Source organism: Pelophylax lessonae (assembly GCF_965119305.1).
Source record: "Pelophylax lessonae genome assembly, chromosome: 3".
Taxonomy (NCBI): domain Eukaryota; kingdom Metazoa; phylum Chordata; class Amphibia; order Anura; family Ranidae; genus Pelophylax; species Pelophylax lessonae.
The window spans coordinates 441,414,320-441,486,408 of NC_138770.1; the positions used below are offsets into that span (position 1 = coordinate 441,414,320).

General features: G+C 44.0%; 1 protein-coding gene across 1 annotated transcript; it reads left to right on the forward strand.

Annotated features, from left to right (window-relative positions):
* Positions 1-25,638: 25,638 nt before the first annotated feature.
* CCDC28A (coiled-coil domain containing 28A) lies at positions 25,639-56,061 on the forward strand. The gene is made up of 6 exons (XM_082249590.1): positions 25,639-25,762; positions 42,889-43,073; positions 44,354-44,514; positions 49,278-49,432; positions 51,941-51,963; positions 55,580-56,061. Exons 2-6 carry the CDS (start codon positions 42,916-42,918, stop codon positions 55,632-55,634), a joined length of 552 nt encoding a protein of 183 aa, XP_082105716.1. The 5' UTR covers positions 25,639-25,762; positions 42,889-42,915; the 3' UTR covers positions 55,635-56,061.
* The last annotated feature ends 16,028 nt before the right edge of the window (positions 56,062-72,089 follow it).

Sequence of the window (72,089 nt, forward strand, 5' to 3'; positions counted from 1 at the left end):
TAATATGTGAGTAGATGGGCCTTGGTCCAGGAGTGTGGGACACAGCATGGCGGAGTAACTCCAAAACAACAAGTAGAGGGGAGGAACAGGGGCCAGCTTGGCAAGAACCACTGTCCAATCCAGGTCCCTTACAACTGATACACAGCGACATTTCAGAAAATTAAATATAAAAATGTGTTTTTCACTACAAAGTTGTAGGGGTCTGAGTCCCTGCAGTCCTCAGAGTAGCTAGGGCTGCATTTATAGCTGAATTTCAGGTATAGATTTTCTAGGATAGTTACCTTGGTCTTACTGGACTAATGTAAGTATGCATATTCCATATGTTGCTTATACCATACCCACGCTGAATTATTTTGTGTTCAAATAGGTGAACAAATAAACTTAAACTAAAACTCAGAAAAATGCTGTTAGTTTAAAAACACACAGAACTCTGTGTACATAGGAACAGCTATCTGGCAGTTTTTTCTCCCTGAAAACCAGTGAGAAAAAACAGTCAGATCACAAAGTAAAACCAGCACAAACTACACATTGTTAGGTCACACAGTTAACCCCTTCCCAGCCAGTGTCATTAGTACAGTGTTAGTGTACAGTATTATCACTGATCTCTGTATTAGTGTCATTGGTGATGTCAGTGTCAGTTAGTGACCCTCCTAGCGAGTGTCTGTTAGCGCCAAACTGCCCGCCACCCTATAAGTTACTGATCACCACCATTACAGTATAGCGTCTATAGCTGCATAAATTCCAGTATATATACTATAGTTTTTAGATGCTAAAACTTTTGCACAAACCAATTAGTATACACATATTGGGATTTTTTTTTTTCTAAAGACATGGCAGAATACATTTTGGCTTAAATTTATGAAGAAATTTATTTTTATTGGATATATTTTATAATAGAAGGTAGACAATATTGTTTTTTTTTTACATTTTTTTTATATATAATAAAAAATAAAAAGACCATCAAGGTCTATCTCACCAGAACTACAAGGGACTGGCATGCACAGGCTATAAAAGTCCTGGACAACTTCTACAGAGTGTGTCTTAGCCGGGGATATACAGCCCTTACGCTGAAGAGACTGTCTGTTTTTTTTTTTGGGAATCAGTAGACCCTCTATTACTCCCCCATATTAGGATTTTCAGTGACTGGTATTTGCCTCTTTTTCACCTCTTGAATTGCTAAAGAAGTATAACGGACTGTTCCTTTATTGTGACTAAGTAGATAAGATCACAAGTGTTTAAATCTGTATATCCCTGTCAGGAAGGACAGACGGGGAAATACCCCCTCTCCTCTTCCCCTTGTTTACCTTTTCCGGCATCTTCTTATTCCTGGATACCATATAATAAGGATATCTTTCAGTAAACTGTAAACTGAGTCTGCACCTCAACAGGTACCACTAATAGTTTATCTCCACAAACAAGGAATCAAGGAGATCTCAGAAGAGATAAGGTGGACTCCCCCAGCCTTCGGCTCTGTGATTCTTCCTGGAAATAGGGGATATCCCTCCCACATTCATAGAGTCTCTGTTAAGAGATAGATGCTCCCAGTGTCTCGTGCCACATTTTGAAATTTTAGACAAACAACGGGGTCTAAGTGAAAATTAGGGGGTCCGTGAGACAAACAGAGGACCGCACCTTGAAACGTTGGTTATAAAGGGGTCCAACCCTAAATTAAATCTATCTTTAGTTATTAAGGACTGATAATGAAGGGTAGATCCGTCAGGGCCACGGCCCCGGAAAAAAGTCCAAGGAATAGTTCTAGCCCTAATACAATCAAGAAATTCATGATTCAGGAAGATAAAATGGGTAAATCTATGACGGGGAAACCGCAAGGTGCCCGACAGAAACAAAGAGATTCGAAATTGGACTCAGAGAGATTACCACCTGACCCAATACTGCAGGAGCAATGCACTCAGGAGGGAAAACAATATGTTGAAGGAGACACAGAAAAGGGGCAAAATTCAGAAGAGGTGCAAAAACCACACCTCTTAACCAAAAGTGATATTGGCGACTATGCTTAAGGCACTGGAAAGCTCCTTAAAATCCGATCTAACTACCGTCAGTAAAGACCTAGGCCTTCCCCTAAATCGAGTAGAGGACCTGAAAAAAAAGCAAGAAGATCAGGCAAAGATGATGAAAGCCTTAAAAAGGGATTTAAAGGAACTAAAAGTTGAAAACAGAGACTTAGCATACCTGCTGGAAGATCAGGAAAATAGGAGTAGGAGGAAAAATCTATGGATACGTGGACTACCTGAACAACAAGGGGAAGATCTTAAGGAGGAAATTATAAAAAATGTTTTGCCAATATTGAATAAACCAGACCTTGAAGTCCTGGGGATTGAAAGAGTGCACAGACTGAGACGCCCAGGGTATATTTCGACGGATGCACCAAGGGATGTCATTATTAAGTTTCAGAACTATGCAGATAAAGCACAAATCTGGATGAATCTTAGGAATAAAGTTCCGTATTTTCCGGCGTATAAGACGACTTTTTAACCCAGGAAAATCTTCTCAAAAGTCGGGGGTCGTCTTATACGCCGGGTATCGTCTTATACGGCGGATGCTGGAGCCGAACTGGAGAATATGCGGTGGGGGAGTGAGAGCACTTCAGCTATGCTGCCACACAGACTGCCTAAGCTAACAGAACTCCCATCCACGCTCCCCCGCCCCTACCTCTGCCGCTGTCTAAGTTACAAAGCCTGTGATTTGTTGTTGCTAGAAGCGGTCCTAGCAACCAATCTGCCTGTTAAATGGAAAGTTGGACACTTCCTGCCTTATGCTCGGACATGCTGCATCCTCTATCTGCTGTGTAAGGTAAGGGGGGGGGGCTGTAAAGGGCACTGTGAAAGGGAGTAATGTGCAAGTAAGGGGGGGACAACTGTAGAAGAGACTGGGATACAAGGAGGGTGACTGTGGAGGGGATTGGGAAACAAGGAGGGGTACTGTGGAGGGGACTGGGATGCAAGGAGGGGGGTTGTAGAGCATGGCAGCTCCCATGGATTTATTGTTTTATACTTCCTTTCAGCTTTAGAGTGAATTTGTAAAAGTTTAATCCATTTGCACTGTTTTATGCATACTCTATATTTTAACTGGAAAAGTTGGGGGTCGTCTTATACGCCCAGTCGTCTTATACGCCGGCAAATACGGTAAATATGAAGGAATCGAGATGTAGATGTTTGCTGACCTATCTCAAGCCAATCTGAGAAGAAAAAGATCTTTGAAACCTTTAACAGAAATGTTGCAGAGACATAGAATTTTATATAGGAAGATAGAGCTCAAACAAATGTTTTTTTTTAATGAAAAAATCGATCAACTTCCTTGGGAAAAATCAAGAATGGGAAAGGACAGATGGTATTCGCTACCTCAGACATTGCAAGCGCCTTCCATGAGTACTATAAAAACTTCTATGAGGTTAGACAGTTAGGCTCTTTAGAAGAACAGATCAGAAAGCAAAAAATTAGGAGATATATCCAAGACTCTAATCTTCCATCCCTAGATAGGGAAACATTAGCCACATTAGAAAATCCAATTTCACAAGAAGAAATTAATAATGCTATAAAAAGTACATCAAATGGGAAGAGCCCAGGGCCGGATGGATTTACATCTGGCTATTATAAAAGATTTAAGGAAATTCTAATCCCCAAGTTATGTATCTATATGAATAACATAGGAAAGGTTGGGCAAATGAGAATGGAATCTTTACAAGCTCAAATAACGGTTATCCCTAAAGAAGGGAAGGACCTTACATTATGCTCTAGTTTTCGACCTATAACCCTATTAAACATGAATACCAAACTCTATGCAAAAATCCAGACCAAACAGGTTTTATTCCAAATAGAGAGGCAAAGGATAATGGATTTAGAATATTACTACTTCTGCACGGGTCACATAGGCATGAATCCCCAGCCTTACTTTTATCCATCTATGCTGATAAAGCAGTTGATCGGGTGGTCTGGGGATTCATGATGGAAACGATAGACTGCCTGGGGGTGGGACCTAATATGAAAAAATGGATAGGGGCTTTATACAGTAACCCATCAGCCGCGGTAAAGATTAATGGTACCCTGTCGTCCTATTCCTCAATGAGAAATGGGACAAGACAGGGATGTCCCCTATCACCTTTATTGTTCGCCTTGTCACTAAAACCAATACTGGCTTCAATTAGGAACAATAAAAATATAGGAGGGGTGAGGATAGGACAGGACTAGCATACAATAGCCGCATATGCTGATGACATTTTATTCTATGTGAGAAACCCAAGAATCAGTCTTCAAATATTATAAAGGTGATGAGGGAGTACTGCGACTTGTCCAACTTTAAAATTAATCCAACTAAATCGGAAGTCCTAAATATATGCTTAAATAGAAAAGAAGAGCATGCTCTACAGGAGGAATTCCCATTCACATGGGCAGAGTCAAAGCTAAAATATCTGGGGATTAATCTGTCCTCTCGTTTCAAAAACTTGTACTTAGATAATTATATTCCCCTGTTGGAGGAGATAAAAATAAGCATCAGGATAATTTCAGGTAAAACAATCTTGTAGCTTGGCAGAATCAACACAATTAAAATGATACTACCAAAAATATTATATAAATTCAAGATGTTGCCTATCGCATTGCCTTTGGCGTACTTTAAGACGTTAAAAATGATGGTGTTGAGATATATCTGGCAAGGAAAGGAACCTAGAGTGCAGTGGACAACTCTCAGCAGACACAAATATTTTGGGGGTTTGGGAGCACCAGACTTTAAGAGAAATCACACGGCAACGATTTTGTCACATTTGATAAGTTGGGTTAGGCGGGATACAGTGAAAAGATGGGTGGGATTGGAATTTATGTTAAGCAAAACACAATTAGACAGGAATATTTGGATTCCTCCTAAATTAAGGGAAACACACGAGGGAATGCACGATTTGACGAGGGTATTACTTAGGTCCTGGGACGCCCTGCATAGGCGAACCAGATGGCAGTATAACTCCCCGTTAATCTATATAGCAGGCACAAAGTTTTTTCCACCAGGGTTAGAGGGGGGATATGGGGGTGGGTTAGGAGAATTAAAATCAAAGGATATTGTCCATGATGGAAAGATCCTGTCTTTAGAGGATAGGAAGAGAGATTTGTCACTAAATGGTTGGAATTATAGGCAACTAACACATTTTGTAAGCACATTACCACAACCCATCAGGTCAGGTAGTGATCTAACCACTATGGAAAAATTACTGGACCCACAAAAGAAGATTAGACACGGACTATCACAGATGTACGGAGTAATAACTGACCTGATGGGTGGGGAGAGTACACCTTTCCTAGAGAAATGGGAAAAAGAAATTGGAATAGGATTGGAGGAGGAAGGAGAAAAAAATGTTCTGAGAGCTGTCCACTGTACCGCTAGAGATGTTACCACTATAGAGATGTATTAAAAACTCTTAGCCAGATGGTACTTGCCACCGGTTATTGTGCATCGTGCCCTAGGAGGGACATTTAAATTTTGTGGGAGGGGCTGTCAAGAGGTGGGCACCTTGCTCCACATTTGGTGGAGCCGTTCTAAAATAAGGATATTCTGGCTAGGAGTACAACAAACTCAGATTACAGGAGTAAAGGTGAGGGACAACCCGTGGGAATGTCTGTTTCATTGTGCTGAGGGCTCTCTCAAAAAGTATAATAATACCATCGTCCCAAACCTATTAAATGCCACAAAAGGAACGATTCCAAAAAGATGGCTACACTGGAGGAGTGGTGTAATAGAGTAGAATACATCTTTAACATGGAAAGTCTTGGTAGTAGAGAAGAAAACAAGATAGAGGCCTTCACAGTAAAATGGAAAGGATGGAAAGAATTTAAAGAAACTGAGAATTATATACAACTTCGGGAAAAGTTGACTAGTCTCTGGATCGGGTGGGGATAGGGGGGTGGTGGTCAAGGAGTTATTTAAGGGAGTGTGTTCAAGATTAAAGGGAACAGTTTTCTATTGTGATATTCTGCAATGTGTTGGAATAAAGAAAAAAAAATACCTGCGAGAATCCCAGCAGGGGTTCCCGTGATTAACTGCGACTAGGCAGCCCTATTTAAAGCAACCTGCCCATTCGCATGTAATCTCTCATGCAATGATCACGTGAGCAACTGGCCCTGGATGCAGACAGTCCCCTTCCTAATCAGACACTGCATGAGATCCAAAGGCTTTAATACTATCTGAGTTACTGACCTGGAACAGGTATGACAATCAAGAGTTCACATCTTTTTCCAGGTCAGTGACTCAGAAAGTACTGAGCTCAGAGACAGCCAAAGAGGTAGTATTTCTTGCAGCTCAGGTTTCCTATTATTCATTCTATTGACTTGTATGATGACAGATACATAATTAAAATGTAGGCTTGTGAACACATACTATGAAATTACAGATATGACATAATAGTATGCAGGTCAGTAATAGTCTGACTAGAGAAATGTTTTTCTTATATGTCTGTGAATTTTAGACACCATTAGTTATGCTTTCAGCTCTCATCTGATAGAACTATGGGCTACCAACAAATAGTTCTTAGGCCTCATTTACACTTGTAGTTGGGGGCAGCAAAACATTCAGATGAGCAATGTGTTAGTGCAGTGATGCATAATATTTCCCATTATTTTTGCTTTGAATAGTGACTTCTGGACACCTGTGCTTAAATGCAACCCCAGAACGCAAGAGAGGAAAACTGCAGTGGATACTGATTTGTGGATAGTATGATCCAGAGCTTGTTCTGCATTGGCATTGGTATAGCATGATCTCTGAATAACAAACCTGACCCAGGCAGTATTCTTATATTTTGGCTTTGTCAGTTAGGATCAGGGGTTGACATTGTAAATTAAGAATGTCAATCAGTCCAGCCAATTGCGGTTGATATTTGTCAAGGAGGTTAGGTTGGTTAACTGGTAAATATTTGAAATTTGTAATACTTAAGTGAGTTCCCCTAGGGAATCCTGTTGACTGTACTATATTGGAATGCAATTTGGATGGATGGAAGGCACTCTCAGATGCACAAATAAGGGTGGGTGAGGCTGAAAAGGCTGGAATAGTAATGACAAACTGGTACCCTCAGTAACGACATGATTTTGCACATGAGAACCAAGCAATCCACTATATCCTTGATGGATGGAAGGTTGCTGATTGGCTCTTTTGGTGCACCTGGAAAATCAGTAATAGTCTGACTATAGAGAAATCTTTCAGATTCAGAAAAGAGACTGTGGAGTGACTGTAATATCCTAACTGGAGAAAATCCATTTTGCAGTATATCATTATAACATACCGAAAGCGAACCTTCACCCTCCCCACCCACTTTCTATTGCTCTACTCCTCTCCCACCCCCTAACAATAGAAAGTTGCAAAGATTTGCCCTTGGGACTTTAAATTAGGTTCGACACGCCCATTGAGGAAATATAAAATGCAAGTTTATTGGAACATACAATGTCAGCAAGTAAACACAGACAAGTAACGTATTATCAAACAGATTTGTGATGTTATACATAGTATATTATATATTCATGGTCAAGTTCAGTATTCCATAGATCAATCCATGGTAGGTATGAAAATGCATCCTGGTGACCAGACAAATTTCATGAACAACCGTTCACTTCCTCAGGGGTTTATGTGATACATAATTTCTATGTTTACTAATGCATGTTGTACTAATGCAAAACACTAAGGGGCCACCAAGGGGCCCATACTTACAAATCTGTTAAAAATAAATTTAATGCTCATGTTCCATTGGCTGCCGCTGGGAATGTCTATCCTCTCTAACAATCATATATTTTTATTTATTTATTTTTTTAAACTGTTTTTGGGGAAACCTCCACACACTAGCTGGATTCTAGCCTGAGCAAGAATTATTTATTAGTTCCCCACAGCCTTTTAAGCCAGCAATATCATGCATCCAAGGAGTCCTCAGGGGGCACTATGGGGCATGCGCCATGGTGCATCATCAGGGGGCTGGCTGTCTCTTCCTGGTTCTTGCAGTAAGACCCCTGATCACATGCTATATTACTTGTGTATGTTCACGAATGTTCTCTACTGTGACCTTAAGGATAGTTGTGTTACATCTACATATTGTCCTAGAGGCTCAAGAGTGTCTTCTGTGGTCTAATATTCTGCATAAAAAACCTGAATACATCTGATTCTCCAAAAATGTGTTACTTGAATAGCAGGTATCTAACTTATCAGTTCCAGAAATTGATCCTTTAAAAAAAAAAAACTTTGAGAACACAAATAAGAAGCTGATCTGGTTTCCAAAGCTGAAGGATATACAGTAAATCCACTTTGTGTCCACAAATGCCTTTGTAGACCCTGTGAAAATAGTGCTGACATCATTACTGTGCTGTACATAGCCTGTGCAGAGCTGTGGGAGCTACCCAGTGGGCACTTGAAGACCAGGTCTTTTCTGGCACTTTTTGTTTACATCAGTATTTCTTGCTAGAAAATTACTTATAACCCCAAACATTATATATATATTTATTTTTTTAGTAGAGACCGTAGGGAATAAAATGGCAATTGTTGCAATTTTTATGTCACATGGTATTTGCGCAACAGTTTTTCAAAAGCAAATTTTTTTTTAAATATAATATGAATGAATTAAAAAAAAATAAATCACAATATATATACTCCAATTTTTTAGTGTAATATGAAAGATGTTGTTACGCTGAGCAAAAAAATATCCAACATATCACGCTTTAAAATTGTGCACGCTCGTGGAATAGCGTCAAACTACGGTATTTAAAAATCTCCAAAGGCGAAACTATAAACATCTTTACAGGTTACCTGTTTCGATTTACAGAGGAAGTTTAGCATTAGAATTATCGCTCTAGCTCTAACGTTCACAGCGATACTTCACATGTGTGGTGCCAACACCGTTTACATATACATGAGCGACTTACATATGCATACGCTTCTGTGTGTGAGCACGGAGGGATGGGGGCGCTTTAAGTTTTTTTTTCTTATTTATTTTTTTTCTTTTTACACTGTCCCTTTAATTTTTCTTTTCTTTTATCACTTTTTTTTCCTATTACAAGGAATGTAAATATCCTTTGTAATAGAAATAAGGGTGACAGGTCCTCTTTACTGTATGGAGAGACCATTGATCCTGCATAAGGAGAGAGAGCAGCAGAGGTTGGTCTTGATAATAGGAAGCTCCTGGACAAAGGAAGTTTTATACTCGATTACTGCACAGCTCTGGAAGAAATACATCAAACACACCGAGATCGAAATAAGAATTTCCATGCATCCTGTATTCAGACAATTTTATTCAGTTCAGCTTTAACATTTCATGCTTCACACTGCCCTCCTGATCCTCGCTTCACTACTTAGTATGTTACTGATGTGGAATAAGCATGTAATCTGTAAAGTTAAAAAACATGTTCTACATGCTTCTAGGCTGGATACACACTATACAACTTTTGTTGTTAGATTTCCTTTAGATTTACCTTCAACTATGTAGTGCAAGGGCCCGCCAGATTGAATACAAATTGAAAGTGTTTAGGTTTGACCTTAAATCTAAAGGAAGAAAATCTAGGCTGGCTATACATTTTACATTTTTTTCCAATTTCCTTTAGATTTGGTAAATCTAAAGAAAAATTGTACAAGAGAATTGTATAATGTATGGCCAGCCTAACAGGCCATTGACTGAATAGTTTGTAAAGCTAGAATCTAGATGACAGCTCTGGAGCCTGCACATCTTAAAACTAGATAAGCAGAGCTGCCTCCAAAGCTCTGCCGCCATCTAGTGTTCACTCAGTGTAAAATATAAATTAAACCTATAGCAATTTTCTGTGTGTGCTATAACAGCAAAGTCTACAAGCAAAAATGCATAGCTCTGTGTGCTATATTTTACTGATATATTGCAATTATATGTATACATATGAGTAACACATGGGAATTACAACTGAATAAATTTTACTTTTTGACACAATATACAGACATTTGAATATGGAAGTTTTGCCTCGGTTATAAAGGGTAACTCCACTTTCGTGGGGAAAAAAATAACAAAAAAATAAATTTAGCGGATATAACTGCGACATAAGTCATATTGTAATTGAATGTTATTAAAAATGACCTTTCTTTTTCAATCTGCAGCACTGTGCAGCACTGTAATTTTTTTGAAAATGCAATGCAAATATGGCTACCTGGAGGTGTTCTGTACACAGAATGTATACAGAACACCCACAAGAAATGTAATTTCCTGCTTGTGTGATTGGCTTACTGATTTTCCCAGAAGTTTGCACTAAGATATAGGTCCCCTGCAACAAAAATGTCATTTGTGGTGAGATACTCCCACTAGGAAATCACATGTAAAGGGATGCATACCTTGCAATTTTCCTCATTATAGCCCTGCAAGTGCAGCAGCTGATTGATAATTATGAAACCACTCCCATTTAGTTTTTAGAAGAGGCTGGTGCTCCGCAGGAGAATGGATAAATAAGTTGAAGGACAGGTGGGTATACACCCCCTTCTATTGCTGATCTTGTTTGTTACATTTTTTTTTAAAACAAAGAAACTGCATTTTTAACAACTTCTGTTCCCAGACCTTTAAGTCGACAGACGTTTTGAATCTCAGCCAGTTCAGCAGGAACCGGTCGAGATTCAAACCATGTATGGGCAGATGGAATGTACCCAAGTTGATCGATTGATCAAACTTGGGTACAACTAGCCTGCCAGATTTCACCCGTGGCTGCAGGAAACAAATTCACTCTGTCTACGGCCAGCCTTACACTGCTAGTAAACCCATTATGGACCAGAGCAATTTTTACATTTCTGCTATGGGCCCATTGACTGAGCAATCATAATGTACCCAGGACACCTGGGTATAAACCCTTTTCCATTGCAGGTCCTGTTTTTAGCATATTTTTTTAACAAATGAACCATTGCTTTAGCCACTTCAGCTTCCAGACCTGTATATCCCTCATGAACCAGAACAATTTTTACATTTCTGCTATGGGCCTATCAATTCAGCAATAATTTTGTCAGTGCTAAAGATAACAAAGTATTATTTAATTTGCTCTCTTCAGGGCAAGCAAGGCTTTTGATTGGTAATATTGTCCTGTAAAAATAATTTATTTTCTGAGTAATACGTATTCTGTAAATAAGGCAAAATATTTTTTGCTAGTATATCCGCTGTTATTTTTTTAACAACTAGTGTTAAAAAAATTACATTTTATTCTGTGTTTTTTTCTATTTATAATTACATTAAATTATGTTTCTAGTACAAAACAAGGATATTTATAAATTAAATAAAGGCTTTTTTCAGTTGTGTAATTATTTTCAATGCAACTCAGCTACCACAAACATACAAAATATATGAAAAAAAATGTATATACAAGTGAAGGGTTAAAAATGTAAACAATCAGAAAAAAAAAAAAATCTAAGGGTAGAAGAGAAGGAAGTGGTCAGTTATAGCTGTTTAGCATTAACTAAGGGGTTAGAGAGGAACATTTTTTTATTTAAAAAAAAAAAACTTTTTTTTTTTTTTTGTTACTTGTGAGTTACCTGTAACTGACATATGCAGATCATAGGACACTCCTTTCAAAAACTAATCAAATCAGGTTGTGACGATATTACATAATGTTTTTATTAATAGCAAAGTACATTGCCACAACAATAATATTATTACAATTCATTGATAAAAGTTCAATCACCGAGACACAGGAAGCCCTGGGCATAAGAAACACCCAAGGTACTTGGATAAAATGTTGTGGGTGTACCACATACACCTAAAGTCTTCAAATTGTTCCTGGGCATAAGAAACACCCAAGGTACTTGGATAAAATGTTGTGGGTGTACCACATACACCTAAAGTCTTCAAATTGTTCCTGGGCATAAGAAACACCCAAGGTACTTGGATAAAATGTTGTGGGTGTACAAAATACACCTAAAGTCTTCAAATTTTTAAATGAAACCTGTCATGAGATAAACAGGGAGTGTCAATTGTGACATTTTTCTCATACAGTAATCCCCCGCTCCATCGCGGTTCAGTTTTTGCGGTCCCGGTAATTCGCGTTTTTTTTTTTTTGTAATGTTATTTTACTATATAAATCATTAAAAATGAAATATTTTTGTGTTTTCCATAGCTCTTGCTATGTCTCTTAGTATCTTTTATGTGTTTAAATGAGTTTCTATTGTTTTAAAAGTGTGTTTAAAGACCTTAAAATGCTTTTACACGTACAGTGACAGTAAAAAAAACATGCCTACAATGCATTTTAATAGGGTTTTTCTATTTCGCGGAATTTCACTTTTCGCGGCTGGGTCCGGAACGTAACCCTTGCAATGGAGGGGGGTTTACTGTATATGGAAAAACCAGCATTTCTTTTGCTAGAAAATTACTAAGAATCCACAAACATTATACTTATTTTTATGGTGGGTGTTGTAATTTTTTTATGTCACACAACAATTGTACAGCGGATGATAAAAAGCAAATTTTTAAGGAAAAAAAGACACTTGAATTTTAGTGAACACAAACACAATTTAATACCCAATTTTGGAGTAAAATATAAAAGATAATGTTTTACGCCAAGTAAATGGGTACCAAACATGTCATGCTTTAAACTTTTGCACACCCGTGGAATGGCGACAAACTATGGTACAGTAAATTATCCATAGACAACACTTGTTGTTGTGGGTTGTTGCAGTTTACATATGCATGTGGGCCCTACGTGCACATTTCCAAGTTAGCATGGGCGGACATGGGTGCTTGAAAAACAAATTTGCATTATAATTTATTTAATTTAAATGTGTTTATTTTTGTTACAAGGTATCTTACATTTTCTTTTTTAATCAATTTTATTGCTATCACAAAGGAAGAACAACATCCCTTGTGATAGCCAAGGCCCTTACAGGCACTGGCATACCAACAGGGGGGGCGGGGGGTGGTCCACCCTTGGTGCCACACATTAAGGGGTGTCAGGGAGCACCAGGGTGACCCCCGGGACCGGCGGCTGGACTGCCTCTGCCGCTCACTGACACAGGAGAGCGGAGCAGGAGGAACTGTTTCAAGCAGAAAGCAGAGAGAATATTGTAAAGGGTTCTATTGGAGGGGGGACTTTGTATTGTAAAGGGTTCTATTGCGGGGGAGGGCTTTATATTGTAAAGGGTTCTATTGGGGGGGGGCTTTGTATTGTAAAGGGTTCTATTGGGGGGGGCTTTGTATTGTAAAAGGTTCTATTGGGGGGGACTGTGTAATGTAAAGGGTTCTATGGGGGGGCAGGGCAGTATAATGTAAAGGGTTCTATTGGGGGGGCTGTGCAATGTAAAGGGTTCTATTGGAGGGACTGTATAATGTAAAAGGTTCTATGGGGGGGAGGGGGGCGGGGGCTGTGTATTGTAAAGGGGTTCCATTAGGGGGGAGCGGGGCTGTGTAATGTAAAGGGTTCCATGGGGGGGGCGGGTACTGTGTAATGTAAAGGGTTCCAATGGGGGGGCTGTATAATGTAAAGAGTTCCATTAGGGGGAGGGGGCCGGGGGCTGTGTAATGTAAAGGGTTCCAATGGAGGGGCAGGGGCTGTATAATGTAAAGAGTTCTATGGGGGGCAGGGGCTGTGTAATGTAAAGGGTTCCATAGGGGGGGAATGCATAATGTAAATGGTTCCATGGGGGGGCGGACGCTGTGTAATGTAAAGCGTTCCATGGGGGGGCAGGGGGCTGTGTAATGTAAAGGGTTCCGTGGGGTGTGGAGGCAGTGTAATGTAAAGAGGGGGTCTTCCTACATTTTACCCGCAGTTATAGATGCAGTCCTATAGATTTCTTTTAGGTTGTACGTGCATGCTGCATCTTTGGCGCACTTTCAAAAAACAGGAAAATATTTTTTTTGGGTGGTAGTGACACCATGGTTTACTGCACCAGGTGACACCAACCCTAGTGACTCCACTGGCAGTAACACACAGTAAGTGTGCCACTGGCAGTTACATGTATATTTGTCTTGCGCCTCAAGTCAGTCGGCGCCGTTTTTGCAGAGGAGGAGGGGTCAGGTCGCCAGGGGGAGCAGAGGGAGGAAGATTCTTTCGGGTTCCGGGCCACAGTGCACAGAGACGCTACACACGTCGTCACTTGTGCGGTGCGTTAATGTGCGGTGCTTCGCCTGCCCGTCTGGGGGGGGTGCCAGATATAGGATCCGCTCCGGGTACCAAATGCTCTAGGTTCGCACCTGCTTACAGGCGCTCTTTTTGGAGAGATTTGGGGTGTATTAGACTCCAGATCTCTCCTCTGCCCTCCAAAGTAGCTGATCAAACCGAGATTGGTTTAATCAGCTGCTTTACTAGCAGCTAACAGCTTGTAAAAAAACAAACTGAAACTGGAAGTGACGAAATTCTCATCACTTCCAGTTTCTGTTGTCACAAAAGAAAGGGAATGAACTTCCGTTACTTCTACTCTTCAAAATGCATCGGATGTGACAGGTCACATAGGTCCCGACTCCTCGGTTTGTCCTCTTACATTGATACTCAGTACGTCCCCTTATATTGGTAGTCATGGTGCCCCATGGACTGGTGATCAGTGTGCCCCCTTACATAGTGGTCCGTGTTGTGGCCTCCTCACATTGATAGTCAGTGTGTCCCTCTTAAATTGGTGAGCGGTATGCTCCCTTACATTGGAGGTCAGTGTGCCCCCTTACATGGTGGTCAGTGTAGTGGCCCCCTTACATTGATAGTTGGTGTGCCTCCTTCCATGGTGGTCAATGTGTCTCCTTACATAGGAGGTCAGTTTACACCCTCAAATGGTGGTCATTGTGCTTCAATACATGTTGGTCATTGTTTCCCCTTAAACTGGTGGTCAGTGTACCCTCTTACATGATGGTTAGTGTGTCTCCTTACATTGATAATCAATGTACCCCCCTATATGTAAGTTGGTGTATCCCCTTATATTGGTGGTCAGTGTACTCCCTTACATGGCAGTCAGTGTGTGCCCTTACATGGTGGTCACTGTGTCCCATGATGGTGATCAGTTTGCTACCTTACACTGGTGGTTAGTGTGCAACTTATACTGTTGGTCAGTGTGTCTCCTTACACTGGTGGTCAATGTGCCCCCTTACATTGGTTGTCAGTCTGCCCCTTATATTGGTAGCCAGTGTGCTCTCTTACACTTGTAGTTAGTGTGCTCCCTTTCACTGGTGATCACAGTGCCTCCTTATAGTGGTGGTCAGTATGCCACCCTTATAAGTTGGTCAAGGTGTTCCTTTTGCATGGTGGTTGGTGTGTTCTCTTGCATGGTGGTCAATGTGCCCATGTATTTTATTAGGATCAGCAAGTATTTTTATTTATTTTTTGCACTTTTAACACATTTAACTTAACATTTTCTGTGGTATGCGTAAAGTTCGAATCTGAGCACAAAAAAGGGGGGGGGGGCTCACACTGCAAGGGTTAAATACTTGTTAAGTCCAGGGGGTTGCAGAAAAGACTGAATTTCTTACCTTTTTCCTCATACCAGCGTTGCAATTAGTCTGCACAAACTTTCTCTAATCTGCTCGTGTCTGTGGTCACATGCTTGCCCCTTCTGCAAACAATGCAAGGGAAAAAGCCCTGGATTGTACATGATAACACAGAGGGTCCACGCACAGACGAAGCTTCAGGGAGTCAGGTAAGTAATGCAGCCTCTTCCTGCACCCCCTAGATTTAACAAGCATTTTTTGTTGTTGCCCCAAGAGTTGTAAAATTAATTGTTGAGGTTACACACACTTTAAAGAATAAATATACTATTACATAATTATCATTTAAAATATTTCCCTGCAAGTCTTACACTCACCTATCCACACTCTTGCCAGATCCACGCTATGCAGTCTACGAAAAGATGCACGGCCACCATTGCCGACTCTTTCAGCTGATCCCTCATTTTTGCCTATGGGCTGAAAAATACCATAGTCCCATAGAGATGGTTGCCTAATGTTAAATGCAATATTTTTTACGAATGCATAGAAGAAAACATGGAAAGATTGACAGCAATGTTAATTTTGGTATCAAATTTTAATTTCGTTTTAGGCTGGGTTCACACCTAATATGGATGCAGTTCAAAGCAGGGGTCCGGTGCATCCCTTTTCTCCGTTTCTGCGAAGAATCAGGGCCGAATTTCTGCCTGAATTCAGACCTGAAACTAAGCCAAAGATGCACAGGACTCTTGTGCAATCCGCTCTGCAGCAGCTATGGAGATATGTGAATCGGCTCCATTGAGAGAGTCACAATCTCCTGTCATGCGAATTGGATGCGGGGACACTGATGATCACAAGTCCCTCGGCCGTGTGGAACTTTCTCTCCTGATAGGCTGAGACAAAACCGTGGCGCTATTGGTTCCCTTGACTGTCAATCAAAGTCAGTTAGCCAATGAGGAGAGAGAAGGGGCGGGGTCAAATCACAGTTCCGTGTCTGAATGGATACACAGAGCTGCAGCTCAGCTAGGGTGCCCCCATAGCAAGCTTCTTGCTGTGGGGTACTGGACAGGAGAGAGGGGCTAGGAGCAGCAAGGAGTGACCCGAGAACAGGAGGATTCGGGCTTCCCTGTGCAAAACCAACTGCACAGAGGAGGTAAGTTTAACATGTTTGTTATTAAAAAAAAAAAAGAGACTTTACAATCACTCTAAGGTTTGAACAGACTCACATATACAGATTGGCACTTTCCACTGCAAGTACCGGCTCGGCTCTACTCGGCCCTGCTTGGCCCGGTTTGGTTTTCCACTGCATGGTACCGCATGGTACGGTGTTGGAACGGTTCGGTACGGTTTGGTATGGTTTGCTTTTCCACTAAAAGTAGTACTAAAGTAAGTGGGTGGGATAACAATGATTCTCTGACCAATCAGTGGCTAGTAGTGACAAACAGTCAGCTGCATGCAAAGAATTGTGGGATATGGTACCTCTTGGAACCACAATTGAGGTAGTACTGTTTTAGAGAGCCGTACCGTTCCATGCAGTGGAAAAGCGCCGCCGTACCATACCGTACCGAACCGTTCCTACACCGTACCATGCGGTACCAGCAGTGGAAAAGCACAAAAGCGAGCCAAGCCGTTCGGTTCCATGCAGTGGAAAAGCGCCATTAGTGTCTCTGGATGGTCTGAGGAGGCCTGCAATGCTGCACAGTGCTCTGGACGATGGTTTGAGGAGGCCTGTAATCCTGCACAGTGCTCTGGACAGTGGTCTGAGGGGGCCTGTAATGCAAACTGTGCTCTGCTAATAGATAGTCTGAGGAGGAGGCCTGTAATGCATTACAAACAGTGCTCTGGATGGTCTGAGGATGCTTGTAATGCACACAGTGCTCTGGACAGTGGTCTGAGGAGGCCTGTAAAGCTGCACAGTGCTCTAGTTGGTGGTCTGAGGGGGCGTGTAATGCACACAGTGCTCTGGACATGGACAGTCTGAGGAGTAGGCCTGTAATGCATTACAAACAGTGCATTGGACGGTCTGAGAAGGCTTGTAATGCACACAGTGCTCTGAGATGGTGGTCTGGGAAGCTTGTAATGCACAGTGCTCTGAGACAGGGGTTTGAGAGGCTTTTAAGGCACAGTGCTCTGGGATAGTGGTCTGAGAGGCTTGTAATGCACAGTGCTCTGAGACAGTGGTCTGAGAAGATTGTAAGGCACAGTGCTGTGGGATGGTGGTCCAAGAGGCTTGTAAGGCACAGTGCTGTGGGATGGTGGTCCAAGAGGCTTGTAAGGCACAGTGTTCTGGGAGGGTGGTCTGAGAGGCTTGTAAGGCACAGTGTTCTGGGACGGTGGTCTGAGAGGCTTGAAAGGTACAGTGCTGTGGAACAGTGGTCTGAGAGGCTTGTAAGGCACAGTGCTCTGGGACGGTGGTCTAAAAGGCTTGTAATGCACTGGACAGTGTTCTGAGGGGAGGCCTGTAATGTACATACTCACAGTGCCCTGCTCTGAACGGTTATGAGTTGGGCCTCTCGTCGGTAGGCCTGTAATGCACAGTGCTGCTCTGAACAGTCGCCTGAGGAGGCCTGTAATGCTGCACAGTGCTAACTGCAAGGTAGTAAGCACGCTACGGACTTGCTTGCTGGGAGCGGAGGCACTTATGGGATCTACACAGGCAGAGCTCCGTGGAAACTGGAAGTTTGCAAGGGTAAACCTCCCTCCCTCACATTTTCATTTCTTTCATTTGTTGCACACTTTCCTATAGGGCACTTATACTCTCTTCCTGCCCAGACCAATTTTCAGCTTTCATTGCTCTCACACTTTGAATGACAATTACTCAGTCATGCAACACTGTACCCATATGAAATTTGTGTCCTTTTTTCACACAAATATAGCTTTCTTTTGCTGGTATTTAATAACCACTGGGTTTTTCATTTTTTGTAAAAAAATGTTTTTTTCTTTGTTACTGTTATAAAATTTAGCAAATTAGTAATTTTTCTTTATGAATTTTGGCCAAAAGTTATACTGCTACATATCCTGGGTAAAAATAACCCAAATCAGTGTATCCCAGATAGCAAGGATAACTTGCCACAAATTTGTGGCAGTGTTGAATTGTAAGTCTGTTAACTTGCTGCACATTTTCACTAGCAAGTTGTAGAGTAGAATTCTAGTTGACATTTTTCCAATTTGTAACAAAGTTGCGTGGCAAGTCTCTAGCAAGAGCACAGTTGAGTGTGAGTCTACATCAAAAACTCTGCAACTCTGCATTAAAATTCAGCCAATAGTGACCCCTGTGGTGGGATGACTATTGCACATAACTAAAGCAGAACTTGCAGCAGACTTGCAGAAAGTTTGCAAAGAAAGTTGGTCTGGAGTCATGCAATGCGGACTTGCTGCAACTGTACAACTAACTTGTGAAGCCTGGCAAGTCTAGCAATAGCTTAGCAAGTCATTTTCAAACTTGCAGCACAGTCGCTTGCTATCTGGTATATTGTTTGGTTTTTGTAAAAGTTAGGGCTCTTTCACACGGCCCGCCTCCGCAGGCGGATCCGTGCTGCTCAGCAGGGTATCGTAAACACAGATACAACAAAGAAAATTGCCTCTGCCCCCACCTATTACTGGCCTTCATAGCAAAGAACACATGGAAGGGCAACGCACATGAAACAAACAAAAGTAAAATTCCCAGTTCAATTTGCTAGCCAGTTTGTTTACCAACCAAATTAACCTGTCTAACAGTTTGCGTCAGAACAGGGGTTTAGTTAGCACACATTTGCAAACGCATGTGAAAGCTGCAGGGCCACTCCACGGCTCCCTGTGTTACCTGCAGTCCTAACTCTAATGAATTTCATTTAGAGTTAGGACTGCAGGTAACACAGGGAGCCGTGGAGTGGCCCTGCAGCTTTCACATGCGTTTGCAAATGTGTGCTAACTAAACCCCTGTTTTGACGCAAACTGTTAGACAGGTTAATTCGGTTGGTAAGCAAATTGAACTGGGAATTTTACTTTTGTTTGTTTCATGTGCGTTGCCCTTCCATGTGTTCTTTGTTATGAAGGCCAGTAATAGGTTGGGGCAGAGGCCATTTTCTTTGTTGTTAATGTGTACTGGTGAGTGGACATACTGGATGCCTTTGTTGTAATACCATCAGCTGGGCTTCCATTATACCCCCAATTACCTTTCAGAGGAGGGATGGGCCACCTCCAGGCTCACCTGCCCCCTATCTATCCATTAGCTTGCATGTGCTTCCACTGCGAAAACTCTTATAAATTCATTAGAGTTAGGGCTGCAGGTAACACAGGGAGCCGTGGAGTGGCCCTGCAGCTTCCACATGCGTTTGCAAATGTGTGCTAACTAAACCCCTGTTTTGACGCAAACTGTTAGACAGGTTAATTCGGTTGGTAAGCAAACTGGCTTGCAAATTGAACTGGGAATTTTACTTTTGTTTGTTTCATCGTAAAAACACAGATCCCCGCTGAGCAGGAAGGTGACAGCTCCCTCTCCGCACACAGAGTGTCAGAGCCCCATGCATCTCTATGGGGGAATCGGATGAGAGCGGACCGCCTGTCCGCTCTCATCCGATCCCCTGGACGGATGGAAAATAGGGTTTCCATCCGTCCGGATTTCACGGACAGGATCGGATGCGGATGGCAGCGGGTGTCAGCGGACATGTCTCCGCTGACATCCGCTGCCCCATAGGGATGCATGGAGCATCCGATCAGATCCGCCTAAAAAACTGACTCGCGTGAAAGGACCCTTATAGAGTCTACAAGCAATGGTGCCAATCAATGAAAATTGATCACACCTGATGTCCTGACAAACTATCTCATTTCTTGAGACACTAACAAGCCAGGAAATTACACATACCCCCCAATTGACCCCTTTTTGTAAAGTAGACATTCCAAGATATTTTGTTAAAGGTACATAAAAAAACTCAACATCTAAGTAACACCTTCAGGTGTTCTAAAGACATAAATTACACATCAAATTTCTTGACTACCTATTACAGTTTTAAAGACCCTGGAGCACCAGGGCAAGGAAACGCCCACAAAATTACCCCATTTTGGAAAGCAAACACCCCAACATTTATTCTATGACACATAATGAGTCTTTTGAAAATGTAGTTTTTTTCTACAGGTTTTTTGAAATTGTGGAAAGAAAATGAAAACGCATTTTTTTTTACACAAAGTTGTCAATATATAAGATATTTCTAACACATAGCATGTACATACCAAAATTTACATCCCGAAATACATTCTGCTACTCGTCCTGAGTATGGTGATACACCATGTGTGAGACTTTTCACAGCCTGGCAACATACAGAGGCCCAACTTTTGAGTAGCAACTTCAGGCGTTGTAGGAGCATAAATTACACATCTAATTTCATGAAAACCTATCACACTTTTGAAGGCCCTGGATCACCAGGACAATGAAACGGCCCACGAAATGAACCCATTTTGGGGTGGAAAACAAAAACACCCCAATGTATATTCTACAAGGTATAATGAGTCTTTTGAACATGTCTGTTTTTTCCACAAGTTTTTGGAAAATGTAGAAAGAAAGTGAAAACAGATTTATTTTTACACAAAGTTGTCAATTTATATGATATTTCTAACACATAGCTTGTACATAGCAAAAAATAACACCCCAAAATACATTCTTCTACTCCTCCTGAGTATGGCGATACCACATGTGTGAGACTTTTACACAGCTTGGCCACATACAGAGGCCCAACATTCAAGTAGCACCTTCAGGCGTTCTAGGAGCATAAATTACACATCTAATTTACTAACAGCCTATCACACTTTTGAAGGCCCTAGAGCACCAGGGCAATAGAAATGCCCACAAAATGACCCTATTTTAGAAAGTAAACACCCCAACATATATTCTACGAGGCATAATGAGTATTTTGAACATGTCATTTTGTTCCACAGGTTTTTGAAAAATGAGACTTCTACACAGCCTGGCCACATAGAGAGGCCTAACATGCAAGGAGCATTGTCAGGTGTTCTAGGGACATAAATTACACATCTAATTTCCTGGCAACCTATCATTTTTGAAGGCCCTTCATATTTCATATTTAACACATAGCATGTACTGTACATACCAAGAATCACACCCCAAAATACACTCTGTTGAGCAAAAGGTAACTTGTGGTTTTAGTAGTGCAGTTGTCCACAGAGGAGAGCATTGGTCCAGCAGGCAGGGACGTGCTTAGCGACAACTAAACCAATTGTCCAGACAGCAGGCTGGAATATTGTCTATAGTCAGTACAGGGATACTGTCAGCACAGCCAAAGCATTAGCAAGAGTATCTGGGAGGTATGTATTGGCCCTGACCTTAGGGGGATGTGACACTCCAGTGCTGGTACTTGGGGGTGATACACCAATGCTGGTACTGGGCCTGGGCATTTCATCTTGGGGTTTATCGCTGGGGGTTGCCTGGTTTTTAGAGTGCCGTATCCTTTTAGGAGGGACCCTTTTTTCCTCTGATTCAATGCCGAGCCACTGATTTCGATGGGTTAAAATACTGAATCAGAATCTGCCTTCATCAGTCATGCTTAGGATCTGAAACCCCTCCTCACTGGTGTAAAGATTTTGGACATAGCTGGGACTGGTAGACTGCTGATGGTGGCTGTGTGATGGGTACTCTGGTGATGGGTGGCTGTAAGACGGGTACTCTGGTGATGGTGGCTGTGTGACAGGTACTCTGGTAATGGTGGCTGTGTAATGGGTACTCGGGTCATGGACGGGTGCGTGATGTGTGTAGCAAGGTTTCCATGCTTTTTGGCCTGATGTGGGTCTGCCATTGTTACCGGTTACCTCTTCGGTTCATGTGAGCTGCGACCCTGGGTGTGAGAACTGAGACATTGACAACTTAGGCATCTTGGTTTTGTGGCTTTATTGGATTTAAGGGGATGGGAGAAGGGAATGAGTGGGATACTCCTTTAGGCTCAACTAGGTACAACTTTGGACTTTATCCAGAAAAATGTCTGTTAACGCTGCCTTGACACCAGCCGACACTAGCCAGCGCTCACTGACACTTAGAACTCACTGTAACTTGAAAGAAGTCCTGAATCCTCGACTTAAGTCCAGAAGACCCAGTACTGTGGAGTATGAAACTGCTGACACTGCAAAGTCACTGACTACTCCCTCCAGCCTTGCACTGGCTTGAGGTAGCTCGTTGTGAATTCCTGTATGGCTGCAACTCTCAACTGGTACTCTGCACAATTCAGGGCCCAAACTGCAGGCGCCCCCTTTAACCTTTAGCTCTTCAGGGTCCACTGACTATGTACCCCCTCTGTTACTTCAGGGTCCTCAACCTAGGTACCCCCTTTCCTACTAGCTGACACTGGATCCCAGAACCTCCTCCGGAGTGGTCTCTTCTAACACTTCAGGCAGACCCCCAGGGGCAATCCTCAGTACTCACGACCTGTGTAGGCTTTCCTGGGACTGGACCCCTCTCCGCTGGTTCTCAGCACACCGGATCCCCTCAGCTCAACTCAGCACTCTCTGGATTCTCAGGCGACACCCCGAGACATCCGCTTCCTCTGACAGGAGGAGAGACAGCCGTTCTCTCCCTCCTGGGACTCTGCTCCCGCCAAAGACGCCGAGTCATGCGCCCCCTTCAGACTTATACCCTCCCCCAGAATCCTCTGCGGCAGAATCTGCTTCTTGGGGTAGATACAAGCCTGAATGTATCTCTGATTGGGTTTCCTCCACGGCCCTATCAGAAGCTTCTAATAGAGTCAGTGGGGAGACTTCCCTTCTCAGAGGACACACTTGGGAGCCATGACAACCTACCTGACAGAAAGGAACATGGTCCTGCTGTTAAGCAGACAAGGCCTACTATGCATTTACCTAGCACCTACCTGTAGGGTGCTACACGTGTTTTCTGATGATAATACTAATAGGGGATGTGCAAAAGGTGCACTGCTGACGGTCACTGATGTGTGACAGGTGCACTGCTGATGGTCACTGATGGGTACTCTGGTAATGGGCGGGTGCCTGAAGGATATTCTGGTGATGGTTCTGATGGGCGATGTGCGACAGGTGCACTGCTGACGGTCACTGATGTGTGACAGGTGCACTGCTGACGGTCCCTGATGTGTGACAGTTGTACTTTTCATTTCGTTTAGTAAATGTTTTCGTCGACAAAAATAACACTGATGGACAGGTGAGTATATAGATATGGAAGGGTGGGGGTAACAAAGAATATACAGTATGAAAGTATAGTTATCCTTTAACACCTCAGCAGCAGCAGCAGCCACCATGTTTCTTTATCCCCTTCCCACTGATGGAATGCAAATATGCGGCCTCGGCTTCAAGGTACCGGTGTAAACCAATCAATATATGCCTCGGCTGGTACCGTTTTTTAGAGCCGACGGTCGGCTTTCTTGTAATAACAACCAATGCGGCTAATCAGGTCAGCCACTCGGCTGTTATTGTGTTGAGTAATGTAGAGAGTAAAAAGCGCCTCCCTATAAATGAACTCAGTGTGTGTGGTGGAGCTGCCATCAAATTTAAGTGTGGATATACTTAAATAGAAATGGAAGGAAATATAGAGGCGCTACCACATAAGTAAAACACTCTATCACAAATATCAAGATATACTTAATAATCTTAATAAATATTCACCAAAGATGCTGTGTGTCGGTGCAACAGACCAATATAAATAAATAAATGCACCTAAATCTCTTGTTAGCAGTGCGTGAACTAACATAAATATATGGTGAAAAGAATATTGGCAAAATAGTGCACGATCTCCCCCAACTTATAAAAACTGGTGCTGCAAATGGGTGTGCTAACCAATACAGTGAGGAAATAGTTAAATGGGTGAGTGATTCCTGCAATAGTCCATATACAAAATCTTCAAAGCCAGATCAGGCTACAATGTGGACCAGCTATTGTGCAATAAGTGCTTAAACAAAAAATAAATGAATAAAAGTGACATAAATTAAAATGCTGAAAAGTCCATACAAATAATGCAACAATTCCAAGTGTGATTGGTGACAAAATCTGGTGTGTTCAGCGCTCCTTCTCTCAGTGGGTTATGGGATTGACATATGGGTGGTCTGATCCTTCACCGGTGAGCTGAGGTCACTTACCAGATGCACTAAGGCCTCTGGGGACTTATAGTGCAGGTAGAGCTAAAAAGAAAACTCTTGCAGCGACACCCTCCTCCTAGGTGAAATTCAGATATGGCTCTATGTTCTCCTATTAGGATGGCTCCAATCCCAGGTGGCTCAAAAAATACATTGAGAAATACTCAAACTGCAGTATGTTTATTAAATAAAAATGTTTGAGTGGACAAATGCTCACATTCAATGGCATCTGGCCCTTTGGAGAGGTGTTCTCTTCATGGGTGAATCCCGGTTTTCTTAGATCTTTGAGTTCAGCTTATGAAAAATTGGGGGGCAAAAACAAGTGTTGCGTTTATAACTTTGTTCAGTATACATATATACAGGGTTTTTTTTTCAGCAGGAACGCGGGGGGAACGCAGTTCCGGCACCTCCAGGGGGTGCTGGAAGGTCTACTGATGCTGGCTGTGGGGGGTCTATTGTTGCTGGAGGGGATATATTTTTGCATGGCAATCTATTGTTGCTGGTGAAGGATCTTTTGATACTGGGGGTTAATAGATGCTGAAAGGGATCTACTGTTTAGGGAGGGGTCTACTGTTGCTGGCTGCTAGAGAGTCTATTGATGCTGGCTTCTGTGAGATCTTTTGCTGCTGCTGGAGGTCTATTGCTGCTGGGGGGGGGGGGTCTATTGCTGCTGGCTGTGGGGGATCTATTTAATTGCTTTTCTTGTTATCATACCCAAATTCCATACATTCCAATACAAAATTATACTTGGCTCTATATTCTCTACAAGGGGCTGTACTGGAAGCTGAGTAGGGGGTGGAACCAAGGGTTAGTGCTCGGAGGTGGGTAGGGGGTGGAACCAAGGGTCAGTGCTCGGAGGTGGGTAGGGGGTGGAACCAAGGGTTAGTGCTCGGAGGTGGGTAGGGGGGAGGAGACACAAAGTAACTTAGAAGGGGGAGTTCCTGCACCTATTCTCTGCCCTGTATATATATCTATATATATATCTATATATAGATATATATAGATATATATATATACTGTTTGAGGGTTCCAAGTCATTTTTTTTAGCAAACAAATACTGATTTTTAACTTGTAAGCAACAAATGTCAGAAAAAGGCTTAGGGGTTAATTGTTTTCCTCTTAATAAATGTTATTCTCTCTGTAATATTAAACAGTTCCCACCTTGGACCAGTAGAGGTCAGCAGAGTGCAGTGTGTTATTTTAACATAGGGACATTTATTTTGCTCGGAACCTTTCTTTTGTGGGATATTTTTCACCCGGCAGGTTTAGAGGAGCCCATTGCGGGGTGTCGGCAGGAAGGTCTGATGAGAGGTGAGTGGTGAGTATGTACACAGTCCTGTGTGGTTTTATAGTAGTAGAGTGATAAGAAACCTGTGTTATGTGTGGTGTGAGCGGCTGACAAGTCTTCTCTCAGTATCCAGGGACATGGTGAGACCTCCACCTGAAATCCCGGCTCTCCGGCTGTGGCTGGCAGGCAGGGTGGGGTCACTAATGGCTGCCCCAACCTGTTGAATGTAAACAAGACTCTGAGGGCTCCCCTGGCATAAATGGTGATCGTTGGCACAAACTCACCAATAAATACAAAGCTCTCCCTAATTAACAACAAAGTCTTCACCTATTCTAACTCTTTCCTCGAACCTTTACATGTTTTCATTGGTTACACAGAGGAGTCAGCAGAAAGGAAAAGCAATGCTGAAAAAAAAAAAAAATCACTTGGGTGTTTAAAGCTGAATTCCAGCTACTTTGTAAACAAGTGAAGGCACGCTATGAGTTAAAGTGGTAGTAAATCGCTGGAAAAAAAAAACCTGGAAGACAGTAGCCTAATGTGCTAGGATGCATCACATACTAGCAAATTATGAAATGCCTTAGAACGAAGCCCTGCCTTGGTCCCTCACATGGCACTATCGCACTTTCCCCACTTCCCCTTCCCCACTTCTTTGTTTTGTCTGTCTTTTTCTTTGGAGTCCGTCACCTGCACTGTCACCTTTGTTTTCTTTATTTGCATGACTGGAGTGTGTGGGTCCTCGGGCCCAGCCTTGAGTCTTGGGAGGGGGTGGATATGGCCTTTTGGCTTAGTTCGCCCTCTCTCATGGGGTCTCCCTTCGTGGGAGCTCCACTTAGTACTTGGGGTGGGCTGTTCCGGCAGTCCCCCTGAAGAACAGGGTCAGTTTGGTTCGGCCGACTGACCACAAGTACCTTAAATCCCTGTCAGGAGTCTTGCGCCCCGGGGGATCGAGGTTTCGGGTCCTACCTCTTCGGAGGGAAGACCATACGATTTCGCACACCCTGTGCTTTTTTGTGTTCTCACCTTGTGTGTGCGCACTTTTTTATGCACCGGGTGGAGTCTTTTGAGTGTGTTGCACACGCTACGGGCCTTAGAACGAAGCCCCCACAGCGGCGCCTGGTCACCGCTGAGGGGGCTGACATGTTCCCCCTGGTTCCACGATGGGCTGACATGTTCCCCCTGGTTCCACGATGACATCACTTCCGCACATTCCCTGCATTCCGGCAAGAAACTCTGAAGTTCCTGGCACGATACGCTGAACCTCCAGTGCGCATGCGCCGTTGATGTCAGCGGCCGCATGCTTGATGAATATCTCCTAAACCGTGTAGCTTTAGGAGATATTAATTTTACCTACAGGTAAGCCTTATTATAGGCTTAGGGTCCTTTCACACAGGCTTTCCGCCCGGCGGACTCTGTTTTTGCTCAGTGGGGATCGATCCTCCGATCCCCGCTGAGCAGGCCAATGACCGGTCCCCCTCTGCTCTGTGTGCAGAGACAGACCTGTCAGATCCCCGCTCTCCTCTATGGGGAAATCGGATGATAACGGACCACCTGTCAGTTTTTATCCGATCCTCCAGACGGATGGAAAATAGGGTTTCCAGCCATCTGGATTTCACGAACAGGATCGGATAGCGGCAGGTGTCAGCGGAGATGTCACAGCTGACATCCGCTGCTCCATAGGTCTGCATGGAGGATCCGATCAGGTCCGCCTTGAAGTGGTGTTCCAGCCTCCCCATCCCCCTCCAAAAATTAATAAAAGTCAGCAGCTACACATACTGTAGCTGCTAACTTTTAATATTAGGGCACTTACCTGTCCTGGAGTCCAGCGATGTCTGCACCGCAGACGATGTTTCCAACGGCTGTCGGGTGCTGCCGCTGCCGCTGGCAGTGAGGGAACCCAGCAGTGAAGCCTTGTGGCTTCACAGGCGGGTCCCTAATGCGCATGCACGAAGCGCGCTGCGCATTTGGATTGGCTCAGGGACGTGGGAAGGCGGAGGGTGCCAAACTTCCGAGGGACAGCGCTGCGGCGCTGTCTCCCAAGAGTGGGGAAGGGTACCTGTCAAAAATTGGTACCCATTCCCCCCTCCCCCCTGAAAGGTGCCAATTGTGGCACCGGAGGGGGGGGGGAGGAAGCAATTGAGCGGAAGTTCCACTTTTGGGTGGAACTCCACTTTAAAGAACGGACAGGCGGACCTGATCGGAAAGCCCTTGTGAAAGGGGCCTTACCTGTGGGTAAAAATCACCAACCGCTTTAAACCTTTCATGCCTATGCCTTTTTCTGACATTTGTTACCTAAAAGTTAAAATCCTTTTTTTTTATTTTTTTTTGCTAGATAATTACTTTTTTTTTTTAGTAGGGACCCCATAGAATAAAATGGCAATAGTTAATATATAGTATAATATTTTATGTAACACAGTATTTGCTCAGCGAACGTTCAACGCAATTTATTTGGAAAAAATACACCTTCATTAATTAAAAAATAAACAATAAAGTTAGCCCAATTTTTTTTTTTTTGTATAATGTGAAAGATGATGTTATGCCAAGTAAATAAATACCTAACCTAACATGCTTTAAAATTGTGCACATTAATGGAATGGCGACAAACTACGGTACTTAAGAATCTCCATAGGCGATGCTTTAAAAATTTCTACAGGTTACCTGTTTAGAGTTGCAGAGAAAGTCTTGTGCTAGAATTATTGCTCTCGCTCTAGCAATAGCGGTAATACCTTGCATGCGTGGTTTGAACACTGTTTACATTTGCGGTCACAACTTAGGGATGCGTTTGCTTCTGCGTGCGAGCATGGAGGGATGGGGTGCTAAAAAAAAAAATGTTGTTTTTCCTATTTTTTTATTTTATTTTTACACTGTCCCTTTGAAAAAAAAAAATTCTGATCCCTTTTATTGCTGTTACAAGGAATGTGAACATCTCTTGTGACAGTAATAGGCAGTGACAGGTACTCTTTATGGAGGGATCGGGGGTCTAAAAGACCCCAAATCCCTTCTTTGCACCTAAAAGCTTTCAAAACGCTAAGTTTGGCTGTTTTGATTACTGCCTTTTTTATTTTTTTTTTTAAATCTGGCACCTTTAACCGCTTGCCGACCGCCGCAAGTAGATTTACTGCGGCGGTCAGCCCCTGCCAGGCAGAGTGACGTTAATTAAAATCACTAGCCTGGGAGGGTCTGGGGAACGAGCGCACGCCCGCAGAGGCGCGCTCCCGCTCAGTCACGGACCCCCCCGCGCGTGTGACTGGCGGACCCGATGTCCGCCAGTCACTCGGCGATCGTCGGGGGAGAGGGAGGAAGTCAGGCAGCTTGTGTAAAAAAGCTGCCTGTCATTCTCCTCGGTGTAAAGACACTGATCACACGGATCTACTATGTAGATCCGTTGATCAGTGTCCTTACAGCTCAAGCCACAGCCAATCACAGTAGAAAGCACGCCCCTAGGGACACACACAGCCCCTCCCTCCCAAATAAAGTTAACCCCTTCACTACCAGTGTATTTTTACAGTAACAGTGCATATATATAGCACTGATTACTGTAGAAATGTCACTGGTAACCCCAAAAGTGTCAAAAATGTCAGTCAAGGGTCCGATCTGTCCGCCGCAATGTCGCAGTACCGCAAAAAAATCGCGTTAAAAAAAAAAACAACAAAAATGACAAAAATCTTTCCCTTTGTTAGTAAACGCGATAACTTTTGCGCAAACCAATAAAAATACGCTTTTCTCTATCGCTCATTGACAGACGTAGTCCTCTTGATTCTCAAGAGCTGGGTTATGTTGTCTCCGCAGGAGTAGGACTAGGCAGAATGACAAAACGTTCTGGCTCCACCCTAGGGGCAGTCCCTGAGGGTATATCCTCCCTCTCTCTGCTACAGGGAATCAGTTTTTTTTCTGTCTAGTCAGGAGTAAGGACCTAAGTTCCTTGCTGGGATCTTTTGGTCCTGGCAAGACTTTTTTTCTTTAAGAAAAAGACATTTTTTAGGTAGTTTTCTCCAGTGTTTTTTTCCTGTGAGATCTTCAAGCAAAAATGCCGGACTGGGCGACACTTGTGGTCACCCCAGCCGGCCTACGAGCGCGCGCAGACCATGGCATTGCGCTTGGTCGGCCGCGACATATTCAAGTAAGTATGCGGGGCCGGGCGACGGGCTGGATGTTGAGATCCAGTGGTCACCCCGGTTTCTGCCTAAGAGCGCGTGCAGACCAGTGCGCTGAGTCGGCCGCGACGGAGTCCCAGCAAAGGGACTGACTTTGCGAGTTAAAAGCTCGCTTGGACGCCAGGTACCAGAGAGTCGAGGCGTCCACAAACCCCCACCCCGGTGGAGAGGGTATTGTGAAGAGAGGGTGCCTGTCGGTTCGGTATGGTGAGTAAACGTTCCCTTTTTTTCCTCATTATGAGGCAGTATATATTATGGGCCCCTCCATATATGGTCAGTATATATCTGATACTTACAAGTCCCCCTTGTAATACAGCATGTGTTTGTGGGAAGTGGACTTGGTTCAAGAGCTAACACTCTACCCAGCAGACTGTAAATTACAGCAGACATAGGAGGTATAATCCTACCTTATGTGCAGTGTATCTCTGTAGATCCATATGTCACCTCTTAGCAGAGTGCAGGTGGATGTGCTGGGAAGACGATATCGGCGGTCCGCCGCCATTTTGCCGTAGACCGAATGCATGTATGTCCTCAGGTCACGCCGGCCGCCATGTTTTTGGAGTCTTATGTCTCTTCTATGGGGGCGGCCATGTTTTGTGAGCCCAGCTACCTCGTGGAGGGCTAGGAACGCCGGAAGGCGTACACAGGGGGCGGAGCCACGCCTTCTGCCCGGGAAAAAAGCAAACAGCTCCTTCCAGTCTGTGTAAGACAGACGCTGACTGCAGTTTGTTGGAAACTGCACTGCATCGGTTGGTGAGCCTTGGGGGTCTCTCTCTCTCTCTCTGGGATCGAGAAGCAGGTACTCTGAGGGGCGCTATTGCGCTAGGGGGAGACACACAAAAAAAAAAAGAAAAAAAAAGAAAAAGTTTTTTTGTTTTTGCTGGCAAAGGTGTCCTGTATTAACATGGACCCTGCCACTCATGTATCTCCTCCGGATCCCCTCGAGGGGTCTGCGGGATCCTCCAGCACCCCATTGACAATTGAATCTTTGTCAGCTATTATGGAAACTTTTGTGTCCCGGGTGGAAGTGGCTTGTCAGGGACAGGGCGCAAGAAAGCGACCCCCGCCTAACCCCTTATTATCTGAAACTTCGGATTCAGACTCTGAGCCTATTTCTGCAGTTGCAGGTACTTCATCTGGTATTGGTGTCTCGGGTCCTGTCTCTTCAGACAGTGAGGAGGATGTTTCGGCATCCGCCATAGCCCGAGAGGAAGCGTTGGTAAACGCACTCATTGTATCTGTTCAAGAGACTTTAAGGTTACAGGGTACTCCATCGGAAATAGCTGAAACTGAGATCCCTTTTGGGACTAAAAAGCGCATCAAAGTGGCGAAGGTTTTTTCCATTGCCCAAATGTTTTGGCAATCCAATCGAAGAAGAATGGCGTCTGCCAAAACGCACTTTTAATATTTCTAAACGCATTGACAGGCGTTATCCGTTTGAGGAAACCCTTATTAAGAAATGGACAGAACCACCTGTGGTGGATTCACCTATTGCTAGATTGAATAAAGCCACGGTTATTCCTTTAGAAGACGCTCCGTCTTTTAAAGATCCAGTGGATCGCAAGATAGAAGCTATGTCTCGCACCATGTTTTCCTTGATTGGATCAGCTTTCAGACCAATAATTGCTATTGGTCTGGTTTCGCAGGCTGTAACTGAATGGACCAAGTGGTTACGCCGGGACTTAGAAGAAGTCCCTCAGGCGGTATCAGATTTGTTGGAACAAATGATACAGGGGTTACAGTTTGTATGTGATGCGGCGTTAGACGCCACTCCATTAATGGCGCGAGCATCAGTCTCAGCAGTGGTTCTCAGGCGTACACTGTGGCTAAAAGGTTGGTTAGCCGACCAAGGTTCCAAAAAAGCATTGGCTAATATCCCCTTTTCAGGAGAGCGTCTATTTGGAGCCAACTTAGATGAGATCATTAAGGATCTCACCGGTGGAAAAAGCACCTTTTTACCGCAAAATTTTAAAGGTAGAGGAACTCGTCAAAGACGAGGGCCTTCTTTTTCTGCTCACAAGAGGTTTTTTCGTCCAGCGGGTGAAAAAACTAAGTCCTCCAAAGCTCCTACAGGAGGCGTCAGGGGTCGTTGGTCGGGCAAGCAAAAGCCCGCCCCCTCCAGACCTGAAGATAAACCATCCAAAGCCTGAAGGTGCGCCCCCACCCATAACTGGGGTGGGGGGACGTCTTCGCCGGTTCCCGGATCCATGGCTTTCCAGAATCCCGGACAATTGGGTTTGCGAAGTCATAAGGTCAGGGTACAAGATCGAGTTTCGATCTCTCCCACCGGCGCGATTCTTCCCTTCCAATATCCGTCTATCCGCAGATCGTTTAGAAGATCTGAGGAGAGCAGTCACAGATTTACTACAACAAGGAGTGGTAGTCCACGTTCCTTGGACAGAACGATTTCAAGGGTTTTATTCAAACCTGTTTACAATACCCAGGAAAGAGGGCAAAGTGCGTCCAATTCTGGACTTAAGAGCACTCAATTCTTTCGTCAACATAAGAAGATTCAGAATGGAGTCCATTCGCACGGTAGCAGCCTTCCTGCATCCAGGGGATGTCCTAGCGTCCATAGACATCAAGGACGCCTATCTTCACATTCCCATTTTCGCAGGACATCAGCGTTTTCTACGCTTTTCCGTAGAGGAGAACCACTATCAGGGAGGATCTACTGTCTCAGGGACCGATCTTCCATCCTGCTTTACGATCGCTGGCTTTAACGGCCTGGCTATTGAGACCCAGGTGCTGAAGGACAAAGGTTTGTCAGCTTCAGTTATTCCTACTCTAGTTGAAGCAAGGAAAGTGACTTCCAGAAAGATTTATCATCGCACATGGAAGTCCTACATTGCATGGTGTGAACCTTTGGGGTTCCGTCCTCGGTCTTATTCGATTAGTCGAATATTGGCTTTTCTGCAACAAGGGGTTGAGCAGAAACTGGCCTTGAGTACTATCAAGGGTCAGGTCTCAGCATTAGCCATCTTCTTTCAGAAGCCTTTGGCTACTCATTCCTTGGTGCGGAATTTCATCCAGGGGGTGCGACATCTGGCTCCGCCAGTGCACGCGCCGTTACCCCCCTGGGATCTTAATCTAGTGTTGTCGGTTCTTCAGAAACCTCCCTTTGAAGATATTAGGGAGATTCCTCTACCCACGTTGTCCCAGAAGGTGGCCTTCTTGGTGGCTATTACTTCTGCACGCAGGGTGTCAGAACTGGCCGCATTATCTTGTCGTTCACCATATCTGGTGGTTCATAGAGATAAGGTGGTTCTTCGTCCGAATCCATCCTTCCTACCAAAAGTGGTTTCAGAATTTCATCTGAATGAAGAAATTGTATTACCTTCCCTGTGTCCTAAGCCCAGTCATCCTCGGGAATTTGCTTTGCACTCCTTGGATGTGGTCCGGGCGATCAGGGTATACTTGAAAACGACAGACTCGTTTCGCAAGACGGATTCACCTTTTGTGATCCCAGATGGACCCAAAAAGGGGTTGCCTGCATCTGCCGCGACCATTTCCAGATGGATCAGACAGACGGTAGTGCAGGCTTATTCTATTAAGGGTCGGGAGCCCCCGTTCCCTGTTAAGGCGCACTCCACTCGGGCACTTAGTGCGTCATGGGCCTTTCACCATCAGGCGTCAGTGGTCCAGGTGTGCAAGGCGGCTACTTGGTCGTCGGTGCATACCTTCTCTAAACATTATAAAGTTGATGTAATGGCATCGTCTGATGCCTCATTTGGCCGCAAGGTTTTGCAGGCCGCAATTTGAGGAGACCAGTGGTCTACCTCGAGGGTTTTTTTCCGTTGGAAAAATTTTTCTTTAGCCTCATTCTTTGTTTATAATGAGCCTTTAAAAACTTCTAGTTTGGCACCGGTTGGGCCTTCTAGATTGGATTTGATTTTGTCAATCCCACCCCTCATTTGTGGCACTGCTTCTGGATGTCCCAGCTCTTGAGAATCAAGAAGACTACGTCTGTCAATGAGCGATAGAGAAAAATGGATTTTTGTAAGAACTTACCGTAAAATCCTTTTCTCTTAAGCTCATTGACAGACGTAGTACCCGCCCCTCTATCATTGAGTTGGGTTGGGTTAAATTCTCTGTACTGCTTTAAACAGAACTGATTCCCTGTAGCAGAGAGAGGGAGGATATACCCTCAGGGACTGCCCCTAGGGTGGAGCCAGAACGTTTTGTCATTCTGCCTAGTCCTACTCCTGCGGAGACAACATAACCCAGCTCTTGAGAATCAAGAAGACTACGTCTGTCAATGAGCTTAAGAGAAAAGGATTTTACGGTAAGTTCTTACAAAAATCCATTTTTTGCAATTTTTTTTACCAAACATAGGTAGGATAAAACAAATTGGCCGAAAATGTTAAAAAATTTAGATTTTTACATTTTTTTTTGGGGGGAATTTCATATAAAAAAATGTGAAAAATATTGCTATTTTTGCAAAATTGACGCTCTTTTTTTTGTTTATAGCGCAAAAAGTAAAAATCGCACAGGTGATCAAATACCACCAAAAGAAAGCTCTGTTTGTGGGGAAAAAAAGGACGTCAAATTCGTTTAGGTACAGCGTCGCACGACCGCGCAATTGTCCGTTAAATTCACGCAGTGCCGAATCGCAAAATACCCCCTGGTCTTTTAGCAGGAAAATCCTCCTGGGCTTAAGTGGTTAAGACTCCAGTAACCAGAAGTGATGTCATGACATCACTTCTGGGTTTCTACATCGGAGAACCGATCAAAGCTGAATGCAGCTTTGTTCGGGTCTTTGGCCAGCCCCACTGCCTGTAATAACAGCTGAACTTTAGGATAACTAAACTTTCATACTGTATATTCTTTGTTACTCCCACCTCCTCCATATCTTTATACTCACCTTTCCATCAGTGTTATTTTCATCAACGAAAACATTTTCATACAAATTTTCTTCAGCTGCCTTTTTACAGTGATGAAAACTTAACGATTGGAATGGCATGGCGACAAATGACGGTACTTAACCACTTGCCGACCGCCGCACGACTATCTACGTCGGCGGTCAGCCCCTCACAGGCAAAGTGACGTAGGTCTACGTCACTAGCTTGTGAGGGTCTAGGGAGCGAGCGCGCGCCCCCGGAGGCGCGCTCCCGCTCCCGAGTGGTCAGGGACCCCCCCGCGCGTGTGACCGGCGGACCCGATGTCCGCCGGCCACTCTGCGATCGGCGGGGGAGAGGGAGAAAGTCAGGCAGCTTGTGTAAACAAGCTGCCTGTCATTCTCCTCGCTGTATGAGAGCTGATCATCTGGATCTACTATGTAGATCCGTTGATCACTCTGCATACAGCTGAAGCCCCAGCCAATCACAGTTAGAATCACGCCCCTAGGGACACACACAGCCCCTCCCTCTCAAATAAAGTTAACCCCTTCACTACCAGTGTATTTTTACAGTAACAGTGCATATGTATAGCACTGATTACTGTAGAAATGTCACTGGTAACCCCAAAAGTGTCAAAAATGTCAGTCAAGGGTCCGATCTGTCCGCCGCAATGTCGCAGTACCGCAAAAAAAATCGCAGATCGCCGCCATTACGCGTTAAAAAAAAAAAACAACAAAAATGACAAAAATCTTTCCCTTAGTTAGTAAACGCAATAACTTTTGCGCAAACCAATCAAAATACGCTTTTTGCGATTTTTTTTTTTTTTACCAAACATAGGTAGCATAAAACAAATTGGCCGAAAATTTTAAAAAATTTTGATTTTTACATTTTTTTTTGGGGGAATTTCATATAAAAAAAAGGGAAAAATATTGCTATTTTTGCAAAATGGACGCTCTTTTTTTGTTTATAGCGCGTGATCAAAAAATCGCACAGGTGATCAAATACCGCCAAAAGAAAGCTCTGTTTGTGGGGAAAAAAAGGAACAGCGTCGCACGACCGCACAATTGCCTGTTAAAGTCACGCAGTGCCGAATCGCAAAATACTCCCTGGTCGGAATGGGGGTAAAATCTTCCGGGGCTTAAGTGGTTAAGAATCTCCATAGGGGATGCTTTAAAAGTTTCTTCTGGTTACCAGTTTAGAGTTGCAGAGGGGGTCTTGTGCTAGAATTATTGCTCTCGCTCTAACGATTGCAGCAATACCTCACATGTGTGGTTTGAGCACTTTACATTTGCGGTCGCGACTTACGTATGCATTCGCTTCTGCATGTGAGCACAGAGGGATGGGGCACTTTACATTTTTTCAGAACGACCAAAAGAGTTTTTTCAGGGCTGATAGATTTTCAGGCCAATAGCCGATATTCTTCACATTTAAAGTTTTTATTTTTACACTGTCCTTTAAATTTTTTATTTTTATCACTTTTATTGCTGTCACAAGGAATGTAAACATCCCTTGTGACAGTAATAGGCAGTGACAGGTACTCCTTTATGGAGGGATCTGGGGTCCCAAAGACCCCAAATCTCTCCTTTGCTCTTAAAAGCATTCAAAATGCCAAGTTTGACTGTTTTGAATGCTGTCATTTTTTATAAAACTTGGCGCCTTTTAAGTCTTCTGTAAACCGGAAGTGATGTCATGACATTGCTTCCAGGTTACTAGATCCGAGACCCGATCAAAGCTCTTTCCGGCTTTGTTCGGGTCTCTGACCAGCCGGTGGAGGCGCTGGCTGGTCACTCAGGCCTCCCAGTGGGGCGGGAGAGCCTGAGCGAGCCGCGGAACGGGGGAACGTCCCCTTCCACTGCTTGGGATAACAGACGAGTGGCTTTTTAGCCACATTGGTTGTTATCCCAAGAAAGCCAACCGCTGGCTCTAAAAAAGGGTCCCGGGTGATGCCTAACCCCTTCAAGCTGAGGCCGCATATTTGCCTAGGTCAGCATGAAGGGGTTAAAGTGATTCTGAACACAATGTTTAATTTACATTGTCCCTTCTATTTTTATGTGTGGATGATGACACTGTAATTATTTAATAAAAAAAAAAAATCCCAGTACTTTTTTCCTAATCGATGTACAGCTGTCACATGACATAGCTCTTTCCAAGTCGGTAGGGAAACATAAGCAGGATGAGCTGCTCGTCCTTTGCTGCTGGTCACATGTTCAAAATGGGGGGGTGGGGGGGAAAATGCGCCTTTGGAATACAGAATAACACAGAACAACATTTTATATATTTTTTTTTTTTCAGCAGAGGCCCTAGGGAATAAAATGGCGATGTTTGCAACTTTTTATGTCATATGGTTTTTGCTCTGCAATTTTTCAAACACATTTGTTTTTTTTCCCCTCCCAAAAAAAATAAAATAAAATTTTTATGAATTTAAAAAAACAAAATACTAAAGTTAGCCCAAGTTTTTTTGTATAATGTGATAGATGATGTTATGTCGAGTAAATAGATAAGTTAATAGAATGTAGCCTAATTTATTAGAGAATTTAATAGAGCTTTAAATTTGCGCACACTCGTGGAATGTCGCCAAACTTCGGTACGTAAAAATATCCATAGGCTACAGTTTAAAATTTTTTACAGGTTACCAGTTTCAAGTTACAGAGCCGGTCTTGGGCAAGAATTATTGCTCTTGCTTTAATGTTCGCAATGATACCTCACCTGTGTGATTTGAATGTCGTTTAGATATGCGGGCGTGACATATATATGCGTGCCAGCACGTGGATATGGCGCTTTAAACAAAAAAATTATTTTCATTTTTTTATTTCTACACTTACCCTTTAATTTTTTATTTTTTATTTCTACACTTACCCTTTAATTTTTTTTTTTTTTTTTTTTTTTTTTTGATCGCTTTTATTCCTATAAGAATGTAAATATCCCTTGTAATAGGAATAGGGCATGAAAGGTCCTCTTTATGGAGAGATCGGGGGTCTAGAAGTACCCACATCTCTCCTCTATGGTGGAAAGCCTGAGAAAAAAATCAAAAATAACCATTTTAGGCTTTCCAGCTAAAAAAAAAACGGTTGTGTTTACATCTTTTGGCCATGGAAGTGACGTTACTTGCAGCCTCTGAGGGTCATAGAGATGGCCAGGGACCACCTGGTCCATGATCAGCTCTATGGTAAACGGTCACCACCGGGCGATTCATTCTCCGACTCCCTGATCACACATGCAAGTCGGGAGAAGCACCTGAGGGCGCAGGGGCTCATTAAGATATCTCCACTTCAACCTAAGGACGTCATATGATGGCCACCTAAGGTTAAGGCCAACTAGGTGCATGACACCTCCTGGACTTCTCTCTATTATTTACATCTGACAGATTTATTGCTGTGTCGGTGAGACAAACACTGGGCTCTGAGAGGAGAGAAGCACACCCCTCCCCTCTGCTGCTCATTCACAAAAAAAGATTGGTAAATGACAATACTGATGATGTATACCAAAAGTGTTAAAAGGTTTACGTAGGATAGCCAAGAGCGCGAAACATAGCCAAAACTAGGAGCTGCAGCTAGAAGACCAGTGAAGGCACTCAACTTTCCAACCACTGGAAGAAGAAAAAAGAAAACAGCAACAATGACAATTTTATTGAAAAATAGAAATGCACTCACAAAAGTACACGCCACAGAGGTGACCTGGGAGCCAGAAATTTCTGACTGGCAGTCAGAGAATTACCAGCCTTGGCCACCGGCTAGAGATGAAGCGTGCTGAAGATGGAGGAAGCCACTGTCACTGCAACTGCAATCAGTGTTCAACTCGGTACTGGAATCCCCGACGACTTTGTGGACACAGGACGGGTTTCAAAGCCAGTCGGCTTTTTCATCAGCCTATCTATGCTGGGCTAGCATACGCTTTAAATACATCTTGGAGGAGGTGGGACTCAGATGTAACTCGCGGGGAGTGAGACACAGTGCAACTTACTAACAAGAATGATAAGATTCAGCTGTGGAGCCACAGGAGTCTCCCTGAACAATACAAGAACCACAAAAACTCACCAAGAACACTGAATCGAAAGAAAATAAATATTTATTCCCATGTGTTTAAATTAGGCTAAAAAAAAAAAGAAATAAATACTATGAAATTTGACATTATTATAACTGACATAAAATATAATTGGAATGTGTGTGTGTGTGTGTATGTATATATATATATATATATATATATATATATATATATATATATATATATATATATATATATATATATATGTATGTATATATATATATACATACAGGTGCTTCTCATAAAATTGGAATATCATCAAAAAGTTAATTTATTTCAGTAATTCAATTCAAAAAGGGAAACTCATATTTTATTTAAATGTGTTACACACAGAGTGCTATATTTCAAGCATTTCTTTCTTTTAATTTTGATGATTATGGCTTATAGCTAGTGAAAACCCAAAATTCAGTATCTCAAAAAATTAGAATATTACATAAGACCAATAAAAAAAAAAAAAAAAAGGATTTTTAATACATAAATGTTGGCTTTGTGAAAAGTATGTCCCTTCACAGTATAGTATGCACTCAATACTTGGTCGGGGCTCCTTTTGCATGAATTACTGCATCAATGTGGCGTGGCATGGAAGGCGATCAGCCTGTGGCACTGCTGAGGTTTAATGGAAGCTCAGGTTGCTTTCATAGCAGCCTTCAGCTCGTCTGCATTGTTGGGTCTGGTGTCTCTCATCTTCCTCTTGACAATACCCCACAGATTCTTTATGGGGTTTAGGTCAGGCAAATTTGCTGGCTAATCAAGCACAGTGATACCATGATCATGTGACCAGGCATTGGTAGTTTTGGCAGTGTGGGCAGGTGCCAAGTCCTGCTGCAAAAAGGAAATCAGCATCTCCATAAAGCTGGTTAGCAGAGGGAAGCACGAAGTGCTCTAGAATTTCCTGCTAGAAGGCTGTGTTGACTTTGGACCTGATAAAACACAGTGGACCAACACCAGCAGATGGCATGGCTCCTCAAATCATCACTAACTGTAGAAACTTCCCACTGGACCTTACGCAACTTGGATTATTTACCTCTCCACTCTTCCTCCAGACTCTGGGACCTTGATTTCCAAATAAAATGCAACATTTTCCACAGTCAGGGATGATTTTGGGAGCCATGTCATCTGCTGTTATTGGTCCACTATGTTTTATCAAGTCCAAAGTCAACGCAGCACTCTAGCAGGAAATTCTAGAGCCCTTCCCACTGCTGACCATGCTTCCCTCTGCTGACCAGCTTTATGGAGATGCAGATTTGATTTTCCAGCAGGACTTGACACCTGCCCACATTGCCAAAACTATGAATACTTGGTCACATAATCGTAGTATCTCTGTGCTTGATTGGCCAGCAAACTCGCCTGACCTAAACCCTACAGAGAATCTGTAGGGTATTGTCAAGAGGAAGATGAGAGACACCAGACCCAACAATTCAGATGAGCTGAAGGCCGCTATCAAAGCAACCTGAGCTTCCATAACACCTCAGCAGTGCCACAGGCTGATCACCTTCCATGCCATGCCACATTGATGCAGTAATTTATGCAAAAGGAGCCCCAACCAAGTATTGAGTGCATACTATACTGTACATGGACATACTTTTCACTAAGCCAACATTTCTGTATTAAAAATCCTTTTTTTATTGGTCTTATGTAATATTCTAATTTTCTGAGATACTGAATTTTGGGGTGTCACTAGCTGTAAGCCATAATCATCAAAATTAAAAGTAAGAAATGCTTGAAATATATCACTCTGTGTGTAACACATTTAAATAAAATATATGCGTTTCACTTTTTGAATTGGAATTACTGAAATAAATTTACTTTTTGATGATATTCTAATTTTATGAGAAGCACCTGTATATTAGTGTGATTTGCATAGCTCATTATCCTAACCAAAAATATAATAATGATCTAAGACTGGACACCGGATTGATTGGTATAGTTAATATATTAAACAAGATAGAAAGAGCTAGTGAATTCCTTCTAGGGATAGACCGAAATGTTTTTTTCAGGGCCGATACTGATACCGATATTTTGGTTACAACGTATCGGCTGATATTGGGCCGATATTTTGTAAATTTAAAGTTTTTTGAAAAATAAAGACAATTTTTGATACAAATCTGGTACTGAACATGTTTTTTGTTTAATGCTTAATGGCTGTCTGTCTGGCACCCTGTGGTTGCTGTCTGTCTGGCACCCTGTGGTAGGTGGGTGGCACAGGGGCTGTAGGTGCCTTGCTGGTACAGGGCCTGTGGGCGGCTGGCTGGTAAAGTGCCTGTGGCTGGCTGGTACAGGGCCTGTGGGTGGCTGGCTGTCTGGCACCCTGTCTGTGGGTGGCTGGCTGTCTGGCACCCTGTCTGTGGGTGGCTGGCTGTCTGGCACCCTGTCTGTGGGTGGCTGGCTGTCTGGCACCCTGTCTGTGGGTGGCTGGCTGTCTGGCACCCTGTCTGTGGGTGGCTGGCTGTCTGGCACCCTGTGGTGGGTGGCTGGCTGTCTGGCACCCTGTGGTGGGTGGCTGGCTGTCTGGCACCCTGTGGTGGGTGGGCGGCTGGCTGGTACAGGGCCTGTGGGTGGCTGGTACAGGGCCTGTGGGTGGCTGGCTGGCTGGTACAGGGCCTGTGGGTGGCTGGCTGGCTGGTAAAGGGCCTGTGGGTGGCTGGCTGGCTGGTACAGTGGCTGGCTGGCTGGAACAGTGCCTGTGGGTGGCTGGCTGGTACAGTGCTTGTGGGTGGCTGGCTGGTACAGGGCCTGTGGGTGGCTGGCTGGCTCGCTGGTACAGTGCCTGCGGCTGGCACAGGGCATGTTTATGTGGGTGGGTGGCTGGCTACACCGGGCTGCTGTGGGTGGGTGTATGGCTGTGATACACTCCCTTGAGACTAGTCCCGACTCCAGATGAGGCTGTCCAAGGCGAGGGAGGCGGCCTGAGAAGGCAGAATGACGTCACAAAAATATTGGCAATGTCGGCCAGTTCCGGGGCCGATACCGATATATCGAGGAAAGTGCATATACCATAAATTAATGAAAAGAAGAGATATTAGAATAAATTATTCAATCCATATACTGTATATATGCCCTTGCAGATCTTTGTACATGCATGTACATAACCACAAATGTGAATGGATGGGAAATGTGTACAAGAATAAATATTTAGATGGTAAAGAAAGGATATAAATAATAATGATGGACCAGAGGGATGTAGAAAAACTTGGCGTTACATGATGGACCAACCAAGAGTGATGGTAAAGGATGCATGACAATGGTTACTGCAATTGACATATAAAAAATAATAAAAAGAACTGATGAATTTATATACAATAAATAAATAGAAGAAATGGACCAATGGGAAAATGTATTTAATGCATATGTGTGCCTTCACGCATCTTAGTACTCACATGTACTTGACCACAAATGTTTGTTCACAGGAAATATATTCAGGAGTAAATTGTTGAACTGGAAAGAAAAAATATTAGTGATAATAAACAATGAACCAGAGGGATGTGTAACCGGTTGGGGGGGGGCTGAGATGAGTAGAAAAACAGGGCAGTACTAATATTCTTTCTAATATTCTTTGCTCTCACCCAGAAATTTGCGGTGATACTCACATATTTGGTGCAAACACCATTTACATATGCATGTAGGACTTACGCATACATTTGCCTCTGCATGCGAGCAGGGGGGGGGGCACTTTAAAAAAAAAAAATATATATATATTTTTTTTTTTTTTTTTTTTGTTTTTTATCAACTCTATCAGTATCACTAGGAATGATCAACATCGTGCCTGCACGAGCTGACCTGCCGCAGTAAATGTACTGCGACAGGTTGGCAAGCGCTTAAGTCAGCAGCTGCTGCCTTTTTTAATTTTTTTATTCTACTACAGTGAACTTCCTCTTTAAAGAAGCCATAAAGAGAAAAAACAGTGATTTGTAAGTAAAAGCAAAAAAATTTTGTTTTTAAATAAACGTAGGATGATTTTATATTACCATGCAGAGCTGTATGGTGATGTTTAGTTAAAGGGGGAGAGGTCCAATGATGATGATTTCATTTAGGAGTGTTAGTAACTGAATTAAATATTGTTTTTATGTATTCTGGTGTTCAGCTTTATGTGTACCTGTATACACCAATGCCTGATTTTCTTTTTTAGGTTATACAGAAGTAAAGCTCCGCTTCCATGGATGAGAGGAAGATGAAAAGGAGGAGTCCCAAATCCTCCACTAGTCACCCTCCTCCACTCGTGAACTCTAAGAAGAACTCTGTCCCACTTAGCAAAAGCACAGGCTTCTCAAATGCTGTGCCACAGCCAGCCGTGCAAAAACCAAAGTTAAAAAGGTGATCCTCGACACTACATTTTGGGCAGATATCTGTTAAAGGACTAGTCTATCCAAAACTCATATTTTAGTTCTAGGTTGACAATTTGTGTTTTGAAGCACCAATCTTCTCTTTGTTGGATTTTGAGTAAACTGTTCTTTTAATTGTACTGCAGCTTTACTCATTGTGTTAACATTTACTTGGTGTAATAGAACATAAACCGATAATGGACTGACATCACTTGTCTTTATGGGAATTCATTCATGCAATTGTTTATGGGTGGGATAAGGGATGGTTTGTCACTCATGATCTGTTTATTGCCCTGCATTGTTTTCTCGTATATAAGTAAATCTGATCTAATGCTGGCCATAGAGCGAATTTTTTTCCTGCAACCACAACAGACAGTGTTGACAGGGTAATCCGTCCCGCGGAGCCATTGTGTTCTCCCAACAGGGGAGCCGTCCTCGCCGGGAGAACACAGTGATTATTGCTAGCAGCTACAACAGCCATTAGCAATAATGGCATGTAAAATCCGGCAGGCTGGTTATACCCAAGTTAATTAACCGATCTCCTTGCGTACTTTCAGCCAGCCCATACATGGTTTGAATCTCGGATGGTTCCTGCTGAACTGTCCGAGATTCGAACAGTCTATGGCCTGTTTAATAAATAACAGAAAACCAAATAAAAATGTAACTTGTCTTGGTTTAAATTGTAAATGCTTCCATGCCTCAGAGATGCAGAAGCAAGGGAGACAATTGCATGGGATGCCAGGCATTTTATGGCTTCCTTCTTATCACTTATTGTTAGCTGCCTGTACGGGCACTTCTAGTGTACAAGTTATCTTTGACTCTGTGGGATATAAGATTTTATATACAGTATGTATGTTTTGACCATACAGATGACCAGGAGACTACAATTTAAAGCGGAGTTCCACCCTAAATTTATACTTACCTCCATCTTCTCGCTCCGGGTCACCTGAAAAACAAATGGATAATCGCAATTTTTTTTTTTTTTTTTACTTCGTATAGAAGAAAATATACTTCCTTCTTCCTCCCCTCTGCGGCCACGGCGATTCGTCACTTCCTGGCTTTGCAATGATTCCTGGGAGCTGAACGTCATCGCTCCCAGGAATCAATGCGCCTGCATCGGCCCCGACGTCAGTTCCGGTGCGCGCGCATCATTCCCTTCTAAACAGCTTCTGGGCATTCCCAGGGTGGAACTCCGCTTTAAAAATGTATTTTTAGAGGGTGTACTTTCATGGTGGTAGACTGATTTTCTGTTTTTGTTTTCTGTACCTGAAGAATCATTAAAGAAAAATCCAAATCTCAGGGAGAGGGTAAAGGTGCTTCCTCGGCTCCCATTCAGCACTCGTTCCTTACAGATGTGTCCGATGTACAGGAGATGGAGAAGGGACTTCTGAGTCTACTTAATGACTTCCACTCAGGGAAACTTCAAGCTTTTGGTAATAGTTATTGCCTTTTTTTTATAATATGGAAGACTCTTTATATTTAAATCAAAACAGTGCAGTGCTATCAATAAAAACACTAAAGAAAGTGTCCAGCACTATCATTATTCACAATGAGTACGAGAGTAAGTCCCCAGGTGATGATAAGGTGATTCATGCACAAGTTAAGATAGGATTTGCTCCACTCAGTGCTCTTCTGTCACCCAGTCACACTAGCTGCTCACCTCAGAGATAGCCCCTGTGTTACCAGACGGGCTAATACAGCTTAAACTCTCAGAGCCTCATAGATGGATAGACAATAAATCAGGAGCCATCTGTCCTCTCCTCAAGCAAACAGATTACACTTGATTGTACCATCGATTTGCTGCCTATCAAGTGTAACCTGTTTGCTTGGGGAGAGGACGGATGGCTCTATCCTGATTTATTGTCTATCCATCTATGAGACTCTGAGAGTTTTAGCTGTATTAGCACCTGTGTTACCAGACGGGCTATCTCTGAGGTGAGCAGCTAGTTTGACTGGGTGACTGAAGAGCACTGAGTGGAGCAAATCCTATCTTAACTTGTGCATGAATCACCTTATAACCTGGGGACTAAAGGGCCATACACACTATAAGATTTTCTGAAGACTTTTTCCTTCAGATTTACCTTTTCTATGTAGTGCAATGGCCGGCCAGATTGCATACAAATTGAAAGTGTTTAGGTTTGACCTCATATTATCTGGTTTTGGTAAATCTAAAGGAAAAAGTCTTCAGAAAATCTTATAGTGTGTATGGCCCATTACTCTCATACTCATTGTGAATAATGATAGTGCTGGACACTTTCTTGATTATATATATATATATATATATATATATGTTATTGGGATTTTGTTTTATTGACCCTGAGTGCATAGCGGCTTTTTGTCATTTTTATCCAGGTGCGCTGGTTTTCCTGTTTCTATATACTGTCTTTATATTTATTGACCGCTTGTTAAATGAAACCTGTACTGAGAGAATTAGTCTGCTGTACTATTGCTGACCTCCTTTTGAAAATGCTAGTTGCCTGGCTGCCTCTAATTTTAATATTTTGAGTCACTGACCAAAAGCAAGTACAGGTGGTCCCCGGGATACAATATCCGACTTACAAATGCCTCCTACTTGCAAACGGAAGGAGACAACAGGAAGCGAGAGGACATTTACCCCTAGGAAGGGAAATTCACTCCTGTAAGAGTTCTCATGGGAAAAAGGGGTCTCCACTGAAGCTTTATCACCAATCCTTGTTTCCACAACAACCCAAAATTTTCAAAATCTGATTGTCACAGGGACAGAAAGTGAGGTAAAATCTTCTGAACGGGGATACAGACAGCAAAACAAATCTTACAGGGGTGTTAACCCTTCCCTATTCTATCAAAAAAACGTAGTATTCTTTTGGCTGGAGCTACACTTAAAACAATTTACCTGTTCTGACTTACAAACAAATTTGACTCAAGAACAAACCTACAGACCTTATCTTGTTTGTAACCTGGGGACCGCCTGTATGCAGCTAGAGAAGCCCAAAGAGTGATGAACTAAAATGTGAGAACTCCTGAGCTGAATACTTGTTCAGTTTCTAAGGCAATATTGAACCCTTTTTAATAGCATGTCAGCCTGGAATCTTCAAAATCTTTCAAAAGTTAAGCCTTGGCAGTCAACAATTTTTTTCACTATAGGTTTACCTTAAAGACTAAGTTCACATTTGTAAAAAAAAAAATCAATCTCAGGCTCCTACAGACTGTCTGTGTAGCTGTCTGCTGATATCTGATATGGGCAAGCAGTTACTGAATGACATAATTAAAGTGGCTTTAAACCTCAGACATGAAATATGAACAAAGCATATCCCTCTATAGTGTGTACTTGTCTCAATTAAGAGCACTAAGTGTAATTTGTCTTTGCTGCCCCCTTCCTCTGCTATCAGCATGAATCACCTCTCACAAGTTTTCCTGACATCCAGAGAAAAAAAGGGAGGGAGCTCCAGCTGATTGACAGCCTCAGCTTTGTTCCTGTGTGCTGTGTGGAGGGGGTGTGTCTCTTACCTCCAATCAGCTTACAGAGCTCTCCTCACTGAGAGCTAATTTATAATTCTGGACTTTGAACTGACATAGAGAAGAGAATTTATGTAGGAGGATTTGTTTAATCTCTATCTCCAGTCATTTCACTGGATATATGTAAGGGATTACAACCACTTTCCGCCCAGCCTATTGTCAAATGGCGGCTTTGCGTGACCTTCGCTGTGCTGGGTGGACCTCATTTGACATCTTTTCAGAATGTGCCTCACGTGTGCTCCACAGGCCACGCTGTGGCGCAATCTGTCGCCTGCCTGCTGGGTTGGAAAGACAAAGCTGCTCTCATGTGGGTTGCAGTGTGTTCTGTAAACATGGAGAAATGCTGCATTTTTCTCCAACTCACCAGACTCTACCTCATGGCACTGTACGGCAGCTCTGCTGCAGTGCATAGGTATGCATGAAATGTTATTTGTGGGGGAAAAAAGGTAAACCGTGCCTTGGATTGTATCCACCCAAGGCACCATCTGTACACAATGGACACCAGCCAACATGGCTAGTATTTGCCCCAAAGGGAACTATAGTGTTTTTTCAATGTAATTGCAACATTATTCTATGATTGATATATATTTAGTTGCTTGCTGTTAAATATTTTGATTGATATTATTACATTTCATAATACTAATTGTACATGCTCACACATGTAGACATCTGCATATCAGGGAATGTGACTAGCATTGGCTGTCTAAAATAACCTGCTAGGACAGAATTTTGGAAGCTGCCATTGCAAATTTGATTTTCAAAGATGTAGGCACTGGTGCCATAATCCTGATCCTTTTTAAGTTTATAAGGTTACCTGTGCTCTCCTATATAATTTACCATTATATCAGACAATACCCACAGGGGTTGGGGGTGGAGGTGATGGTGTGGGAGTGGTAGTTGAGGGTCTTCTCTCTATAACATTTACTTCATCTGACACTGGTAGTGGCTTTTTGCAACAGTCTGTCAAATGGAGGTAATGGTGTATAGATAATGAATGCTTAAAGAGGAGGTGACCTTTTAATATTAGGACAATCACCTGTCCTGGAATCCAGCAATGTTGGCACCCCAGCTGATGTTTTCATCAGCTCTCAGTTGCTTCCACCATCATTACCTGTAAGGGAAACCGGCAGTTAAGCCTTGTGGCTTCACAGCCAGTTCCCTACTGCACATGCGCACTGCGCTTTGTGAATGGCGTGGCAGCGGGGCAAAGGAGGAGGGGGGCCGTCAAAACCAGGTACCCCTTTACCACTTGCCGACTGCCGTCAGTAGATTTACTGCGGCAGTCAGCCCCTCACAGGCAAAGTGACGTAGGTCTACGTTGCTAGCCTGTGAGGCTCTGGGGAGCGATCGCGCGCCGCCGAATGCGCGCTCGGTCACGGACCCCCCCCCCCCCGCGCGTGTGCCCGGCGGACCCGATCGTCCGTGACAGTGGGAGAAAGGCAGGCGGCTAATGTAAACAAAGCCGCCTGTCATTCTCCCCTGTGTAAAAATGGTTCTACCATGTAGGACCGTTGATCACTGTTCTTACACAACTAGCCACAGCCAATCACAGTAAGAATCACGCCCCTAGGGTCACACTTAACCCCTCCCTCTCAAAAGTTAACCCCTTCACTGCCAGTGTCATTTTTACAGTAACAGTGCATATGTATAGCACTGATTACTGTAGCAATTTCACTGGTAACCCAAAAAGTGTCAAAAATGTCAGTCAAGGGTCCGATCTGTCCGCCGCAATGTCGCAGTCCCGCAAAAAAAATTGCAGATCGCTGCCGTTATGCGTTTAAAAAAAAAAACAACAAAAATGACAAAAATCTTTCCCTTAGTAAACGCAATAACTTTTGCGCAAACCAATCAAAATACGCTTTTTGCGATTTTTTTTTTTTTTTTTTTTTTTTTTTTTTTTTTTTTAAAATATGTAGCATAAAACAAATTGGCCTAAAATTTTTTTGGGGGGGAATTTCATATAAAAAAAATTGTGAAAAATATTGATATTTTTGCAAAATTGGCGCTCTTTTTTTGTTTATAGCGCATGATCAAAAAATCGCACAGGTGATCAAATACCACCAAAAGAAAGCTCTGTTTGTGGGAAAAAAAGGTACAGCGTCGCACGACCGCACAATTGTCCGTTAAAGTCACGCAGTGCCGAATTGCAAAATAGGCCCTGGTCAGGAAGGGGGTAAAATCTTCCGGGGCTTAAGTGGTTAAACACCCCCTCCCTGAAAGGTGCCAAATGTGGCTTTGGATTGGGGGGGGGGGAGTTAGATAGGCGGAGCTTCCCCTTATGGGTGGAGCTGCACTTTAAAGCTAACTTGTGCTTTGCTCACTCAAGCCAAAGCATTAGGTTTGGCTTAATACCCCCTCCCTAGCAGTACATTTCTTTCACACCCCTGCTGTTTCCTTCTGGCCTTACACTTCTAGTATACTGACCTCTCCTCCCCTAGAATCGTTTGGCTTAATACCCCCTCCCTAGCAGTACATTTCTTTCACACCCCTGCTGTTTCCTTCTGGCCTTACACTTCTAGTATACTGACCTCTCCTCCCCTAGAATCTTCTGTGTGAAAGACTAACTATTCCTGTCCCAAAAGGTTCCATGTGCCAGGATCTCAAAACCAAAATTTACTCTTTCATTTTTACCAGACATCATTTGCTACAAAATGCCTGTTGTTAATCTCACTAATATTATTTCAAACTGCTGAATCTATAGGCAATGAATGTTCAATCGAACAGATGGAACATGTTCGCGGATTGCAGGAGAAGCTGGCTCGTCTTCACCTAGAGCTGTATGGTGAACTGGAGGAAATGACAGAAGACAAGCGCAAAATGGCTAGTGATTCCAATCTTGACCGACTTCTTTCTGATGTATGTTTTTCTAAAAATTAATTTTGTGTTAATACATCACCAGCATCTTTGGTAAATAAGAATGGAACTCTGAAACCTGTGCCCAAAAAAGGGCAGGTAGAGGGGAAAAGGACTAGTCTTCAATGTGGCTTGTTAGGCTCCCATCAGCTGTTTTTTCCCATTACTGACTTACCATGCCATGTTTTGCACTGTATCTCTTCGTGAAGGCAGCCATCTTTGTATAGGAGCAGAGTTTTGCTTCCTACAGCAAAGAGAACAGTGAGTAGCACCCTTATGACATCACCAAATATTAGTAAAAATCTCCAACTGGCTGTCCGAGGCAGCAATGCCGTAGATATCACTCTACAAATATACTGGAGGCACAGGAAGTGTCCAGGCACCTTCACATACCAAGTGGTGCTGTTATTTTCAGAAGAAATTGAAGACAATTGTGAAAAAGCATTACAAAGAAAAATGTACATCACAAATTTTCCCCACTGCCAGAATATGATGTTCCGGCAGAAGGAATTCCCCATTTTCCTTGCTTGTGTGGATGGAGGAATCCGTTGGCTGAACAAAACAAAAAAAATCTGTCACGCCAAGCTTAAGTTTACCCAAAACTTATTTTGCATATATGTTAGCAAGTTGAAGAATGCATCAGTTTGAAATATTTTATGTGGACACCATTGGCAAGATCTCGCCTTTTTTTTTTTTTTTTTTTTAATTTGCAGTACACACTATAGCTGTTATAAAGCAGACTGAGACTGTCCTCTCTTGGACTAGCCATAATGTACAATCAGTGGACAACCCGCCAATGTAACGTGATGGCATGGGATGTAGACAGGAACAAAAGCTGAAAAATTTCTTTGACATTTTGGGTCATTAAGAAATAGCAGCAGATGAATCCCCCTTACTGACATGCATCTGAAACAGAAATAGGTAGATGGACTTAATTTGAAACTCTGAAGAAACAAAAAATGTGTGTGTGTGTGTGTATGTATGTATGTATATATATGTATGTGTGTGTATAATGCAGTCCGTCACTAGCATTAACGCAGCAGCATAATACTTTAGGGTTAGGTTCACACCTAACCACTGAAGCATGCACTTTTTCTCAAACGTTAATGCGCACTGCACTAGGCAGCCCATTCAAAAGAATATGGGCTGGCACGCACTTCAGCAGCCCATATATCAGGCCTGCAATTTTGTGACAGCACACTGCACTGCAACACACTTTTGTGTTGTGTTGTGCTGCTGTGCAGCGCACTAGGGATCGACCGATTATCGGAGGCCGATATTCACTTTTTTTGAAGTATCGGTAAGGGCCACAAACTTGCCGAGATTGCTTCCAGTGATTGTACCAGAGTGATGCCTGTAGCTACAGACATCACCACTGTACTGTTTTTTAGAACAGACAGTCGGCTTTCTTTTAAAAACAACCAATGGTTGTTATTACAAGCAGCGGGAGGGAACGTCGTTGTCGTTTCCCCCCCAACCCCCCTCTCCTGCTGCTCCGCCTGGGTCTCCTGTCCCACCAAGAGGCCAGAGCGACCAGCCGGCATTTGCACGGGCTGGCCGAAGACCCGAACAAAACCAGAATCTGCTTCAAACGGCTCTCCAATGTAGTAACCCGGAAGCTAAGTCTTAAAGGCGCCAGATTTTTAAAAAAATGACAGCATTCAAAACAGCCAAACTTGGTGTTTTAAGTGCAGAGGAGGGGTTTGGGGGGTCTTACAGACCCCAGATCCCTCCATAAAGAGTACCTGTCACTGCCTATTACTGTCGCAAGGGATGTTTACATTTTTTGACAGCAATAAAAGTGATAAAAAAAAATAAAAATTTAAAGGACAGTGTAAAAATAAAAAATTTAAATATGCAGAATATCGGCACCTAATATAGGCCTGAAGGATGGCTGGAAAATTGGTATTGGTCGATCCCTACAGCGCACCTTTTTCTTTTTTCTTTTTTTTTTCAGTCGCACAAAAAAAAAAAAAGGTGAGCATTGTAAAAACCTCCAGTGGTGTATGTCCCAACCTCCTGTAAATGTTACTTTTGTTGGACTGCTTGGCCTTGCATGTAGGGCGGAGAAGATTTAAAGAGCTCCAGTCCCCCCACCTAAAAAAAACATTAGGATTCAGCAGCTTGTAGCTTCACAGCCAGCTTCCATATATGGATGCGCGAGCCATGCTGTGCTTTGTAAATGATCCCACACTCTTCTGAGAACTGTGATGTGTCCCAGAAGGCTGTGGGGGAAGAAAAGGGGGGCACGGAGATCTGCCCCCCTCCAAAAAATGTAAGTAGGAAGAGCAGAACTTCCCCTTTTTTGGATGAAGTTCCGCTCTATGTAAAGGCATGTGAAATAAACTGTATTCGTATACAATACTGTTTTTTTTTTTTTTTTCAGATAATCGCATGAGGGTTACCAGGATGCAAAAATTTCCCTATAGTGGTCCTTTAAATAAAACTGGTTTAGTTTATTTAAAGTATTTCTTTGTTTGACATTAAACTATTTATTTTCTTCATTTGCAGCTAGAAGAGCTGAATTCATCCATGTATCCTTTAACACTTTTGCTGTCAGAGCTGGTTTTTTTTTTTGTTTAGGCAAAATCGTTTTATCAATGGCAACATTTCAGTAAAAATACACTAAATTTCAGGACACGCTAATGCAATGTATTACCCAAGATTTGGTCAAATAGAAAACATGAGGTTACGCTGAGTAAATAGATACTTGTGGTAAAGTCTTAAAATTGCATGCTCAGAATTGTGAAGTAATCGATTTATATGAGATTACCTATACGCTTGCTTAAGTAAATAAAGGAAAATTATTCTAACACTGTTATATTCAGACTTATTAAAGTGCATATAAAACCCCATGATCTACTATAAGTGATAAATAAATGGGTACACTTCACATATAAATATTATAATATTAAATAAATAAGATACATTTTGCAAGTTGATATATGGTGCATGAGGTATAAATTACTCTCATAAAAATGTGCAAAAGTTCATGTGCAAAAAAAGTTCATGTGTAGAGATCAAAATAAATAAAGTGCACAGTGAATAGTGCTTGGTGCTGCCACTCTATCCCTGGTGTCACTCCTTATGCTCTACTGTGACAAGGTAGAAAAATTTCACACTCACCGGATCGTGTGGGCCCTATGTGCCTTACGACACTAGGACCATTAGAGCTTTTGTGACCCCCAGGGCCGGGATACGTTCCTTCCAGGTAGGCACCTTCTCCTACAGCAACGCTGCTCCTGTCATCAACCTCCAGTTAGGGATGTATGAAAGAAAGGAAGGTCTAGATAGTGCAGTACCGTTTTTCAACAAGTATATTTATTGCACAATATCCAGATGAGCCATTACAGGGTCCAAATGTAGATAAAAGGCAGTAAAAAGCAAGAAAAATCGGATAAAACTCTGTCACTGGTATGAGCTGCGGTGTGGAATGCGGTACTTCCGGTTTGCGTTCCACCGAGCTCAAGTGACGTCACGACGTGCGTTCCAACTAACTCGTTTCGTCATTATGCGCAGGAATATACTTTGTATATTGTACCTCTCACTCTCATTAAAATTGCATGCACCTGTGAAATGGCAACAAACTTTGATACCCTAAAATTTCTATATGGGAACTGTTTAAAAGCCCCTACAGGTCATAAGTTTGAAGTTAACCATGAATATTGGCTCTAGAATTATTGCTGTCTGCTGCTGGCTATATGTAACATGTAGTGCAATCAATGTTTTCATGCATAGACACCCCGAACACGTGTTTACGTTTGCATGTGGGATTGAGAGGTTTAGAGTTTAAAAAAATTATACCTGTAATTTCTCACTTGTTCTTCTTTGGAGCTAATGGAGCATAGATTGCGTTCCATTAGCTTCTTTTCTGGTCAAAGCTTCTGGGGAAATGACCACTGAATCCAAAAGTGATGTAATACAGTATTTTGTTGCTTCCTTCCTAGATGGGGAGTGATCAGCAAATGGATGTTTTCTGGTCTCCCTCAGCCCTTCCTGACAGCACCCACCATGGCTGTCCTGGGTCTGCAGGTGGGACAGCAGTGCCTGGAAAACATGACGGTAGGACTAATGTATTAGGGTTACATGGAAGCGATTGGGTGACTATACCTGACATTCGACTAATCAGATTTACATGAATGCTACAGCAGCTGGTAGTGTGTGTAAAATCCCTCACTGCTGCTGGCGTATGCCATAGGCTAGTGGCAGCTAAAGGGTTTATAATGTTCCTTATGCTAAGTAATTTAGAGGTTCTTCTTAGCAGATGCAGGTGAAATGTGTATGTTAAAAGTAACTTAATTCTTAAAAAATTACAACAAATGCATCTTTAGAAATTTTTAGTAATGGCAGTCTAGAAACAGATGCTTATAAATAATTGCAAGCTTTTTATTCTTTGCGTGCATTTATTCTTTTAATCCATATTTTTCTCACACTGGTCATTTTCAATAGGGGCAGATAAATCAATCTCTTTTTACTTTCTGGAACTCTGGGCATGTCTCATAGAAAATGTGAGGAAATTCCCTAGGATGTAGCTAGCTGTGAGCCCCTGGTTAAATCATCAATGTGTCAGTCAACCAGGCAGTGGAAAAACAGTGATTGTAACTAATAAATGTAAGATGATTTTGTATTCGCATAAGATATATATTATATACGCCAAAAATGTTTCCCTTTCTGTTAAAAATGACACAACGTTTTGTGGAAATTTTTTGAAAATGAAGAAACCTGCTAGTATTGAGGGGATAAAATATATTGAGCTTGGGAATGGTACACTAAATACAGTGCATACAGGTCATTCAAGAGGGAGAGGGTAATGAAGGGGTTATTGTACCGGTCCAATACAATGGGGGGAGACGAAGGGGTTTTTCTGTGGGATAAGGGAGGCGAAGGGTTAATTTACAGGTCACATACAGAGACACTATGGAGATCAGTACAGCTAGCACAAAGTAATATCTGTGAAAGAGCTTGATACCCCCCCACACCACCACAGTAGCCGGACACCAAACAAAGATGGCAACACAGAGGTAAGTGACACTTTAATACTGCACCTAAGCTGTTTATTTGGGTTAAAACTTTAGCTGTCCCAAATCCTGCATTGAGCCATAGATTTCTTTTATATCCTGCGGGCTTTCAGAAAGTTCACCACCAGATGTAACAGTGGGTAAACGTCCAATGGGCATGAGTCCCACAGAAAATAATGATCCTGATTTGAAATCTTCATTTTGCCACATTTCATTGTGGCCTGTGTCCGGTTACCAAATCACTTCAGTGGCCCTAGCTCTTCAACAGGTTGAGCACCCCTGCCCTACACAGTGATGTACAGTGCTAGAAAAACAGAACCAAAACTGCAAATATTGCCATTTTACATTGCGGAATGTGTGAAATGGATCAAATTTTTTGAGTTTAACAGTCCCTACAGCCACTGTGAAGCAAAGCTTCATAGCCCTGGCATGTGTAAAGCCCTGCTTTTATTGCACCAGTGTGAAATACCCCCTACTGATTCATTGATCAAAGCCACAAAGCCGGCTTACCTATAGAAATGGATGAGCCTAATGCTGGCCATACACGCACAGAATTTTGGCCGAAAATGGTCATTTTAGGAAAGATCGTTCGAAAATCGGGCCGTTAGTGTGAACACAAGTTTATCGACGATTTCGATCATGTGCCCAGCCAATGTCGATGGATCTATAGCAAAAACTTTTATTGTTTCTACAAAAGTTGTTACGTGTATGGGAAAATTGAAACTAAAATAATATTCTGACTCGTATTGTGCATGTTATCGAACGATCATTATGATCATGAAAACGATTATGTAAAAGAGTTTTTTCTGTAAGTTAGTGGCCAATTCGCTTTCGACTGACGAATAATCGATCAGTCTGCAAACGGCCGAAATTCTGTGCGTGTATGGCCAGCATTAGAATTTCTCGCCAAATAAAACTTCTATTGCAGTGGATGCCTTCAATTTGACTTCTCGATACAAACGCCTGAGCAAAACGTAGGAATTTATATTTGTCCAGGTTTCTATATTGCAAGGATGCTGCAGTTTGAATTTTTAAAGAAGTTTTGAAGAAATTAAAAGTAAAAAACGGTTTGTATAGCAATTATATATGTTGTAGTTTTGTTGTGGAGATTTTCTTTAACAGCATGGTTCAGTCAAAAGCTTCACTTAGCAGATGTTCAGGATATCCCGAAAACAACAGCTAACTGAAGAAACACGCACATCTCCTCTTATGTGTTTTTCCTCTTCTAAACTATATTGTGTTTTTCTTTGTCTGCTAACAGTATTCTAAACAGTTTGTAAACTTGAACTTCTTTATTATGTGATATGTTTACTTCTTCTATACCTCATACTTTCACATCTTGTGAATGAAATGAATGTTTTTTTTTGATGCTTCCATTCCCAGGCTGAAGAATTATGTGAGGTGTGTGCAGTGACCTGAGCCTGTTTCTGTAATCCATTTGTGGCCAAGGTGTCAGTAAGGTTGTCTGCTGACATAGAGACTGTTTGCCGGATGATGTTGTTCTGGGTGGGTTAAGAAGTCAGATCATTTGTTGTAAGCATTCCTTTGCCCTGATTCCTCAAGCTGCGTTTTCACTTAAGTTGTAATAAATCCAAAAATAAAAATGTAATTCATTGCAGATTACCAATCCTTAGATGTGGTGGCTGCATTCATTTTCTTTTTTTGTTTGTTTTCCTTTATTTTTTTCACCTGGAGTTTGGGCCAGTAACACGCTTTCTGTCTTAGGGTGTCTCTACTCTACTGGAGCAATGGAAACACCTTTGGACAGAAGCATTGTCAACCTGGGGAGAGGATAGTGTTAGATGCCCTAGCAGATTTAGATGGACTTGACTAATAAATTAAAGCTGAATTTCTTCTAACATTTTTTTAAGCTCATACAGCAACATTTTTTTCCCTTAGGATAAAGGTTTTCCATAAAATAATACAAATAAAAGCTGACCATTATAATCACCCCTGTGAGTGTTACATGGTTTGTCTCAACCCTCTGACACTGAAAAATAACAAATGTATTCTTAGGATTAACTGGTGAAACAATGCAGCCACAACATCTAGGAATTGGTAAGCTACAATATAATATATTTTTGTCTTTGGGTAAATACTGCTTTAAGGTATACCAAAATTACGTGCAGTAAAATTGGTTGAGAGGCTGCTTTTTAGCATGCCCAAAGTGCACTTTATGTTGTCTTAAATGCTGTATGTATTTAGCATGATGAATTAGGACTCCTAACCCATTTAGGGGGAAGGTTCGCCTGCCAGCTTGGTTTTTCCTGCTGTTGCTCACCTCCAAAACAGGCCAACGCTGAGGTAAACCGGCAGAATGCTCCTCTACCTCCTCCATTAGCACAAACTTGCACATCAGCCATAGTAAACATGCAGTGATCATTTGTAAGGAAATAGGTTTTGCAGCCAGCCTGTGCCATCTTGTATATTTAGCTACCTTCAGGCTCACAAGCCCTGGTGAAGGTGTGGGTTTGGGGAGCATGGCATATCATAATTACATCAATTTTCATTCACTGAAGTGTCTAAAAGAAGGTTCATTCACGTTGTTACTGGGATTCTGTTCTCCCTCTGATAGTGTACTGAGAGTAAGAAACTTTGCTGTAGGCAAAAGAGCTTTCTTTTAAGGCACTGAAACTGTTAATCACATTTGGAATGACTATGAAAATTGCTCGATTTCCCCATCAACACAGTCAGCGTTCATGGGGGAATCCCTTGTGCGGCTCTATTGTGTTCTCCCAGCCGGTGAAGCCCCTGTGGCCGAGGAGACACACACTGATTATTGCTAGCAGCTATAGCCGCTGGCAGTAATTGCATGGAAAATCCAAAAGACTGGTTGAACCCAAGTTGATAAATCGATCAACTTGGGTACAGTCAGCCTGCCCATACATGGTTCGAATCTTAGTTGGTTGGTTTATGGCTGGCTTTAGACTTGTATCTCTAGGCAAATCATGTTTTAGTTTTGGATATAGTGGGGGATGGATTAAAGCTGTTTAGCTTCTATCAAGGTTTTACTGCGGTGTAGAGTGTTGATGAGATTTTCTTTCTCTTCCTGTGCTGGTGACAACATTTTACCAAAACAGGAAGTAAGAGAAAATCTCAGCAGGGTCTGAGATCCCCCCCCCCCCCCCACACACACTTTTTAAAAAGGAATGTGGGAAACCTTAAACCCCTGAATAGTGTAGTCTTTGTTGTTTCCCTGTTGCAGATTTTCCCCCGCTTTCTGTCTGGTAATAACATTGCGATTGGGAAGTGAGTATAAATCTCCCAAACGAGACCTCAAATCTGTATCAGTCAGAGGTTTTATCACTCTATCCAAAGCTGAAAAATTCACTGGTGTTCTATTTTTTAAAGTTTATTGAATCTTGGGAGCAGATTTTTTCCCCCCCGTTTTCGAATATGACATGCCAAACATTTTCTTTTTTTTCTTCAAATTCTTCCCTCTGTCTGGCGTTTATAGTTATGGGGACTCTGTTTCTTTTCACAGATGTGGTTATTTTTCTTAAATTGCTTTGGGGACAGGTTCTTAACCACTTAAAGCGGTAGTATACCGCTTTTTTCCACTTTTAACTACGGGTAAGCCTATAATAAGGCTTACCTGTAGGTACAATTAATATCTCCTAAACCACCGTGGTTTAGGAGATATTTGCACTGCATGCAGCCACTCACGCGAGCGGCGCATGCGCTCTGAAGGTCCGACAGACCTTCATCTTTCCTTGCCGGGAGTTTGCCATAAAATGACTCCTGCGCAGGAGTGAAGCCATCGCGGCTCCGGCCAATCGCAGTGCCGGAGCCGCCGAACCCGGAAGAGACCAGGGCCTATTTTGCGATTCAGCACTGCGTGATTTTAATGGACAATTGCACAGTCGTGCGACCCTGTACCCAAATGAAATTGACATCCTTTTTTTCCCACAAACAGAACTTTCTTTTGGTGGTATTTGATCACCTGTGCGATTTTTACTTTGAGTGACCATTTTGAAAAAAAATATTTCACTTTTTTTTTTTATATGAAATTCCTCAAAAAAAATGTAAAAATCAAAATATTTTAACATTTTAGGCCAATTAGTTTTTTGCTACATACTTTTGGTAAAAAAATCGCAATAAGCGTTTTTGGATTGGTTTGCGCAAAAGTTATTGCGTTTACTAACTAAGGGAAAGATTTGTCATTTTTATTCTTTTTTTTTTTAAACTAGTAATGGTGGCGATCTGCGATTTTTTTTTTTTTTTTTTTTTTTTTTTTTTTTTGCAGGACTGCGACATTGCGGCGGACAGATCGGACCCCTGACTAACATTTTTGACACTTTTAGGGGTACCAGTGACATTACTACAGTAATCAGTGCTAAAAATATGCACTGTTACTGTAAAAATTACACTGTCAGGGAAGGGGTTAACTTTATTAGTGATCAAGGGGTTAAGTGTGTGCCTAGGGGCGTGATTCTTACTGTCAAGGGGCGTGGCTTGTGATGTAACCACAGAGACATACGATCCTACATAGCAGGATTGTATGATCTCTGCAGTTACATCAGGGAGAATGACAGACGGCTGTCTTTACATCAGCCACCTGCCTTTCTCCCTCTCCAGCAGGAGATCGCGAGTGACCGGCGGACATTGGAGCCGCCGGTCACTCGCGCGGGGATGTCAGGGAACGAGCGGGGGCGGGAGCGCGCCCCCCAGACGCACCGGTACGTTGCTTTGCCCAGGAGGGGCAAGTGGTTAAAGCAACATTAAAGCTTCCTTTTTTTTCTTTTTTAATTTAAAATAATAAACAGGTTATACTTGGCTCTGTGCAATGGTTCTGCACAGAGCAGCCCGATCCTCTTCTGGGGTCCCCTGCTGGCACTCCAGGCTCCTCCTCTTTGGCGGGTGCCTCCATGGAAAGTTTCTTTCCATGGGGCTACCTGTGCAGACATGCTCCCGAGCCACCATATTTGTGTCTATTGATACAGAGTGGGCGGCTCGCACGATACAGCTTTTGTTTGGCAGCAGCGGGAGTCCATGGCGCCCGCTGCTATTAATCTGCTCAGGGAAGAGGGAGACAATGGCAAGAGACACTGCACTCGTGCACATTGCTGGATCAGATTGAGCTCAGGTAAGGATAAAGGGGGGCTGGTGGGACTCCTGCAGCACGGAAGGTTTTTCACTTTATATCATAGAATGGTGAAAAACCCTAATGCTTTAGAACAAATTAAAGATTCTTATGTTACATTTATTTTGCTGGTTTTAGCAGATAATTCTTTAGCCTGCCAGAGCGGTAATAATGCTTGAAAAGGGAGACAACTTGGGTCTGCCATTCATCTTTGAAAATAAAATGCATAAACTTGTCTAAAATGCTCAGTATTTGTTGTGCAAATATCTACTGTTTTTCTCGTTCTAACATGTGAATACTTTCAGTGATCAAAACTTGATGCTTTTATATTGTTCAATTTGATGCTTGTACTGTTTGATCCACTTGGGTTATGCCATTATGTGTTTACTCCTTTACTCTTTTATTGATCTATTTTATTTATGTTTTTTTTTTGACAATCAGAAATTCTACTAAATTTCCTGTGTGTGTATGTTTTGTTCATTAATTGTATGAATGGGCTGTTTGTTTTTATACAAAGAGCAAGATCTTAATTGTATATAACTTGTACATGCAAGCTGAAATTATATTTTTATGTGATTGCTTCAAACTCCTAATGGAGAGAGCTGATTTTTGTGGCAATATATAAATACATATGTGGTGGTTGCATGTTTAAATGACTCACATTTGTGTTCACAACCAAATAAACGCCTATCGCATATCTACCTTTTTCAGTATACTTTCTTTTGTGTGCAAGCATCAGTTTATGTCCTAGGATACACAAAAAAAAAAAAAAAAATATCATCAGTCTACACAAACTAAAAAAAAATGATAGGAGGAGGTTTTTTGGTAGAAGATACTTTGCATGTCTATCTCAATAGCATTTTTTTTTTTTTTTATTTCATGACTTGGTTTTATTTTTAAACAGACCTAAAGCCAAAAGTCATGCTGCAGATACACAATTTATAACACCTATCAGTCAAAATGTAGGGTTTCCACTAGGAAAAAACACTGGATCTTAAAGGATAAGTTCACCTTTTGTAACGTGTTAGACCCATATTCATGGTGTAACATATAACCGGTTACTGATGCAGAAACCCCCACACCCCCGAGTCCCCATTGCGACAGCTGGCTAGTAATCTTCTTTCTACACCTGCTGTTAAAATTTTAAAAAAGGGGATTTCCATTTTGAGGCTGATGCAGTTTTGGTGTGGAACAAAAATCCAAAGCTTGATGCACTCTTTTCTCAGGTGTCAAAGAATACTAAATTGACCTTTTAAGGATATAGGGGCATTGAGGGATCCAGTAGATAAGAGTATAGAATGCTTACTCAGAAAGACCTGGGACCCCACCCTGGGGATTTTTAAGCCAGCCATGGCCACAGCAGTGGTGACCAGGAACATGGTATACTGGCTGACTCGGCTTAAAGCACATATTAAAGCTGGTACCCTGAATTAACAGACTCTTGCCTCCTTTCCCACGCTTTTGCAGGGAGTAGAGTTAATTTCTGAAGCAGCCGCAGAATCTATTCGATAGCAGCAATGTTTTCGGGTTCAGCTAACTCTGCTTGCAGGGCACTATGACTGAAGATCGGGCAGGGTGATTCAGTGTCAAAAGTTAAGTTGTGCAGGATCCCATTTTCTGGTAATCTTCTTTTTGGTCCAGAAATGGAGGCAGTTCTGGACTGTACAACAAACAAGAAGAAGTAAATGTGAGAAGAACGTGTAGGGCAAAAAAGGCTTTCCTCCACAAAAGCATTTTCAGTCTAGTTAGAACAGTGGTCAAAAAGAAGCCTTAGGCTACATTCACACCTGAGCGTAGCGTTTTCGTGCGTTTTTTACCGCGATTTACAGGCGTTTTTTGTGCAGATGTTTTTAGATTGAATAGAGACCAATGGAAAACACCTGTAATCTGCCCAAAAAGAAGCTCATGTACTTTTTTGAGCGTTGGGCATTTTGCTCACAGCGTCAAAACGCTCAGATGTGAACAGGGGCAATTGAAATGAATAGGATTTGTCTTGTTGGGCGTTTTGAGAGCTGATCCTAGAGCAGAAAAACTCCCAAAAAACGCCCCAAAATGCCTACATGTGAACGGAGCCTTAGGGGCCCAGAAGGGAAAAAGGAAAGGAGTAGCTATCTTCCTTTGTCCTGACCAGTCCCAAAAAACTCAGTGACTGTGCCCCTGTAGTGGGAGGAAGTCTGGAGTCCTTCCTTCCAAAATGGGAAGCAGTGACCTCCAATCCCTTCATTTTGGGGATCGTCTGGAGGGGGTACTGTTTATAATTTAAAGATACCCCACCAAGAAGCATTTTTGGTAGAACTCCTCCTCCTGAGGTGTGCAGAGAAGCCAGGGGCCATGGTCTCTCTATTGGGAACTAAGGGAGCAGAATGTTGTGGTTCTAGTTCTTCCAGAGGAGGGAGGCGAGAGGTTTTATCACCAAATTTTCGTAATCAAAAAGCCCTCTGGGAAGTTTGGGTTAATTTTAAATTGAATATATATATATATATATATATATATATATATATATATATATATATATATATATATATATATATATATATATATAATATATATTTTTTTACAGAAACGTTGTTATTGATTTCTAGCAGCATAAACAAAGCAAAACAGGAACATAAACAGAACAAAGGCAATCGGTGGTACAATATGTTCTTGTAGAGAATAAAGATACAAAACGAAAATAATTTGTGCAAGAGGCAAGTCTCTGCGTGTGTCAATAGGAGATGCTAATCCAAAAGGACAGGGCAACCAAAAAAAGGGGCACAGGGCATCAGAATACAGGGGGGGGGGGACCAGAGGTGGGAGGAAAAGTGGGGGACTAGAGAGGGGGAAGGGCAGGAGAGCCAGACCAGAGGGGGGGGGAGAGGAAAAGAGAAAAGAAGCAGCGGTGCAAGGAGAGGGAAGAGAGAATCCAGGTGTCAGCGACCTATTTGCTCACGCACCTGCCTGAGAGCCCGACCAGAGGCCCCAGTCCTTGTCAAATTTCTGAGAGCATCCTCTGCTCATGTACTTGAGTCTATACAGGGGAAGAACGGAATCAACCAGCTTCTTCCAGGTTGACACCAGGGGTGGGTCAGGCGACTTCCACTTAAGCAAGATAAACTTCCTGGCGTAAAAGAGGAGGTAGAACACGAATAACTGCATGTGAACCCTAGGGGAGACCATCTCACAAAGGCCCAGCAACAGAGCCCGGGGATCCCGGACCATCGTGAAAACGCCCAGAGACTGAATTTTGGTTACCACCTCCCCCCAAAAGGTCTGGAGCACAGGGCAGGACCACACCATATGTATAAAGGTGCCGACCTGTCCACAGCCCCTAGGACAGACCTCCGAGCTACCCGGGTAAATCCTAGCCACCCTCTAGTTGATTAAACCTGTCCCGAGCAGAAATCATCATAGAATTATAAGAACAAAGCACCTCCCCCCCAGTCCTCCCCCTCCAAGGCGGGTACATCTTCCTTCCAGAGAGCCAGGAGCCTATCACTACCACCCCCTACCCTACTAGCTATCCTAAGGTAAACGGAGGAGAGAATACGGTCAGCATTTCTGGTGATTAGGGAGCGTTCCACAGTGTGAGGAGCCAGGGAAACCACCCAAGGGAATTGGGAACGAAGGGCGTGCTGTAACTGCAAATATCTGAAAAACATAAAATATGGAAGACCGAACTTGGAGCGTAATTCTGGGAAAGAGGGCAAGCAACCGTCGGGCAGAACGTGCTGAAGTTTATCAATACCATATCGGTGCCACAGTCCTGGATCCGGAAGGGACCAGAGGTGAGGCAGCCGAGAGTTGCCCCAGAGAGGGGTGTGAGGGGAAATGGTGTCAGAGTCTGTCACCGCGGCCGACAGCTGACCCCAGACCCTAAGCGTATTGCGCAACGGCACAGTCACCGTCACATGTGCCCTATGCCCACGATACACCAGGTTGCTAAGTGCCCCATAGGAGCCCAAAATTGCCGCCTCCAGGCCCACCGCCGGATTATGACTCAGTTGAACGAACCACCAACGCACCGTAACCACCACCGCCGCCCAGTAATACTGACGAAAGTTGGGCAACGCCAATCCCCCCTGGGACAAAGGGAGTTGCAGGGTAGCCCGCGCTATTCTGGAGACAGAACCCGCCCAAATAAACCCACCAGGACTCGATCCAGCTTAGCAAAAAAGGAATTGGGTATGTGCACCAGGGTATGCCGAAAAACGTATAAAAATGTAGGGAGAAAAACCATTTTAATATGGTTTATTCTGCCCACCGGTGTCAAAGGGAGGGATTTCCAGGTCTGTCAGCGGGCCACCAACTGCTGCAAAATGGGGAAAACATTGTCCGCCAGATACCCAGACAGGTCCCGCTGGATCACAATCCCGAGATACCGGAACTTCGTGACCCATTACAACGGTAAGGAGGGGGAGGCCAGAGGGGGAGCCGTCGACAAGGAAAACAGTAGAGATTTTTCCCAGTTAATACGAATACCTGAAAATAAGCCATAACGGTCCAGAATCTGCAAGGCCAGCTCCAGAGAGCCCGCTGCATCAGGGAGGTACAGGAGGGCATCATCTGCGTAGAGCGAAATCCGCTCAACCAGAGGGCCCACCTGCAACCCCCCCCCCCCAAGGGGGGGGGGTGGTCCGCAGGAGAATAGCAAGTGGCTCCATGGCGAGGGCGAAAAGGCCAGGAGACAGCGGGCATCCCTGACGGGTCCCACGGTGAAGAGGAAAGCTAAGCAAGAGGGCACCATTAGTATGGACCCTGGCCGTTGGGGCTGCATAGAGGAGTTTTAACCAGGACACATACGTAGGATCAAACCCAAACCTAGTGAGCACATCCCAGAGAAAGCCCCATTCGACCGAGTCAAAGGCCTTCTACGCATCGAGAGAGGCCACAACTCCAGCGGAACCGGACAATCCAGCATGAGAGAGATGGGTTAAGAGCCGGCGTACGTTAACATCCGTGCCCTTCCCCGGCATAAACCCTGTTTGGTCTCCATGTACCAGGGACAGGATAACTGAATTAAGTCGCCTAGCCAGGATCTTTGCGAAAATTTTTGCATCCACATCTAACAGCGAGATTGGGCAGTAAGAAGAGCAGAGCTCTGGATCCTTGCCAGGCTTCGGGAGCACCACAATCACCGCCTCCGATATAGAGGGGGGAAGGCAGCCCTCCCCAGGGCACCACCCAGCAGAGTGTGCAGACACGCCGCCACCACATCCACATTAGACTTGTAAAACTCCACCGGTAGTCCGTCCGGACCCGGCGTCTTACCAGACTGAAGAGCAGCAATAGCTTTAGTAATCTCTCCCTCTGCACATTGGAAAGTTGCAGGAAGTAGGATTGCAAGCTGTCCAGAGAAAAAGATGCCCTGGAGGCATACAGACCCTCATAGTACTGTGCAAATTGAGCGTTAATGGCGGCTGGGTCAGAGTGGCAGCAGCCCGCCGAGTCCCTAATGTTTGCAATTACTGTGGTAGCTGATCTTTCCCTGGACAACCAGGCCAGCATGTGTCCCGCTCTCTCCCCCTGCTCAAAAATCCTCTGAGACTGTGTTAACAGGAGTTTTCTACAGGCAGTAGCTCTCAAAAGCGCAATCTTTCTATGTAATGTAGTGCCGCATACGTACCCTCATCCCCCTCCTGACTATAGCGTAGCTCCAGGGCCAGAGCCCGGCCCTCTGAAACCTCTAGAGCAAAGGCAGACTCCTTCCTAGCCCGTCCTATAGCCCTCTGGTAAGCCCCCCAGGCATAGGCCTTGAAGGCATCCCAGGTAAGTGAAGGAGAGGCGGATCCCTCATTTTGAACCCATAAATCCCGCAGCTCAGAAGAGACCACCGAGGGGAACACGTTCGTCCTCCACCCAGAACCGAGACAGTCTCCAAAGGCCCACCCCCTTAGCAGCCCCAAGCTCAAGTCGAACAAGCACCGGAACGTGGTCCAAAATCCCACGTAGCAAAATGGTCACCTCCTGGGTCACAGCAAGCAGGGGAGTGGATAAGTAGATTAAGTCAATCCTAGAGTACGAAGCATAGGTAGCCGAGTGAATGGTCTTTGTGATGGGTGTTTCAACCGCCAGACATCCGTCAAAACCCAGCTCCTCCGCCCAGCGGGAAATAGAGGACCCAACAGGCCCCCCTGCATTAAATCTATCCAGGGACAGGGGCGCGTGTTGAAGTTCCCTGCCACCAGTATATTTGCTGCCAGGTAAAGTGCGAGAAGCGGGGTCAGCTGGTGCAGCAGTGCAAGGTGTTCAGGCGGGGGGACATAAACCCCCACCATGACCAGCTCACAGCCCTCGCACAGAGCATGCATCACCACATACCTCCCCTCAGGGTCCAGGTGGAGATCCAGGAGGCCAAAACGAATGGACTTGTGAACCAGGACGCTCACTCCTCTGGAATAGGAGGAATATGTAGAGTGGAAGTAGTGCCCCACCCAGGCCTTCTTGAGAGCCAGGACCCTACTCCCCACTAAATGAGTCTCCTGTAGGATGTAGATATGAGGGCGATAGCGCTGCAGGTAAGTGAACACAAGAGAGCGTTTAAATTTGGAATTTAGCCCCCGGACATGTGAGGAGAATGTGGAAAAGCCTCCGGATCAGCACCTGGAACCCCATATATAGAACACAGCCCCGTAATAGCAAATCAAACCAAGTACAGTAACAAGAAAACATGGCAAGCGAAATACAATCCCCCACACCCAGGACATCATGCACTGCATTGTCAAAGAAAGAAAACATACAACCAACAAACCCCCCGCACCCCCCTCCCCAATTTGGGTGTGCTTGGAGCCCAAAATCCTAAATGGCAACCGCCAAATGGGGTCGCGTGCCAGTGGGCACATTACAAAACAGCAGACGCTACAGCACCGCTGTCTCCAAACCAGAAAATGCTGCCAGTAAGTGACGGGTAGACGGTCTCTGCAGATCAAGAGGCACCGAGTGCAAGATATCTCCCAGATTAATCCGGGGGCGCAGTCTTAAACTTGGTACAAACAAAACAGTGATCAGTAGCAGGGAAGAGGACCGGTGCCAAGGAGGGCCAACGAAACCCGCAAGTTAGCAAGATCAGACATCCAAGGCGAGAGCTCAGCACCGTCCAGCAAACCAGCCAGGTACCCCACCACCCCCCATAGGAGCGTACTCACGATCCAAGGGGTTACCATAGATAGTCCAGTGGGCCATCCAGCGCAAAACAACAGGCAGGTGGAAGATATGAATTAAGGGCGCGCTCTGGGAAGCGACTCCAGCCATTGCATGGTGTCCTCCGGGGATGTGAAAAATCGCACCGTCTTGCCATCCTGAACCCTTAGTCTGGTAGGGAACAGCATGCTATATTTAATGCTACCGTTGCAGAGTTGCAGCTTGGCTTGATCAATGGACCTTCTCAGGCGCTGGGTGTCGATTGAGTAATCCGGGAATATCATCCGTTTCGCTGCCTCAAAGCGGAGGGCGTCCAGCTTCCGGGCCTCTTGAAGCACCAAGTCCCGATCCCGGAAATTAAGGAAATGCAAGATGAGAGTATGTGGAGGGGTCCCCGGTGGGCCTCGGGTCGCCGGCATCCTGTGCACCCGCTCCAACACGAAGAAGGGGGAGAATTGGGCCTGCGGGAGAAGTGTGCGCAGGAGACGTTCAGTGAAGAGCTCTGGGTCTGTGCCCTCTGACCCCTCCGGTAGACCCACGATGCGTAAGTTGTTTCTCCTGTTGCGGTTCTTGGCATCCTCAGCCCTGGACTCCAGGGCCCTCACCTTGGTGGTAAGCGTGCAGAGAGTTCCATCATGGGCATGGAGAACGTCCTCCACCTGCCTCTCGGCCTCCTTCAGTTTGGTGCGGAAGCAGTGGCGGCCGGTGCATAGGGGGCGCCAGGGCGCCGCCCCCCCCTGAAAAAAGGAAGAAAAAAAAAAAGATAAAAAAAAAAAAAAAATTGCAAAACGAGCAATAAAGTTTGAAAAAAAAAAAAAATTGTGTTCGCCGCCGCCGCCGCCAGCCGATGTGGAGGGGATGGGGGGGTGGGGTTACCACCCAGAAGAGGCGCCGATTGGCTGCCTTCTGGGGGGCGTGGGGGGCGTAACCTGGGCGCAAGGCAGATTCCTTGGAAACCCCCACTTCGTGGATTCCTGGCTGTGATTGGTCCAGCCTCCAGCCTGGACCAATCACAGCATCCAGGACATCCAACGCTGACCCCGCTGACGTCACTCGCAGCAGTGGACCGGACCGCGGGCGATGGAGTCGGGTGGACACCGGACGGGAGTGACGGCGGCACCGGAGAGGAGACCAGACCACCGGAGGTCATCTGCTGGAAGAAGACATCACCACCGGTGAGTCCTCGTGGTCCTCCTGTCCTGTCAGTCCTCCATGACCATCCATCCAGCTTTTCCACCGCCATCCCCCTATGCTCTGCCTCATCCCATGAGTCATGGGATGAGGCAGAGCAGAGGGGGATGGCGGTGGAAAGGCTGGATGGATGGATGGTCATGGGATGAGGCAGAGCAGAGGGGGATGGCGGTGGAAAGGCTGGATGGATGGTCATCATGGGCCATGACCATCCATCCATCCATCCATCCAGCCTTTCCACCGCCATCCCCCTCTGCTCTGCCTCATCCCATGACCATCCCTCCCACCGCCATCCCTTTGCCTGATCCCATCTCTCCCACTGCCATACCTCTGCAGGGGGCATGTACGCTGGTCACTGTATTGAAAGGGGGCATGTACGCTGGTCACTGCATTGAAAGGGGGCATGTATACTGGTCACTGCATTGAAAGGGGGCATGTACGCTGGTCACTGCATTGAAAGGGGGCATGTACGCTGGTCACTGCATTGAAAGGGGGCATGTATACTGGTCACTGCATTGAAAGGGGGCATGTACGCTGGTCACTGCATTGAAAGGGGGCATGTACGCTGGTCACTGCATTGAAAGGGGGCATGTACGCTGGTCACTGCATTGAAAGGGGGCATGTACGCTGGTCACTGCATTGAAAGGGGGCATGTACGCTGGTCACTACATTGAAAGGGGGCATGTACGCTGGTCACTGCATTGAAAGGGGGCATGTACGCTGGTCACTGCATTGAAAGGGGGCATGTACGCTGGTCACTGCATTGAAAGGGGGCATGTACGCTGGTCACTGCATTGAAAGGGGGCATGTACGCTGGTCACTGCATTGAAAGGGGGCATGTACGCTGGTCACTACATTGAAAGGGGGCATGTACGCTGGTCACTGCATTGAAAGGGGGCATGTATACTGGTCACTGCATTGAAAGGGGGCATGTACGCTGGTCACTGCATTGAAAGGGGGCATGTACGCTGGTCACTGCATTGAAAGGGGGCATGTACGCTGGTCACTGCATTGAAAGGGGGCATGTACGCTGGTCACTGCATTGAAAGGGGGCATGTACGCTGGTCACTGCATTGAAAGGGGGCATGTACGCTGGTCACTACATTGAAAGGGGGCATGTACGCTGGTCACTACATTGAAAGGGGGCATGTACGCTGGTCACTGCATTGAAAGGGGGCATGTACGCTGGTCACTGCATTGAAAGGGGGCATGTACGCTGGTCACTGCATTGAAAGGGGGCATGTACGCTGGTCACTGCATTGAAAGGGGGCATGTACGCTGGTCACTGCATTGAAAGGGGGCATGTACGCTGGTCACTGCATTGAAAGGGGGCATGTACGCTGGTCACTGCATTGAAAGGGGGCATGTACGCTGGTCACTGCATTGAAAGGGGGCATGTACGCTGGTCACTGCATTGAAAGGGGGCATGTACGCTGGTCACTGCATTGAAAGGGGGCATGTACGCTGGTCACTGCATTGAAAGGGGGCATGTACGCTGGTCACTGCATTGAAAGGGGGCATGTACTGTGTGGTCTGTGCTAGGGGGTCTGTACTGTGGGGTTTGTACAAGGGGCCTGTACTGTGGGGTTTGTGCCACTCTGTCAGTGTATCCCATAATAGGGCCCCTGCTCCCTATTATGGGATATACTAGTACTGATGGAGCCCTTAATATGTGATATATTGGGAGAATTGGTTCACGCAAGCAAAATACAGGGGACAAAATGGGTGGGGTCTATAAGGGGTGTGGCTTCTGAGAAATGGGAGGGGCCAAAATAGAAGGGCGGGGTCTTGCGCCCCCCCATCTTAAAACTTCACCAGCCGCCACTGTGCGGAAGGTGTCCATATCTCTCCGGATGAGGCCGATTATTCATCTGCACTGATTCAATCTTGCCGGTGAGGGCCGCCTGACAGTTAGTAATAGCCTGCATGAGAGCTGTGAAATTGGCTTGCTCCACCAGAGCCGGTTCAGTGTCCTCTGTTTGAGTCACTATATTTAGGAGAGTGGCGGGAGAGCTTCCCGCCCTGCCAGCAGCAATGGAATTTGAGAGCAGTTTAGCAGGGGCATGGAAGGTGGAAGAGTCCCAACTCTTCGATCTGGACAGCATGAAGAATCGGGCGGTATGAGAAACAGGTAGTCAGCCCCAGTCCTGCAGAGAAAATAGGGTAAAAACGGCAGCTAGGTCCGGAGCCTCAGCAAAACACGTCCGCTGCAGTGGCCATCTTGGACACGCCCCAAATTGAATATATTTATAGTATTGACTATCGCAAGGAGCAAAGAAACGAGGTACATAACGACTTCACATCTCCCAAATTAATTTGCACATAGAATTAGAACAATCAGCCATTATCAAGTACAGTAGTCAACATTGTCATGAGGTGTAACAGGGTCCCCTAGAGCAGTCATTAGAGGAGGTAACTGGTACTATAGACAACTGTAACCATGCTGAAGGCTCATAGGGTACAGGAGTAATATTAAAGGATGAATCTACAGTATATCATGGTATAGATATAGATTAAAAGAAAGAGAAATAGGAAAAATAAGGAGGGACAGAGGCAAGGCTTCCCTATGGAGACTGCAAAGTGGTGTAAAAATAATGGAGCAGTGGCGAGCCCCCAATTAAAAGAAAAAACCCAGGGGAGGAGACTACGATGCCACAGGAAATAACTAAGGTGTCCAGAGCAGCAAAGGGAATCAATATCTAGGGCCAGAAGGCAGGTAGGCTTACTGCAACAGTACCAAATGTTAGACAAGGTTGTTGTTAATGGCGATAGCATGGTAATAGAGCAGTATAGGCTGCCATGACCCCATAAAAAGTGCACGTAATTCCCTCGGGGACATGTCCTGCTCAACTACTGCAGAGACTTTTGTTAAGGGGTGAGGAAACCATTCTAAAAGGCAAGAGACTAGTTTGGGAGCATGATATAGCTCGAAATCGGGAAGTTTCGCTCCCCCTCTGTCATGTACCTGGATGTCCTTGAACCGGAAGGTTCCTTGTTTCGTAGCCTGCAGCCTTACCTGTTGTGCCACAGAGAAGCTCTGGAGTTTGGCAGTGATTTTACCAGCCTGATGCTTGCCTTGGACTCACTAGCTCCACCTGCTGCCAGCTGCGAACAATGTACAAATTATCCAGCATTTAAATAGCAGCACTTCCTGTTCCTCTATGCCCGTTTGTTTGGAATATCTTCCTGGGTGTGCTGCTTGTTCTTTGATAGACTTTCGTGTATGAACTTTTGCCTGTATTCTTGACCCCTCTTAAGCCTGCCGAATCTGTACTCCACCGCCAGCTTGTGTATGACTTCTGCCTGCCTGACCATTCTTTGCATTACGTTTGGATACCGCTTTGCCCGATCTGTTGCCAGCCTGATCTCGAACTACGTTTTCGCCTGAATCCTCAGCACTCAAACTCCACTTCGGACTTTACCTAACAGGTACCTAACATAACAAACGGGCCATAATGTTAGTGGACCCTGCTGAGATTTTTAAGACGCTTACGAACCAGGGACAATTGATTGGAGCTCATGAACAGCATATTTCTTCTCTGGATGCTAAGCTAGATGAACTTTGTGCTATGCTAAAATCCTGTTTGCATGGCTCCTCTGTATCTGTCCAGACTCCTGCTCCCAATCCAACCCTCCTGTGCCCTCAAACTTCCCTTACTGAAAAGTTTGGTGGTGACACCGAGGACTGCAGAGGTTTTTTAAATGTTTGTCGTTTGCACTTTCGCAACAACCCTGGGGCTTTCAGTACTTCTTCTGCCAAAGTGACATTTGTAATTTCATTGTTAAAAGGGAAAGCCCTGGCATGGGTCTCTCCTTACCTGGAACGCAATGATCCTGTGCTGCAAGATGCTGATAGATTTCTGGCTTCTCTTCAGACTGTATTTGACAAGTTGGATAGAGCTTCTGCAGCCGAGTGCCCACTTTTGGACATACAACAAGGTAACAGGACTGTGGCACAGTATGCTGTTGAGTTCCGTACCCTGGCGGCTGAGACCAAATGGGGCTCAGGGGCATTACGTGCAGCTTTACGTAAAGGTCTTACAGATCGCATTATGGATGAATTGGTCTATAAGGACTCCCCAGAAGATCTTGAAAAATTCATAGAGTTGTGTGTTCGTCTGGATCTCCGGTATCATGAAAGGTGCCAGGAGAGACTCAGAACTCGTAAGCTTCCTAGGCCGGTATATCGCTTGGCCCCTAACTTCCAAGCACCACCTCAGCCTGAACCTGAAATTTCTGTTAAATCCAA

What these genes read in the sequence shown, in the direction of transcription:
- CCDC28A (XM_082249590.1), top strand. Translation starts at nt 42,916, where the DNA reads ATGGATGAGAGGAAGATGAAAAGGAGGAGTCCCAAATCCTCCACTAGT. An exon ending in AGGGAAACTTCAAGCTTTTG is followed by an intron (nt 44,515 to 49,277) that starts GTAATAGTTATT and finishes CTGAATCTATAG; the next exon opens with GCAATGAATGTTCAATCGAA. An exon ending in TTGACCGACTTCTTTCTGAT is followed by an intron (nt 49,433 to 51,940) that starts GTATGTTTTTCT and finishes CTTCATTTGCAG; the next exon opens with CTAGAAGAGCTGAATTCATC.